The 55,901-nt window shown below is 33.0% G+C and overlaps 5 protein-coding genes across 5 annotated transcripts; 3 read left to right on the top strand and 2 right to left on the bottom strand.

Moving 5' to 3' along the window:
• Positions 1 to 27,711: 27,711 nt before the first annotated feature.
• Positions 27,712 to 29,869, bottom strand: LOC114756108 (peptidyl-prolyl cis-trans isomerase CYP95-like). Its single transcript, XM_028945025.1, has 6 exons — positions 29,749 to 29,869; positions 29,452 to 29,543; positions 29,127 to 29,151; positions 28,366 to 28,483; positions 28,083 to 28,216; positions 27,712 to 27,776 (listed from the first exon to the last, which is right to left on the bottom strand). The coding sequence occupies exons 1-6, from the start codon at positions 29,867 to 29,869 to the stop codon at positions 27,712 to 27,714; spliced, it is 555 nt and encodes a 184-aa protein (XP_028800858.1).
• Positions 29,870 to 30,832: 963 nt separating this feature from the next.
• On the top strand, positions 30,833 to 33,659 carry LOC114756132 (peptidyl-prolyl cis-trans isomerase CYP95-like). The gene is made up of 8 exons (XM_028945049.1): positions 30,833 to 31,443; positions 31,529 to 31,583; positions 31,743 to 31,834; positions 31,977 to 32,001; positions 32,570 to 32,608; positions 32,709 to 32,829; positions 32,975 to 33,087; positions 33,167 to 33,659. Exons 1-8 carry the CDS (start codon positions 31,366 to 31,368, stop codon positions 33,304 to 33,306), a joined length of 663 nt encoding a protein of 220 aa, XP_028800882.1. The 5' UTR covers positions 30,833 to 31,365; the 3' UTR covers positions 33,307 to 33,659.
• Positions 33,660 to 38,282: 4,623 nt separating this feature from the next.
• Positions 38,283 to 40,249, top strand: LOC114756099 (15-cis-phytoene desaturase, chloroplastic/chromoplastic-like). Its single transcript, XM_028945019.1, has 2 exons — positions 38,283 to 39,821; positions 40,204 to 40,249. The coding sequence occupies exon 1, from the start codon at positions 38,386 to 38,388 to the stop codon at positions 39,817 to 39,819; it is 1,434 nt and encodes a 477-aa protein (XP_028800852.1). The 5' UTR covers positions 38,283 to 38,385; the 3' UTR covers positions 39,820 to 39,821; positions 40,204 to 40,249.
• A 478-nt stretch (positions 40,250 to 40,727) lies between these two features.
• On the bottom strand, positions 40,728 to 42,498 carry LOC114756109 (peptidyl-prolyl cis-trans isomerase CYP95-like). The gene is made up of 5 exons (XM_028945026.1): positions 42,484 to 42,498; positions 41,985 to 42,023; positions 41,714 to 41,831; positions 41,439 to 41,564; positions 40,728 to 40,830 (listed from the first exon to the last, which is right to left on the bottom strand). Exons 3-5 carry the CDS (start codon positions 41,824 to 41,826, stop codon positions 40,728 to 40,730), a joined length of 342 nt encoding a protein of 113 aa, XP_028800859.1. The 5' UTR covers positions 41,827 to 41,831; positions 41,985 to 42,023; positions 42,484 to 42,498.
• A 6,351-nt stretch (positions 42,499 to 48,849) lies between these two features.
• LOC114756104 (NAC domain-containing protein 104-like) lies at positions 48,850 to 49,787 on the top strand. Its single transcript, XM_028945022.1, has 3 exons — positions 48,850 to 49,026; positions 49,134 to 49,429; positions 49,557 to 49,787. Exons 1-3 carry the CDS (start codon positions 48,864 to 48,866, stop codon positions 49,707 to 49,709), a joined length of 612 nt encoding a protein of 203 aa, XP_028800855.1. The 5' UTR covers positions 48,850 to 48,863; the 3' UTR covers positions 49,710 to 49,787.
• Positions 49,788 to 55,901: the final 6,114 nt, after the last annotated feature.

Genomic DNA, 55,901 nt, shown 5'->3' on the forward strand with positions numbered 1-55,901 from the left:
CGTAGACTTCTGGGGGCAACTTATGAGATTTGGCAAAAGTGCATTTGAAATGGAAACGAAACAATGTTTTCCTTTATACGCAGCTCTATACAAATGGAAGTTTCTTCAGGTTCATAAGTGAATGGACCCCAAATTAAAGCTACCGGTCAACATTACTCTACGAATCCATATATACTTTCTTTCTACGAGGGAATAAAACTTTCACCCTCTTCATTATATTCACCACAATCAAAGACTTGAACTGGAGGACGCGGAGGTGCATTTTTGTAATCTTATCTAATGAATCCAATTTCCAAAAATTACATGGAAACGCCACAAATTAAAGATTACACACAATAGGATTAGTAAATTATACACTTCTTCAAATGTAATGTTTGAACACCACGAAGTTTGAACACCACGAAAGAATTCATTAATAGGGGGCAAAAACCATGATATCATTAACCGTACATACCACAATGGGCTTTTCCAAGTGACCATGTGATAAAAATATTTTTGATTACAAAAGGAAAGCTCAGGACCTGAAAGATATGTGATTAAAATACAAATGAGCAAGGCCTTACTTTCGTAAACCTTACTACCAGATTCCCGCTTCATTCACGTAATTATTCAAGAAGAGCCATGCGCGGATGCTTCTGCCAAAGCACAAAACGACGCATCCTTTATTTTATTGGTGCCAATTCAGATCCTTCAAAGTAGGGCATGCATCCTTTAATTTGGAAGTGAAAAAGCACGAAACAGCAAGTTTCTATTCTTATGTTTGCATCCAGCAGGCTCACAAAAAGTTAATCCATCCTTTATATCCATTTTTATTGAATCACGAAGAGACTCTGCAAAGATGTGGACACAATTGCCAGCATGTCTTATTATCTATTTCTTATTCAAACCTCAAAATCTCAATGACTTTTCAAAACCTGTCTTTACCATTCCCAAGAATAGACAAAGGAAAACAGCATATTATACACCATTATCTAGCAATTTATGAAATAAAATAAACTTTGTTCTGCTTCTTTCCCACCCCCTTATCATAGTAAAATAGCCTGCAACTAAACGTTTAAATGTAACCAATGGAGGACCCATCCACACTGAGATATATATATATATATATATATATATAATGATGTAACAGAGTGAATTACAATATTCTACCCATGTTGATGCTGAAGTCAATACAATATTACTCAAATATATATATTTATATATGTGTGTGTGTGTGTGTCTGTGTGTGTTGAGATCAAATTACTTCATTCTTTGAGAAACTGTGCCTCTTGAAAATGAAATATCTTCTGCTACAACTTGGTCAGGTCTAATGAAATCAATATATCAATATGGATATAAGATATAAAAAAAAAATTTGTAGTACTATTATTATCTTTTTAAACTTTCAAGTAGTACTATTATTCTGGCAAGAAAGTACTATATTGTTAAGATATTATAGACAGCTTCAATAACAGTGCTCACGAGAATATGCAAGAGAGGGAGAGCATTGGAATTGTAGTTGGAGTTTTGAAGTCATCCTAAAAAGGAGAAACGTGGGTTGGTGAAGTGTTGGTGAAGATGATAAATAAGTAAGAGAATTGTTGGGAGAGATCTGGGTTGGTGATGATGATAAAGTTTTTAACCTGCAGAATGCTTTTGCTTGATTTGTTTTGATCATTATTTAAGCTTTATAGTACATATTTAATTTCTATGTTTGCTGTGACTTTTTTTTCTCCCTTTCAATGATTTACAATTACAATTATCTTCAAAGTGAGACTGATAATGAGAATCCAAACATGTTTAATTATTAAAAAAAAAAAGATGTCACAGATTCATTAATTTAGTACAAGTGTCAATTTAGATAGCTTTTCAATGTTATATTTTTCTTAAGGTAGAATAATACTTTGTACACATACATTATAATAAATTATGCATGTTATGGAGTGACAGCATCTGAAACGTCATTAAGTACGTACAAGCATAAACATGAAAATACATGAATCATGAGTTAAACCTCCGGTAATTTCCCTGCTGGTGGAAGAAGAATTTGCAATGCCAAGTTTTTAACATCACTCAGTCATAGTTATGCAACATTTATCTTAATAAAAATCATATTAAAAATTTTGAATTCCATAATTGAAAAGGGGGCATCATGATTTCAAATATTTAAATGTGCAGCAGAGAAGATAATAATGATTTGAGCAGTTTTTGTGTAACATATGAAAGAGAGCATCTGGGTGAGCATGCCAAGGCTACTAAAACTTATGCATTACTTTTGTTTCCTTGAGGCTGTTATTGCCGTATAATGACAATAGTGGCTTTCTCAGAATCTTCAACAGTGGCTTCACGCTATGTCATCTGATTTTATATAGAAAAGAGGTCCATACTGAATTTTCATGACCTTCCTTTGATAAACCTTTTCTGCAGATTTTTAATGTGGAAGTTACATACACATATATATATCACTCCATGAGATGAATACGTGTACGTACGTACGTACGTACGTACGTACGTATGTATATATGACTTCAAGAGGAAGCAATGAATACCCAATATCTCAAGTTTCAGAAAGCAAGCAGAAGAAGAAAGCTGAGAAAGTAATAGGGCAGAGCTTATATGTTGAATTTGATTATTTAACGTATTGTGTTTTAATTTGAAGCGATTATATATTACTATAATTTCCCACATAATGATGTTAGCCTTTTAATGAAGACATCCTCTTAGATTGCAATTATTGAAGGTAAATTTTGATATTTGTTCAACCATGTAAATACCGTAGCTGTCATACTTAGCGTTCACGTCTCATTGTCGAGGACAAATTGAAGACAACCAGGGAGGAAAGAAAAAGAGTAATCCTCTTGTGTTGTACTAGACGCGTCTCGCCCTTTCTTCATATCTCTTGCTGTTTCTTTCTCTCTCATGTTTCATGTCACAGATTCATCAAAAAATCATCCAGGAATCAGGAAAATTCTACGTGCTTTTGATTTTCTGAGATGCCAAGAAGAAGCGGAGGGGCCAACAGGATCATAAGAACAGTAATAATTGCATCGAAGGTCTGAAGAAGAAGATGCTAATTTCTTGCTAATACGAGATTCTGGTTCAAATTCAAACTGATAATTACTTTTGCTTGATATGGTGTTATCAGCAAACCCATCAAAATGTCATACAGAAACCATTTTCATCTTATCATAAATAAAGATAAAGATATTAGCTTCCCAAGAATCAGTTCAGAACCCAATATATAACACGTGGATTTTTGTTGAATTTTGAAGGCAGAATGGTAAAAGAAGCAAAGCAAGGTAGAGAAGAGAGTAATACAAGTACTCTTGGAAGGGTTTGCTGAAATCTGATTAGCCAAGAGGGGAACATCTCTAGAGTGAGAGCATGTGGATTAAAGCTGCAAGAATCATAAATGCAAAATCCCAGCAAATCATCCAAACGAAAGCATACAAATCCTCTGAGAAGTTATTGAAGAAGAATACATTAAGCTGGATGTTGTACTCTCTCTATCTTTTTCTACTTCTCTGTGTCATCAGCCTATACATGTAATTAAGAATATTTGAGTCTAATGATTTCAAAAATTTTGGGGGTATGAAACAAAAGAGCAGAAATATAATTAAAAGTGTGAAAAAGACACAAACAAATTAGATTAATAGATTACCAAGCTTTTACAACGAAAAATCGCCCCCAGAATGTAAAACTCTCCAACTCAATTCCACTGCTACCATGAGGATACATAGCACGCGAGGTTGAAGCCCTCAAGAAATTCATATCCAAGTCGGGAGAACGCTGTGAACGGTGATTAGAGTGAGACAGGCATGTGCACCAGGTTTGAGGTTTCTAATAGAGAAATTTGATGATAAAGTTAATAAGATGGGCAACGTCAAAAACGCAAAGGTGACTAAATGAATTATAGTGTATCAAATTAAAATATTGAAAAACGAGATATATACCACAATGCAACAATACAACACCTACCAACTGAAATGCCCAAACCCCCGTCTTTCGAAATGAAAAGTTAAGATACTACAATGCCCACATTACGGCTTTGGATATTATGGCACTTGGGAACTAATTTTAGTGCTTGTCGTAGTTTCTATAATTTAGATTTGAAGTTTTCAACTAGTAATTTTTAAATAAAAAATTTATTTTAAAAAAATTTATAGTTAAGATATTACATTTATGTTGAACTATGTACCTGTTAAAAGTATTTTGTAAAGAACAAAAATATTAAATATTAAATCTCAATCATCTATATTAAATTTGAATAGTTGAAATTTGAAGAGTATCATGATGCTTATCACTATGATAAGCGCTGAAACTAACTTGTTCCATAAAACTTGTTAGCATCATAAGATGGATAACTTAATAAGTACGGACTGAAAACTACATCTCAAGAAAAGCACTCATGACCGTCAATCGTGTATCATATAGCATAAACAAGGATAATTGACTAAAAGAAGGAATTACTATGGGGCCATGACGAAACCACATTATGATGGTTGGATCTACCATACAGAAGAATGATTTTAGAAGGAACAAGAGTAAAAGTTAGACCTTTATATAAAAGTAGTCATTAGATCCAATAGACAAAAAAAATCTTACAGTTCAAGAGCAAATTAGGCTCAATTTTCTTTCGATTCCCTTTTCACCTAAAAAAAACTAAATGAGAAATGAGAAATCAATAGGGAAAATTGCAAAAAAAGACCTTGGAATTGCAAAAACGCAGATAAGGACCCTTGACAACTTCACTTTGGGTTTTGACAACTTCAGGGCATATTATTCTTGTCAAAACCCAAAGTGAAATTGTCAAGGGTCCCTATCTGCGTTTTTCCAATTCCAAGGTCTTTTTTTGCAATTTTCCCAAATCAATATCATAAGCCATAAAAAGGGATAACTGCTAACGAGTAAAGGAGAATAGCGTTTAGAAAAAAAGAATAGTACTATGTACATATACATTAATTAGAACATTTACTCTTTATAGTAGGAAGAAGATAGGACAGGATCCTGTCTTATAATTACGTAGAATAGTACTATGTACATATACATTAATTAGAACATGTTTCTGGGTAGATGAAAAGTATGAATTGTCTTAAAATGACTCAGTTATAATTATGCAACATTTATTTTAATAAAAAATATATTATAAACTTGTGAATTATATGATTGAAAAATGACAAATAAAAGACAGAAACATATATTTTGAGAACGCAAGGTTAAGTTAATTCACTCAATTATTTATATACTTTGAATGAGAATTATGATTTTCCCTTTGTGACCTTCTGAACTGTTCCCTGAGACATCACATGGAGACTCTGTAAGCCTTCCTAGGGGCATTAGATGACAAGGGACAAGTGAATTCCATTTTCTTGACACTAGCGTAGATATGAAAGAGAATTGTCCCCCACCCCCAAAAAAACAACCCCATTAAAAAAATTATAAAAATTCTACATGCAAGTTTGCTTTTTCACAGAAAAGAATTATGAGAAGTATTTGCTTTTCCTTTTTGCCATTTTCAATCAAAAAATCAAATGAGGCAAGTAAATTTCATGTTTATCGTATTGTCAAGAAAATGGAATTCACTTGTCAAAATGAGGCACGTTTCTTATCTTCATCTCTCTCTGCCTCACTGTTATCCAAATTTACGTGTTTTAAGAAGTGAGTTGAAGTACATCAACGAAATATTTTTCAGATACATCTTAAAATATTTTGTGATATATTTAGTACTTTAAAATATTTTTTTAAATATGTCCAGCATTTTAAATTATTTTTTGATGCATCTAGCATCCTAAAATATTTTTCTTAGATGCATTTAGTACTTAAAGTTTTCATGCATCCAGCATCAAAGCAAAAAAAAATTTTAAAATGCTGGACACACCTAAAAAATATTTCAGAATAATGAATGTATCATATAATATTTTAGGATATTGGATGTATCTGAAAAAATAGTTGGGGTGCTGCATACGCTTTTATCTTTTAAGAAATAAGGGTAGCTAGTTTGCATAGGGGCTGTGATCCTACACAGCCTTTTAGAGATCTTGTTAATAAAATCTATTTTTTTTTTGTAGGGATTAACAGGTAATGGTTAACTACACTCATAGAATATTTCTATTATTGATTATCTTGCCAAGCTATCACATTGAATGGAAAGTAATTATTGCATCTTTGATCACATTCCATCTTTCTTAATATAATATCGATGTTGATGAATAGTTAATCTTGACTTTACTGTTTTGTGATTAATAGATACACCGTTTCTATTAAATATATATATATATATATATATATATATATATATATCTGTGTGCGCGCGCGCGTATGTATAACGGGATTGATACGAATGCTGGGAAATTTCCTTTTTTTCCTCTTTACTTACATCAACAAAACGATCTAGAGGAGCCTTTTTACAGGAAAAATGTTAATAGAATTCACTGTCTCATTATATATTTGTGATGTGGAATGTGCTCTAAGGGCAACTCCATTTTTTCATACATGCAATTTAGTGTCAAATACTTTATGCTATTTTTTATCGTTATCCTTTTCTTTAAATTTGATGACTTGTTTCTGTATTTTTATGTTTTGCTTAAGCTATATATTGGTCATTGGGGGCATTTTTACCTTGATATGTACAGAAGTTTCTTTAATTATTTTTTAGCATTGTAGACTACAAACCAGGTCTTGTAATTAGAGCCAGAGGTAGTATAGATTATGATCTTTATCAACTATAGTATACCACTGTTAATTTTTAATCGCATGGGGGGAAGTAAAATCTAGATAGGAAAAAAAATGCAAGCTTTACATTTTTAGATACTTTTAATTTGCTAAAAAAGAAAATTAAAGTATTTTTTTATTTCTTTTTGTTCATTGCAAAGGCCAAAATTTTAATATCCTTTACCTTATCATTTTTCTTCTCTCTCAGAGGTTTAGAGGTTTTGTTTTCGTTCTGGTCATTCTCTGGGATTTTGCTTTTATGATTCTCGCAGCCATATATTGCTCTTTGCCAACCAAATTTCAACAAACCCATAAGAGGAGTAATATTACCTCCCGTCCTTCGTATCACTCAGATATTAACCCAAGTAATAATAGTCAAATTTGGAAACCCCATTTTAAAAATCTTCACGCTATATTATTGCCATTTAATGACAATAATGACTTTCTCAAAATCTTCAACAGTGGCTTCACGCTATGTCGTCATTTGATTTTACATGAAAAAGAGAATGCTGAGTTAGGTCCATACTGAATTTTCAGGACCTTCCTCTGATAAACCTTTTCTCCAAATATTTAATGCGGACGTTTGATACACCCACACCCCCATACATGTATAAATGTGTGTGTGTGTGTATACCACTCCATGAGGAAGCAATAAATACTTGCATATATATATATATATATATATCTCACTCCATGACAATGCAATGAATATCCAATATCTCAAGTTTCAGAAAGCAAGCAGAAGAAGAAAGCTGAGAAAGGAAAAGGGCAGAGCTTATATGTTAAGTTTGATTATTTAACGTATTGTGCTTTAATTTGAAGTGATTATATATTACTATGATTTCCCACATATTGATGTTAGCCTTTTAGTCTGAAGACATCCTCATAGATTGCAACTATTGAAGGTAGGTTTTGATATTTTTTCAACCATGTAAATAGTGTAGTTGTTATACTTACTCATCGTTCACGTTTCATTGTGGGGGGAAAAAATAGAAAGAAAGAAAGAGGAACGATTTCTGAGAGAAAAATGAAGAAAACCAGGGAGGGAAAAAAAAAAAGAGTATTCCTCATGGGAGATTCTGGTTCAAATTCAAACTGAGAATTACTTTTGCTTGATATGGTTCTATCAGCAAACCCATCAAAATGTCATACAAAAACCATTTTCATCTTATCATAAATAAAGATATCAGCTTCCCAAGAATCAGTTCACAACCCAATATGTAACACTTGGATTTTTGTTGAATTTGGAAGGCAAATGGTAAAAGAAGGAAAGCAAGGTAGAGAAGAGAGTAACACTAGTACTCTTAGATGGGTTTGCCGAAGTCTGATTGGCCAAGAGGGAAACATCTCCAGAGTAAGAGCATGTGAATTAAAGCTGCAAGAATCATAAAAGCAAAATCGCAGAACTCAAAACGAAAACATACAAATCCTGTGAGAAGTTATTGAAGAAGAATGCATTAAGCTGGATGCTGCACCATCTCTATCTTTTTCTGCTTCTTTGTGTCATCAGCCTCTACATGTAATTAAGAATAATTGAGTCTAATTGTTTTGTGGGGGGTATGAAACAAAGAGAGCAGAAATATAATTAAAAGTGTGAACAAGACACAAACAAATTAGATTAATAGATTACCATACTTTGACAGTGAAACATTTTTGTAGTTACTTTTAAATTGCTAAAAAGGAAAATCAAAGCTTCTTTTTTTTTTTTCAAATGGATACCATCTAAACCATTGTTACCTTAAGCGCAGATAGAGCATTGAATTATAGAATACCAAGAAGGCAAGAATGGAAATGCGTGCAAGGGTGGAAAAGAGTTGCAGGTTTACCCTAAAACGAAATCTTTGGATTCCTTTCATGCTGTTCCTAATTTAACTTGCGGCGGGCTTCCTCAGCCATGCATGCATTAGTTAGATGGTAAAGTGTTTGAATTATTCATCACATGCCTATTTACCAAAATATTTCCTCATTTAATTTCTTCCATCCAAAATTTATTTTTGACATGTTAATACGTCTGAAAATAATTATTCATTTTTAATGAGTAAACAAAAATATCTACCCTGTATTGTTATTTTTTTAATAATAATAATAATTTGTTCAAAGGCATTGAAATGGAACTACTACAACTAACATTAGAGAGAGAGAGAGAGAGATCAAAGACATGTTCAATTTTTTTGTTCAACTTGATGGACGTCTGATGTCAGTGATATATCATTTTAGTAAAGAAATACCATCTATGTGTATGATACTATGATAGACCCATCTTATATCATTTTCTTTTTTTTTATTCGGATAAGATGTTTTAAAAGCAACTTATATTTTGGATTGCATGAAGTAGTCTTCAACCTGCAATTAGGTGCGGACCTGTCTTTATCATCTCATTAATTAGGATTCAATTTTTTGCACAAAAATATCCACTGACTTTTACTTGGAACCTAATTCAATTCTTGCTCTCATGTTTTCCTTTCGACTAACATCTTCGAATAGGATTCGTGTGTTGTTTCTTGTTGAACTAAATATCGTCATTTTAAAGTTTTTTTTAAGTAAAATACTGAATTCCTTTAACAATCAAGAAAAAAAACAAGGCAACAAACAAACAAAAACTAAAAAGCCTTTATCAGCGTCAACCTTTTTATTCAGGAGATGAAGGTTGATCAAGGATTTAAAAAGGATTCTTCATGTTATGGGAGAGCTTTGCTAAATAATCTGCACACAAAAGATCTATCCTAAATTTATAAATCTCCCCCAGATTATTCAGGAAAAAAGGTTCCATTTTTAAGACTACTTTTTCATTTTTCTACTATCAATCTCTTAATTTTCTCTTTCCATGATCTCAGGAAATCTTCCCTCTTTGATGCAAATATTAGTGCTCTTATGATCCTGCCGTCTCTCTCTCCTTATGGGCATATCTTCACGAGAGAACAGTACATGGAAAAAAAAAATCAATTTCGTTGATTCCTGAACCATTTTCATATGAATGTCTGACATGCAACATGAGAGAGAAAGAAACCGCACGAGATAAAGAAAGGGTGAGCCATGTCTAGCACAACACAAGAAAACAAAATTGAGAATCTTCTCGGTGCTACTGTTCTCATTATTGTAGCGACTCGCTTCTGTGCTCTCTCAATTCCTTTCCAGTTTACATGAACTTCCTTCGTCTCTCCCTCCCCCTCCTCTATTAGCCAGCTTCATCCAGAAATTCTGTAATTCTGTAAACTAGCTACCCTTTCATCATCTCATCTTGTTCCTCTTGATTGGAAGTGACGTTACATTATACAGTACACCACTTCCAAAAAGTTTCGTTATTTTTAATGAAGGAGCTGAGATTTTCTTTATTGATTTTGGTTTTTTAGACACTGACGTCTAGTTGGCGAAGATCAAAACAGTCCAGGAGGATAAAGCTTACCCAACTTGAACACGACCTTCAAAGATCAGGCAAGGCCATCTTTTTCCGTTGATTATTTATTTTTGCTCCTACATTTTGGGAAGAGAAATGTATGTGTGATTTTCTGTTTCTATTTAGCATCCTGCTCATTGTCTTCTCCAACGAGGAGTTAGTTTCTTTCTTCACCGAGAATAACGTACATGAGGTAAGCTCACCTTTATTTCTGTGGTGATTGTATATTTTGCTGCTGCATTGTCTATCCATACCTCACCTTAAAAACAAATAAAGACGATAAGCCTCATAAATGCGACAAAGTCGTTGGGAGGAGTATAACATATTGGGGGAAAAAAAAAAGCTTTTTCTAGTTGCCGAAGACATGAAGATGGTCAAATTTGCTAGAGATTATTAGATGCTAGGAATTGCATAGCCAGTAAGAAAAGATATTGTTTTCATATCTCTTAATTTAGAAAAAAATATTATTAATAGCTTAAACGTTGTGGTAAATAAATAATGCGTTGCAGTGCATAGCCAAAAAAAATGTAAAAAGAATGGTCAAATTTGCTGGAGATTATGAAATCCGCTTGTAGGTGGTAGTTGGCTTGCTGAATGGCTTGCTGAAGGAACGACATTTTATTTTCAATATCCCAAAATAAGAATGGGCTATGGCCTCTCTTATCGGTCTAAAAATTATAAAAATATAATTTTTATTCAATAAAAGCTTAGATATAAATGAAATATTCATTTAATAAATCTATAATCTATAAATTAAAAATATAATCACATAAAAAAATTGTTTACCTATTATTTTTCTGTGTTATAAAAAGTATAAAATCTTTGAGCTCTGAAAGTTCAGGTAACTCATTCATATGATACATGTCACCATTTACAATGTTGTTTAAATGTTTCTATTTGATTCCTCTCCATATGGAGTTTACCCATTAAACAAAAGGTCACAACACATCCTAAATTAAAGACGTCCATAAGTGAGTCATTTCTACTGCTGTGATCTCTTTATTTTCAGGATGGCCCATAATAATCTCTTGTACTATGTTCAAATTCCATTAATAATGTTAATAAAAAAATTTCAAATTGTTAGTATAAATAAATGTTAAAAGATAATAAAATATTATTTAAATATTTACAAACATGCTTATTATAAGTCAGAAACATCTTGCCTTAAGCCGTTTTGATCTTTGTAAATCACATATATTTGCTATATATTCATTATTATGATTAGCTTCATAATGGGATGTTATCACGACAATATATCATGGAGTTAAATTTCCATGAACTATTCCTAGTCTATAAAGATTAAATAACCTATGCATCATCCCTTTAATCAAATAAAGCTGCTTTTTTCTAATGAAAAAACACAATAAATATGGAGTATGTAAACATGTAAATATTTTTTTAATAATTTTTATAATTTGAAATTTGTATAAATATGATCATGATTTTCTTAGGACTTTGGTGAAAATGTCACATATGTTCTTGATAAAATTTGATTAATTAAATTTAGTTATTTTCATTACAAATATTCAAATTGCTAATGATATTTGAGAGGATACTTTACTAAGCAAAAAGATTTGTGTTAAAAATACAGAAAGTATAAATATTCCACTTGATTCAGAAAAAATCCAAAATATGATGTTATGTCAAAAAAATTTTAACATAATTCGTTGTCATTTTAATATGAATGATAACATATACAAATATATAGTACTTATATTTTGAAAAAATCCAAAAGATTTGTGCACTTTGAATCATTTTGTTATGGACCAACAACCAAGTCTTCTATATATTCGTGGTTGTGATGTAGAAGACTTGCTTGTTGATCCATAACGAAATAACCCATTGTGCACTTATATTTTTCAATAACTATATATTCGTATATGTAATCATTCATTTTAAAATGATAATGAATTATATTGGAAGAATTTTGACATAACATCAAATTTTGTATTTTTTCTGAATCAAGTCTAATATTTATATTTTTGTTACTTTTAACACAAACCTTTTTGTTTTGTAAAGTGTCCTCCTGAATATTATCAGCAATTTGAATATTTGTGGTGTAAATAACTAAATTTAATTGATCAAATCTTATCTAGAACATATGCGTCATCTTCACCAAAACCCTAAAAAAATTCTGGTCATGTTTAGACAAATTTCAAATTATAAAAATTATTAAAAGATATTTACATATTTACATGCTTCATATTTATTGTATTTTTCCATTAAAAGAAATCAGCTTCATCTGATTAAAAGTATGAGGTATGGGTTATTTAATCTTCATAAACTAGGAATAGTTCATGGGAATTTAACTCCATGGCATATTGTCATGGTAGCATCCTATCATGAAGTTAATCGTTAATAATAAATATATAGCAAAAATATGCGATTTACAAAGATCTAAACGGTTTGGGGCAAAAATGTTTCTAGCTTGTAATAAGCATATCTGTAAGTATTTCAATAATATTTTATTGTCTTTTAACATTTATTTACACTAACAATTTGAAATTCTTTATTAACTCTATTAATAGAATTTGATCATAGTACAGGGGATTATTATTGGCCATCCTAGGAACAAAGAGATTACAACAGTAAACAAGACTCACTTATAGACATCTTTAATTTGGGATGCATTATGGCTTTTTGTTTAATGGGTAAACTCCATATAGAGAGGAACCAAATAGAGATCATTTAAACAATATTGTAAACAGTGACATGTATCATATGGATAAGTTACATAAACTTCCAGAACTCAAAGATTTTATACTTTTTTATGACACATAAGAATAATATGTAAGCAATTTTCTTTCTATGTGATTATATTTTTAACTTACAGGTTTATTAAATGAATATGTTATTTATATCTAAATTTTATTGAATAAAAAACTATATTTTTATAATTTTTAAACCGATAAGAGAAGCGATAACCCATCCCTTATTTTGAGATATTAAAAATAAAACATCATTCCTTCAGCAAGCCAGCTACCACCTACAAGCAGATCGAAACCGTCTATAATCTTTAAATAATGAAGGTGCGAGAATTGTTGAAGGGGTTGGAAGTTGGCACGGAAAAGCAGATTGGCACCTCTTGGTTTCTATCAGAGGAGGCAAAACAAATCATGGTCATACCGTTTGCAAACTAATTCAATTGATTAGAAACCTATCTTCCCATTATGGGTGCTGGACACCTTATATCAGGTATAAATTATAAATTCTTTAAAATTAATTAATGTTATGTTAATATGTTTAAATATACATTCATATCTTTTTTTTTTAATTTCTTGACTTTTCAGCAAAGATTTTCATCCGCCAATGCATTAGTGGAACATTTTCTTGCAATTTTTCCAATGCTGCTGATAAAAATCTATGATGTCATAGGCTTGGACCTGAATTGTGGGAACACGAGTTTTTCAATTTTTTTTTTACTGATTTTTATTGAAGGTAAAGATCTCTGATGAAACTCTAGTTTGTTATAAATTGAATGAAACATATGACAATTTTGAATGGGCTTTAAGAATAATTTGTGCATCGATCATTTAAAACTATTGCCTGTGATACGATGCGTTTCATAAAGGAATCCTAGCTCTTCATTAGTCTTAAAAGTGGTTATTAACCGTTAGTCATTCGGATGAATCATTTCAAGGATTAGCTATCATGGCATTGCAAACTTTTGGTAAACTGTGAGTATAATACATTTTATTGATTGGAAACCAGAGAACCATGAGCTCCCTGTGATTCGGTCTAGTCCCTGCACTTCATACCTTGATCCTAGTATTTTTGAGACCCTCTAAGGACAAGGTTGATCAATATTCCATCTGACAGGGGTAAATGTTATTTTTAGAACAACTTATGAAACATGCAGGGTTGTTATGCTTTTTTCCCTATTTATCATTTATCATTTGAACGCTAGAAAGTATTGGTTTTTTCTTCTTCTTCTTCTTTTTTTTTTTTTGCGCAAAGCTTATACATATGTTGGACTTATCTTAAACCTCATGTTAAAATATTTTGGAAAACCTAAACAACCCATCATAGCAGTACAGTAGTAAGAACAGTGGAAGGAAAGATACAGCGTGTTTCCACAATCCATGCAATCTGACGTTGATTCAACCCTCCAACTTATAATTTAAATAAATAAAAAGATTCTAAAACACAGAATCACTTTCTGCCAATACAATGTATAGTAGAGCAATAGGCTGACCCGTTTGAGTCCAAATATTATAACAACCGGGCTTAAAATTTTTCTTTTCAAATAAAAAATGGGTTTAAAAGGAGTTTTTTTATTTATTCATTTTAAATTTTTTATATAATTTTAATATTACTAATTTTTTTATATTGTTAATGATATTTCAAATATTTATTTATTATTACCATGTTGAAATTAAATTTCATAAACGGGCTTCAAAGGGCACCTGTCCTACTTATGTGGTCTGCATGATCTACTAATATGAAAGAGCTAAAATGACTTGGCACTTCCCAAAGCCCCATTTTGATATTTTTCTAGTCAAGTTTTATTGCTTGCTAGAAAGCATAAAGTAACATGTCAAACATTTCACCATCAGCTAGCTATCCAAAGAAAAATTGTTTTATAGACACATGATGCTTTGACCTTGGATGTATTTTCAGTTTATACTGCTACAAATTTTTTTAATATTTCAAGGTTAATTATATTTATATGTAACAACTTTATTAACTTGCTTTAAATAAATAATTGATTTTTTTCGGTGAAACAAATTTTTAGAGGAGTGACTTCTGGGCTCATTACAAGGACATTACATGCCTCCAAGAGTTTGCCACCAACAAAGTCATTAAATTGACAACGGGATTTAATTCTTTACTAACTAAACTCATTCTTATTGGTATAATTGATCATTTTTAGTTGTTCAATAGAAGTATTCGGCTATTCACAAAACAATCAAATAAGAGCACCCTGATGATAGTTTTAAAAGGACAATTAAATAAAGTGATTTTTTTATTGTTTGTCTTTATCATTTTTTATTTACTTTTAATATTTACTATAATATGCATTATAATCATTGAATAAAAACAAGAGAATAGAATTAAATAAAAATTTTACATCAATGGAATTCAAAATCTGATACATTCCGGCCTCCAGATAAACATCATGTAATGTAATTTAAAAGAAATTAATCACTACTTAAGCTCCCTGGTATCAAAAAAAAATTGTCCTAGAGATTCTTTGAATTCTAAAAAATCTGTTAACGAAAATACTTAAATATTAGTTTTGAACAAACACCATAACTAAGCTTCACTATTTGCATATGCATCCGTAGCTACCCCAAAGAAATCTGGCTTTCCGTTGCCTCAGTGCGACAAAATTGCTACAAATCGGCAACAAACGTGTGTGTGGTAAATATAAGTGACAAACTTTGACTCAAACAAACCATACTGATTTTTTTAAAAACAGTAACTGATTTCCCATAAATCAGTAAATAATTTGCGTACTGCGTGCTCACTAATAATTATAGACATTTATTTGTGGTCACCAAATTCACCCAAAAAAAAAAGAAAAAGAAAAAAGAAGAAGCTCCTGCTTAATGGGAACCCAGAAAACTATCACCATTCACCAACTATATTTTACCACTCTGATCCAAAATATAAGTCACTTGCAGGAAAAATTTTGACCCAAAATATAAGTCACTTAACTAATATTTGTTTTTCAATTTTATTCTTATTTAATTCTCTTTTTTTTTACCAGCCCTTATTTAATTCTCATTAAAAAGAGTGAAAGAACTGAAAGATATGAGAATGATTGATAAATGTAAAGAAAGAAAAAACTTTAATGAGAACAAAATTAAAAAAAAAAAATTAATTTAATGCATTTCTTATTATGTGATACTGTGTTATATATAGGTTACATATATTTAAAAATCAAAGTGATACTATCAGATTCAGCCTTTATGATTCTCAGTGGTTTTGTTTCTGTATGGGATTTTGCTTTTATTGCGTTGTGAACTGATTCTTGGGAAGCTGATATCTTTATTTTTATGTATGATAAGATGAATATGTATTCTGTATGACATTTTGATGGGTTTGCAGATAACACCAGAATCTCCCATAAGTAGTAAATTAGCATCTTCTTCTTCACACCCTCTTTGACGCAAATATTATTGCAGATACCAAGTCTAGTCTCATCTAGATTTTATTAACCATAGTTTAAAACTTAAACCAGTACCCTCTCATCCACACAAGTCTCTGTAATCTTATCCAATGCTTCCAATCATCGATTCAAAAACCACAGAAATAAACTTATACAAAGATTCCACATAATAGGATTGATAAATCATGCACTTCTGCAAATGCAATATTTGAAAATCAGTCAATCAGTCAATCATGCTTAAGTGCATGCATCTCTTTTTTTTTTTTAGTTGAAGTCCTTGATTTGATCAAAATGTTTTGGCTAGATTTTTTTTAAAATTGTAAGAATCATCGTATAATTGGTTGCTATTTTTGCAATACATTTTTTTTCTAACCAAGAATCATCAAATCAATAGAATGATAAAGAAATTTGGTACAAATTTACCTCATAAATTTAAAAAATTAACATTGAACATAGGAAGTATCGGGACAAATTTGCATCCTTAAACCTTTAATTTCTTGACGCAATTTTGGGCACATTTCAGATCCTTCAAGTAGGGGCATGGTCCTCTATCCCTTTTAAGTGCAGTTTCGGGTATGCTTGCTTATCAACTTTTCTGAAAAAGCATATTAACAGTAAGTTTCTATTCTTTTGTTTGCATTGGGAAGGCTCACAAAAAGCTAATCCATCGTCTATATCCAATTTCGTTGAGTCATTAAGAGAAAGACCCTGTCTTGCATGTTCAAGCAAGCTTAAAAAACTCTTCAAACAGCAATAATATTTAAGATTGCTGTCAGAAGAACAGGAGGCTCATTTATTTTTGCCCACTCTGACACGTTAGATGTGATAAATTTGGCATTATGCAGAAACAATTAAGCAAGCAAGACAGTAATAAGCTTCTGTGCAAAATATCCCTCAACCATCCATGAAATTCATCCAATAATGAGAAGTTCACTGCGTACTGATGTTATTAAGGACTTAACTGTTTGAGTTACTCTTAGCCTTAAATATGCGACTTACATCTCGTATTCATCAAATTTTCTTAAATTATCTCCTATTGATACTCCTTTAAATATAATTAAGTAGGAGATAATTATGATGTTTTAAAAAAAATATGTCATATTTCTTATAATTAACTCTTGTTAATTAACTAACTTATATAATTAAAGTGTGAAAGACACAAACATATAATAAAATATTATTAATAGGAAAATTGCATCAAAAGATAATGTCCTCTCCGTGACAGTAACATCTTAACATGCATTCACACTATTCCACTGCCACCCTAAGGATATATAGCATGAAAAGGGAAATAGCTAACAGGCAACCATGCGAGATCATTTCTAATAGAGAAATTTGATCATAAGTTGAAAATTAGATAATATATATAATAATAATCAGCAAATTCAACACAACTCAATTGCAAAAAATTTGGATAAAAAAGGAGGTGCTCATGAGTTCGAATGTTAAGGCATATTTAGGTGGAACAATGGTATAAAGGTATCACCAAATCACATTGAACTTAACACTAAGTGTATGAGAGGTGTTAATATCATTCCATGATTTCTTAACTAAGTCATTGATGGTGTAAAAATATCACTTTTTAATTTTCTTAAAAAATCTGTTATTAATTACTGTACGAAATTTGTTAACGGCATTATAGAACTTATTAACTGTGTTGCTAAAATTGTAAAAATATCACTTTTTGAATTTTCTAAAAAATCTATTATTAACTGTTATACCACAATTATTAATAGTATTAAAGAATTTGTTAATTGTATTATTAGACTTGAAAAAATGTCCAACAAAATAGTTGCCAACCCTGGCTAGCTATCGAAGCTCCTTGATTGACCGACAAGTGAGGGTGCTTAGTGTTTTTTTTTAAAAAAAAAACAATATGATTATTTCAGTAAACTTGCATATTTTACTTATTTATATGACTATATGGAGATTTCAAAATTTATGAAACATTTTTCTGTTATGTTTGTATTTATTTATCTATTTATTATTTAAACGTCACAATCTGATCTCTTCACCATCCACAAGCCATAATAGACAAAAGAAAGCAAAACGGCAATCTAAAAAGCTAGCTGGTAAAAAAAAATCTAAAAAGCTAAGATTTGTTTGAAAAAAAACTAAATTATAATTTTAAAAATTATTTTATAAAAATATATGAAAGCCTACGTTTTTAAAAAGTGTTTGCAGTGGTAGTAAATACCCTTTAAATGAACTTTGTTTTTTTTCTCTCTCTCTCTCTCACTAAAAAACAGAGAAGTGGTTGGCTTTCACTGATAGTGCGTAAGCCTGACAAGCAAATTCCTCCTTGACCTAGGTACTGATACGCCTCCCATACGATTGACATATAAATGAATCAGGGAAAGAAGACACAAAAAGAAACAAAGGCCGAGCCACTGAGCAAGCTAATTAAATGGCACTTTCCTGTTTTCACGATATACTTGGTCAAATAGCAGCGGATAGATATTCCAGAACGTAGGAATAGCAATCCCATCACGCAAGCTGGCTCCTTCACTTTGATTCTCATCGAGGCATGTTTCTTTCCTATCGTCATCTCTCTGCCTCACTGGTGTCCAAATTTACATGTTTTAAGAAATAAGGGTAGCTAATTATTTTTTTAGCATTGTAAATTTGCAATATATAGATTATGATCCTTATCAACAGTAGTATATGACTATCATTTTTAATCTCATGGGAAAGTAAAAGGAAGAATTAAAAAAATACATTTAAATTTTAAAATTTTAAATTAGTATTGTTCATTATATTTTAATAATAATTGACAACATTTAAAAAATAAATAACAATATATTTTTGTAGTCATCTCTAATTTGATGTTTTGAAATCTTTGAGGTATTTTTTGGGTTTTTCTAGGAGTAAAATCTAGATAGGAAAAAACATGTAAACTTTACATTTTTGGATACTTTTAATTTGCTAAAAAAGAAAATTAAAACATGTTTGATTTCTTTTTATTCATTGCAAGGCCAAATTTTTAACATCCTTTCCCTTATTATTTTTCTTCTTTCTCAGATGTTTTGTTTTCGTTTTGGTTATTCTCTGGTATTTTGCTTTTATGATTCTTAAAGATATATATTGCTCTTTGCCAATCAAATTTCAACAAACCCAGAAGAGTAGTATTACCTAACGTATCTCTCAATATTAAAACAAGTAATAATAGTCAAATTTGGAAAACGCGAGTTTAAAAATTTTAATTGCTGTCTTTGATTTGATCAAACTGTTTTGATCGGTTTACTATTTTTACAATACATATTTTTTTTCCCTAACCAAGAATCATCAAATAAATAGAATGATTAAAGAAATGTGGTTCACCATGGAAAACTTGGAAGAATAATATCTCCACTAACTTTTCTTTCCACTTCATCTCTACTTAATTTCTTTATCACTGAATTAACTTTTAATAGTTGAGATTTAAAATTAAGTAAAAATATTATTATAATATTAAATATAATAAAAATTTATCATATTAAACTACTTAGATCAAATTTTAACACTTAACCATATAAATTTATTTATATAGTTTTTATTATTTAATATTTAATATTTTTATAATATCTTTATAAAATAAATCTTAACCATTAAAATTTGATCTAATGATAAAAATATTAAGCGAAGAAAAAGTGAAGAAAGGGGGTGTTTGGATGAAGGCAAACCACGGTTTGGAGAATAGCTTTTGGAGAATAGATTCTGAAGAGAATAGATTTTGAGAGAATAGATTTTTTAAAAAAGTGACTCTGATAAAGTGAGAGTGTTTGGATAGTTGTTGTCAGAAATGCTTTTTTATATGTAAAAATTACTAAAAAGGACATAAATTTAAATGATAATTACATATAAGATATATTTCATAATATATGTTTATTTGAAGTAATAAATTTGTTAATAATATATATTTGGACAACATAATAAATAAGGCATAAATAATATAAATAAAAAAATTAATATGTATAAATATTAATAAAATAATTAAATATGTTTTTTGTAAAATAATTTATTTTGCCATTGTGTACTCAAGAGACTGGTTCTGGCAAAACTTTGATAGCAATCATGCTTCTTCGAAGTTATGCATATCTTTTTCGCAAGTCTCCTTCTTTTGTCGCCGTATTTTTATATGTAGAAAATAGAATTGTTGCTTATGCACTGTTGGAGCCTCTGACAACAACCACTTTTCTACCTCAAAAGCTAACCCCCGCATGCTTGTTCTCAAACCAAGGTTTTCTTGGCCAAAACCAAGGTTTTGCCAGAAACCTTGGTTTTAAAAAAAAAAAGAGGGTGTTTGACAAATTTTTTCTCAAACTATGGTTTCGGAAAAAAGCCAGACACCCCTATAGTAATTAATAACGATACAACATATGCACGGTGAAGTAGGAACTGCAGCATTCGTGCTTTTTGTTTCCTTTCTCTTTTTCCCTCTTATTCTTTACTTTACTCATCCTCGTTTTTTTTTTTCTTTTCTCCTGCAAAATTAAAGAGAATGAGTAGATTTCATAGAATCACTTGTTATCGAAAGAAAAAATTTAAAGCAAAAAATAATTAAAATAAATTAAGTAGCTGTAAAATATTTATAGATTACATATTCGATATAATATAATCAAAATCTGTACTCATTTAAATATAAAATATGCACTTACATAAAATCTATACCTGATGTTTCTCAGTCAAAACTTTTGAATCATCTGTAATTTAACCTAAGGTTTTTTTTTTTTAACCTGTGGAATGCTTTTGCTTGATTAGTTTTGATTATTATATAATTTCTATAATGCACACATGCATAATTTCTATATTTGCCTTGGAATTTAAATTGGAAGTCAAGGGATTATCATCAATAATTTGCTCCATAATATTATTAAAATTCCAATGGTCGAGATGTAACCTCTTAAAAAAATAATGTTATCAAAAAAATAATAAATTTAAATTGTTAAAAACTGATCGGAACAGTTCACAATTGTATTAAAAAATTGAAAAAAAATTGCTAATATAACAGCTTGTAATTATGAACTATTCATATTAAATTTTAACAGTTTAAATTTATTTATCTATTTTTATAATAATATTTATTTTTATAAAATGTTATAAAATATTAAATTTGGACCATTGAAATTTTGATCCAATAGTTGTGAAGGGAAAAAAAAAAGGATGGGAAGAGAATGAGAAGGGTAGTGGAGAGAATCCAAATCCAATTTACACGTCTAAAGCTTAAATATTAACTCTCTTTTTTTTAACTAAAACAAAAAACAAATAATAATAGTCAAATTTGGGAAACCCCATTTTAAAAAATCTTAGGTGCAAGTCCTTGATTTGACCAAAATGTTTAGACTAAATTTACTTAAAATTATAAGAATCATCATGTGAATAGAATGATTGAAAAAATACGGTTCATCATGCAAAGCTTATCAACATGCGCACTGTGAAGCAAGAGCTGAGATATTTGACATGGAATATGCAAAATGTTTGTCATTTATTTCTCCCTTTTTTGGTACCTTTTGTTCCTTTTCTCTTTTTCCCTTCTCTTTTTTTCTCGTTTTCTTTTTTTCCCTGCAAAGAAAGAGAATGAACAGATTTCATAGAATCACATTTTATCCTAAGAATTAAATTTAAAAAGAAAAGTAATTAAAATGAATTAAGTAGGTGTAAAATATTTTTTTTTTTGACCGGAGAAGATATTCATTAAAAGCGGAAAGTCCAGAACCAGTACAAAGACAGGAAAGCAAAAGCAAAACGAAGACTAGAAACAAAAAGAAAGAAAGGACAAAACAAAAGGTCAGCCAACTCCTTCACGGTCTTGGTCAGCACCATCAAACAAATTGGAAAAGCACCCAGATCTTGCAGCATCACGGGAAAGAGCCGAAGCCAAAGAAAGTGGTGGTGTAAGCACCCACCCAAACGGGCACACCTTCCGACGAACAGAGACTACTAGGGAATCAGCAGCACAATTCCCTTCTCTACGAGAGAAAGAGAAAGAGAGCCTAGGCCGTGATGCAGCCAAATCTAGAGTTTCCTTAAGCAAGTGCCAGCCAGACCATTCACACCTGGAGGACGATTTTGTTGTTAAACAAGCATGAAGATCAGCATTATCAGTCTCGATTATGATTGCTTCAAGGTCAAGGTCCACACATAATAAGATCGCTTTTCTAACAGCTAGTAATTCAGAGAGGAAGGCTGATTCAGTGTTCACATTTTCGCCATAGCCCCATAAGAAAGTACCAGAGCTATCTCGGCAAATAATGCCAATTGCGGCAGAGTTATCAGTAGCCAGAAAAGAGCCATCACAATTGAGCTTAATCCAACCAGATGGGGGAGCCGACCATCCTTCAGCTCGGGTGGTGGCAAGATTGTCTTCAGGTGGTGGATTATCAGCCCAGTTAGTCTAGTATTCATTAACTCCTGAACGAGCTTTAGAAAGAACATTAAAAGGGTCAGGGACTTTAGAGTTAAATACAACATCATTCCTCTCCTTCCAAATATACCAGATCAACCAAACCAACAAAGACACATCACTGTCATGCAGGTCCGAATGATTACAAATAACATCAAAAAACCAAGATTCAAAAGATAAGATCTTGGCTTTGTCAATGAGGAGGGATAATTGACAGCCAAACCAGATACATCTAACCCAAGAACAAAAGAATAGAAGATGTTCCAAGCTTTCAGGTTCTTCAAAGCAAATAGGACAAAGGGGGTTGACAGAACAATGACGATAGAATAATCTCTCCCTTGTTGGTACTGCTTTAGAACAACACCTCCAAATAAAAAGAAGGATTCTAGGCAGAGTTTGGATTTTCCAGAATTTCATCCAAAAAGCATTTGAAAGAACAAAAGACACTCCTGGACGGGTGTTCACAATTCTATGAGACAAGAGCTCTCCCTTGTAACCCAATTTCACAGTAAAAACTCCATTTTTGGCCTTAGTCCAAACAAGCTTATCACGGAGGGACATATGTTCTAATTTGATATCATGAATGGAATTTAAAATATCATCAGGTATCCACCCAAAGAGGTTAGACAGATTCCAAGACCCATGATCAATGAGAGTATTGACAGTAGCATTAGATTGTGTCTCAACATTTGTAACTTGAGTGAGAGATTTACCTTGTAGTTTGGGGATCCATGAATCTTTCCAAATGTCAATAGATCTCCCATCTCCTATCAACCAGCGGCTATCTTTAATGAGGATTGCCTTCCCAGTGAGAATGCTCGACCAAATCCATGAAGCTTTGTGCCCTTTCTTAGCAGCCATAAAAGTGCAATTGGGAAAATACACTCCTTTCAAGACTTTATACCATATAGAATCTTCTTCTTGAGCTAATCTCCATGCAGTCTTTGCGAGAAGAGAGTCATTCATGACTTCAAAGTCTCGAAATCCCATACCCCCATCTGTTTTTGGTAGTTTCATTTGATCCCAAGCTTTCCAGTGGATGCTGCCACCTAACCCGCTGCCACTCCACCAAAAGTTAGAGATCAGTCTGTCCAGGTCTTTGCAGGTCTTTTTGGGGAATTTGAAGCAATTCATTGGGTATATTGGTATAGCATTGACTACCGCCTTAATCATCACTTCTCTACCTGCAAAGGATAAGAGGTTTTTACGCCATCCTTGTACCTTTCTTCCCACTCTTTCCTTTACATAATTAAGGGCTTGTTGTTTAGATTTTCCCCACATATTCGGAATACCTAGATACTTTCCAGGGTCATCAATAGTAGGAATTCCTAGGGTATTATTCACCATTTCTCTAACATCTTCTGGAGTATTTCTTGAGAAAACAAGCCCTGATTTGTTCAAATTTGCCTGTTGCCCGGAAGCCACACAGTACATATTCAGCAAATGAGCTAGCTTGTGGCAATTCTCGGCACCAGCATTCATAAAGAGGAGTGCATCATCTGCAAAAAAAGTATGGGATAACATTGGGCAGCTGTTAGAGAGTTTAATCCCCTTCAAGCTTTTACAATCAACATTTTTATTCAACATACATGAGAAAACCTCTGCCACCAAAATAAACAAATATGGGGACAAGGGGTCCCCCTGTCTCAGTCCTCTGCTTGGTGAGATAGCGCTCACCTTTCTTCCAGAGAGGCAGATGTTCATATGTACTGAGGAAACACAGGCCATGACAAGGTTCACCCATCTTTCACAGAAGCCAAGTTTAAGCATAACAGCTCGTAGGAAATCCCATTCAATCCTGTCGTAGGCTTTACTCATATCCATCTTCAAGGCAAATTCATACTTACAACCCCTGGTCTTCCTTCTTAGGTAATGAAAGACCTCATGGGCAATAACCACGTTGTCATGGATAAGTCTACCGGGTACAAAGGCGCCTTGGTTTTTGGAGATGCACTTTTCTAGTAGTAGTTTCAAGCGGTTAACAAGCAGCTTGGAGATGATCTTATAAGAGAAATTGCATAGTCCAATGGGACGGAAATGATTCACTGTCTCAGCCTTATCAACTTTAGGAATAAGGACTATGTTAGTATCATTGAGTTTGCCCACATCACCCCTGCCTTCAAAGAATTCCTTAACCATATCAACAACATTGTTCCTTACCGTCTCCCAACTGCCTTGGTAGAATTTTCCACAGAAACCATCAGGCCCAGGTGCTTTGGATCCCCCAAGCTGGAAAGCTGCCTCTTTAACTTCCATTTCAGTAATAGGAGCCAACAGAGTAGTGTTGCTTGCATCATCAATCTTGCTCTCAACATAGCTGAGAATCGCAGTAAAGTCTCGATGATTTGAAGCAGTAAACAGGTTGCCAAAGTAGCTTGAGATGGAATCTGCTATCTCAGTTTCATCCTCAACCCAAATACCATCCTCCCTTTTGAGCTTGAGAATTGAATTCCTTTGCCTACGTCGGATTGTGGCCATATGGAAGAATCTAGAATTACGGTCCCCAGCCTTCAACCAAGCTATTCTTGAGCGTTGCCACCAAAATGACTCCTCTCTTTTCCAAGCTAGTTCTAATTCTGCATTGATCTTTTCTGTCTGTTTTAGTTTGCTCTCATCAAAGTCACCTTCCAGGCATTCTGATAGTTGCAGTTTAAGTCTATTAATCAACTTACTTGAGTTCGGAAAGACCTTATTACTCCAGTACATTAGAGCCCTCTTGCAATTTGTCAATCTATGGATAAGTTGATCAATTTTACTTTCATCAAGTCCTAAATGAATATTCCAGCTTTCTGACACTATCCTTTTGAAATCTTGATGTTCCATCCAATTGATTTCAAATTTGAAAGTATAAGGAGTTTTAATCCCATTGTAGCATAAATCTATCAGTAGAAGAAAATGATCAGATCCAATAGGTTCCATGTGAAATACCTGGGCTTTTGGAAAGGATTCTTTGAGGGTAGTATTTGCCAGGGCCCGGTCAATTCTTTCTTTGATGTGGGCTTCATTGGTTCTCCTATTGCACCAGGTATATTGAGGTCCGTTATAGCCCATGTCCAGTAATTCGCAATCTGAGATTTGTTTCTGAAAATTCAGAATCTTCCTGACAGCCCTTGGTTTACCTCCCCATTTCTCACTTTGCTCAGTAAGGTCATTAAAATCACCCAAGCACATCCATTCTCCTCTGATGCCATGAGATATTTCTTTAAGTTTTGCCCAGACTCTTTTCTTCTCTATTTCATTCGAGGGACTATAGACACACGTAATGTAATGTGGTACAGGGATAGTGTCAGAGTAGATAGCAGCGTGAATAATGTTTCTAGAAGAATAAAGGATATCAACAATTACATCCTCATTCCACCAGAGAGCCAATCCTCCACTCAAGCCCACCGGGTTCACGATCCAGTCTTCCTCAAAACCACATCTCCTTCTTAACTTCTTGACTACTTTTTCTTTTTGTTTGGTTTCCATAAGGAAAACCAAGTGGGGTTTCTTTCTTCCACAAACCTCCTTCAGGTTCTTTACTGTCAAGGCCACCCCGATGCCTTGACAGTTCCATGAAATCATCCTCATGGGGCCTCGAGGGCTGTTTGAGGCCAGCCACTCGAGCCTTCAGCAAGCATCGAAGCATCAGTAGCATTGATTCCAACTTGGGATGCAAAGATTCCCTCTCTGCCCTTGATACAATCATCAGTGAGGATGGGAGTAGGCACATAAGAAGGGGGAAAGGACAACTTACGACGTAGTTGCTGCTTGGTTCTTCTAACATTTTTCTTCTTGGTAGAGGCCTTCTTCTATGGTTCCTTTTCTTGCTGAATCATAACGGGTGACTCATTCTGCTTTTTCCTCTTCGCACCTTGTGGAGATTCAATTTCAGGTGGGGTGCGTTTTAACTTCACTCCTCCCAACTTGCCTATGACGTCCGAGATTGGTGAGTTGGGCGCATAAGGCACAATAGCTTTAGACATATCAGTGTCGTCTTCAACCAATTCGATCACCGAACCCACTCTTCCCCCAGCTTCCTTTATGATGGGCTCGTGTGACTTTGGGCTGTTGAGTTGCATGCACCTTTTCCGTCTATGTGGGCTTATATTATAAAAGAGTTTCATGGGAGAACCAATAGATAGAGCCATGTGGGTCCCAGATGCGGAGCCCATTTCAACTCCTTCAGCATCTCCCCTCCTAGCGCTTGGTGATTTTCCTGCACAAGGAGTAGACTTCTGATGTGATCTGTTGGTCGTTCTGCCATCGCCGACCTTGCCATTACCCTGTCCAATCTTCCCCGTTCCTTGCTCCACTATGTCAGAGTTACGCGCCTTGTCTTTCAAAGGGACACACGCCTTCTTCTTCGGAGAGTATAGTCTCTCACACCACTGAGGGTCTATCAGCACCATTTGCTCCTCAATGATCTTGGGAGGAGACCCTTTGAGCCAACTTCCAAATTCGGATTCATCACCAATAACTTCCGTATTAGAGCGGCACGATCGCTGTTCGTGACCAATGATTCCGTACTTGTAACAAAAACTTGGGAGGCGCTCATATTTAATCTCTGACCAAACATCCTCTTTATTTTTCCTTGGCACCCAGCAACTGGTTGTCAAGGGGTTACTAATGTTGATAAGTACCCTGGCTCGTAGAAAGTTGCGCAACAATTTTCCTTCTTTCATGGGGTCTTCAACCATTACGACCTCACCCAGAGATGAGCCCATGCGAATGGCGTTCTCTTTGTTCATGTACATAAATGGCAAACCATGGAATTGTACCCAGAAGGGACAGCGATCAAAGGACACTTCTTTATAAATCATCTCCTCATCCCATAGCTGAATGTTCAGTAAATGTGATTGAATGGCCCATGGGCGGCCCCGTAGGACCTTGAGATAATCATCTCTGTTGTCAAATTGGAACACAAAGACATTCTTCTCAATATCTAAAATCTCGACCTCCTCGCTCAAGTTCCACCCCTTCTGCACCATTGAAAATACAGTACCCTTGTGCAGCTCCTTCGCCACCTCCAGCCTTCCGATTAGCGAGCCTCCCAAACTCTTTCTCTTGTTGCATTCCAAAGCAATGGCCTTTCGCGGAACAGAGGCTTGACGACTGCCTTGGCCTTCTTCCATTACCTATTACTAGAACTCACCTCTCACTTTCTTTCACACTCTCACGGGAAGTTACAGTATAAGAAATTGCTTTGTTCTCACCTGCGGACGCAATCGCAAAACACGATCACACCACCACTCACAGTTTCAACCTATCACAGTGGGTGATAGTGAGGATTACTCAATGGGTATAGACGGAAAGACATGATCGAAAAGGACCACCCCAAGGATGGTGAAGGAGCTCTCCCGTACGGAGAGAAAAACGCCTCACCCAAGTAGTGAGAGAAAAATAATGCACTTGACTTAAGTAGGTGTAAAATATTTATAGATCATAGATTACGGGTTTAATATAACATTCAAAATCTACATCTATTTAAATATAAAGTATGCCCCTTGTTACCCACATACCAGGTCTAATCTCGCGTAGATTATATTCACCACAGCCTGAAACTTGAACCCGTGCCCCCTCATCCACATCCGCCTCTGTAATCTTATCCAATGTTTTGAATCCCCAAATAATCTTTCCAAAAACCACATGAAACCTACACAAAGATTCCAAGTAATAGGATTAGTAAATTATACACTTCTACGGATACAATATTTGAAGACCTAACAATATGTATTCACACTCTAGCCACCCATTAGAAGGAGTATAATGGGGTAGAACATAATGCTAAACATATAAACAAACCTGTCCAGACTCGAATCTGGTTTCAAGGTGATTACAAAATGTGATCCGATTCCATAACGATCACAAAGGTTCATGGTTAGAAGGCCCCGTTCATCGTGTTTAAGTCGAGGCATCTCAACTGAAATAAATAACAAAAACAATGTAAATACCTTGTTTGCCAAAATATATACCCAGACAAGTAAGAATTTAAATGGATATTATTGGCATTCTCACTTGGAAAATTTGCATGATAGATACTTTCTCCACAAGTACCTGCAAAAATATTTTTTAAAAAAAATAAGATGCATCAAGTGTAAGAATAGAAAATACATCAAGGGAGGAAAAAAATGAAATTTATAGAAAACTGTGATTAGACTATATGAAACTTATACTTGAAATTAACGCAGATGATGAAAAACTCACTCCAAAATTTATATTCAACTACCATACATAATCCACAGAGTGTTACTCAGATGGATTAAGCTTCAAGCAGTAAAGAAGAGGAAAGAAAATAAGGGAAACACCAACTGAATACAAGAAAGACCTATTAAATGACTCACATTATAACTCATACAATGCATGACCCCAGAAAAAAAAAATGCACATGTTTTCATTTATTTAGTAATTAGTAATAGTAATTGCTACACAAAATGATATGACCAAAAACATGAAATGGACAACTTCAAAAACGTGAAAGTGACTCAATATATTGTGCAAATTACAATGTTGATAAACTAGATAAGTGTGTCATCCCAATTTAAATGCAACAATAGAAAACATACCCCATGGACTGAATAGATCCCCGCCCTGCAAAATGAAAACCAGCTATCATTATAAAGTTGAGATACAACAATGCATACAAAAAGGCTTTGGACATTATGAAACTTATTAGCATCATAAGATGGATAACATGGTAAGCACAACTTAAAACTACATTCCAAGAAAAGCCCTCATGACCATCAACCATATATCCTACAACATAAACAAGGATAATTGACCAAAGAAGGAGTCACTGCTGAGCCATGATCAACTTTAACCACAACATGATGGATAGATCGACAATACAAGAGAATGATCTTTAGAGGTAACAAGAGTTAAAAAATATACCTTCACATAGGAGATGTCGCTCAGAATCTGATAGAAGAAAGAGCTCTTGTAACGTAAGGGCAAACCTGTTTTTGGCCCAATTTCCTTTTCACCTGAACAAAGAGGAAAACTAAATGAGAGGTGGGGAACATATATCATAAGCCATAAAATCTAAATACATTAGCATGTCCAAGGTCTTGTTCAATTAGTCAGAAATTTTCTGCAGCTGCAGGTGCAACATCTTTGAACAGCTGCACAGACGAAAGAATTTATTAAGTTGCAAAATCCACAAAAACAAAAAGTTTCATCATGTCTCACAATAATCATTGTAATCCAAAAGTATTGGAAAGAAAACCGGTACCTCAAAAATCATCCGTCCAACATACACATTGTCTACAGAGACATCCATATAAACTAGGGGATTCTTCTTCTCTGCCATTGTCTTTCTATTTTTGAATCAGAACTCAAGCCAACAACCACTAAAGTCACAGAATTCAACAAAGGGTCACCAATTAATTATTAAGTAGTATTACATATGAAGAAGACGCTGATACTAGCTATAACCTGATTTTTTTATTTAAATTTCCATTCAACAATTGGAGCACAAGCCTCACTGTAAAATTCTAACTAAGAAGGTGATAGGAACCAAGTAGAAGATAGGGAATAAACAAAAATCTGAAGGATAATTAATAGATAAAAATCTATTAAGAAAGATGTAAGCAAGAATCTCACTTAGATGATCTCAATAGCCAATAGAGGAGAATCTACAATTTGAAATGTTTATTTCTCAATATCCCACCATAATCCAAAGCTAGGATATTTATAGGAATTAAATACAACGGAAATAAAATCAGAATCCCTAAAACTAAGGAAACTATCAAAACAGAATTGGATTCACGTTGAGGACCTGATAAGATAATGGTCCGGTTATTTCTCAACAACTCCTAAGCAATTAAAATAAAAATATTCCAGCAATTAATAATGAATATATTTTTTACTAGGTCAGCATAACCAAATGGGATTTATCTATTTCCTTCTCTGATGCTGACTAGGATTAGGATTCATATCATTACTCCCTCCCTGGAAAGACGACTTGTCCTCAAGTCGGGAATGTGCAGCCTCCTGTTCAGATTGCTTCCCTTTTGAGTTTTTAGGAGGTCGGTAAGTCAAAAGCTCTAACAGTAGCAGACTTTGGAATTGAGCCGGTGGATTAGCCTCTGAAATAACTCCCTGAAGCTTGTACTCTTTGCCATTTACCCAGAAAACCATGAACATCTCGTTCCAATTGGTTTGGATGGTGTTCAGTGAGGCCAACCATTTAATGCCCAGGACGAGATCAGTGCCTCTTAATGTGAATGGGAAATAATCCTGTTTAATAACTAAATCAGAAATTTTTACCTCTAAGTCTGGGCAGACTCGATTACATTTCACCACCCTTCCATCCCCTGTTTGAACACCAAATGAGCTTGTTACACGAGAAGGTAGTTGCAAGTCCGAAACTAATGATTCTGAGATGAAGTTGTGTTTGCCATTGCTGTGGTAGTATGATCACGAGCAAAATTGCTCGCTGGACCATAAGTAAGGGACCGACTTGGCGCTATGGATGGACTGGGCTTGGGCCCATGGGCAAGCAACAATTTTTTTAAATTCTATGGCTAAACTGGCAGCCCTATACACTGTGCGAGGCTTCTGAATTCGTACATCAGATTTTAATTCTTCCTTCAATCCGTTGATGAAAACAGCAAGAAGACAATGTTCTGGCCAGCGCTCAACTCGGGCAACTCGTTTTGCAAATTCTTAGCGATACTCTTGTACGCTACCTGTTTGCTTGATGCTACAAAAGTGCTCATCGGGGTTTTGATACTCCGGTGTGTTGCCCCTGCCTCGTCCGTCGTGTAGAGTGGTGTCCTGTCCCTGCGTCATGAAAGAAAGACAATGACAGAGGACAAGAAATTCCCTGTTTTTATGGATGTCCGTATATATGAGCGCCCCCATCAAAGGATGGTTTTTGAGGTATTTGAAGTTTTTATCTTTTGAATTTTGCAATTTTGACTATGAGAGTAAAAATGGAACCTAATGAATTCTTTTGTCCTCCCAGCTATTCTATGACATTGCCCCCTTCACTGCAGAAAACTTCCGTGCTCTATGTACAGGTAATAATCTGATTTCGTTAATATCCCCCTAGCAGAACCTTCCTGTATTGCAATTACAGTCTCACTAATTGAACGAGCCCTTGGATGTGCTAATTCATTTTGATTTTATGGTTTATGATATGACTTCCCCATTCCTCATTTAATCTTCTTTCTTTTTAGGAGAAAAGGGAGTCAGTCCAAAAACTAGGAAGCGTCTGCGTTACCCAAATACTTTCTTTCAGAAGGTTAGGAAAGGTGGCTCCTATGTGAAAGTATGTACTGGTAGAATTTTGAGCGTGTACTTTCTGAATTGTCCATCTCATGATACTAACTAGGCTTTTTTAATTTCCAAAACCGTTTTCTTTGCCACTTGCCATCGAGACTATGGACTTATAGCTACTTTTCCTTTTGCAGGGGGGTGTTTTCGGTTGGGAAACTAGTAAGTTTTCTATTGATGCATTGACCTTAGCATGGCACACTTCACTGCTTTCTTAAGTTTATAATTTGATACGATACATTTACTCACTCACATTTAGTCAATTTCTATCGATGCAATTTCTAACTCTTTCTAATTACTGTCATATATTTTATATTACATTTTGATATACTGATTTTGAGTAGGTTCTGTATCTGCTATTTAAACAGTAAGATTGAATTAAGACTAGCAATTGAGGATTTTAACGTGATCATTTTTCCCCAATTGAAAACGTTGTTACCTAAGATGTATTTCTAAATTAGTGGTTAAATAGTGTATCTGTTTGGAAATCTGAGTTTAACCACTCACTACAATGTAGATGTAAACCGTCAATTTATATAAATTACTGTTTTACTTTTATACAAGTTTTTCATTGAATGATCTTAATTGCAATGTTAATTGCAATTATAAGTTTCATTTGCTCCGATGCCTTGGTTGCTATAATTTTCCAAACTTGCTAATCATTTCTTCTCCTTCCTAGATATAATGTCTACTCTCCCACCTCTACATCTCATTTTTAATCACTTTGCAGGGGAATGTGTAGAAAGTATCTATGGTCCTCATTTCCCAGGTGAGAATGCTAGACCCTGAACTCATACTTTTTAAAAGTTCCCATGATGTTGTTGTCTATTTATTTCGATGAAGAGTTTTAACATTGTGATTTATTTCAGTGCTCGAGTCAAATAACCTCAAGCACGACAAAGAAGGGCTTCTATCCATGCCAATAGGAGATCTAGAAGCATGTCGTTCTCACTTTTTGATCACATTGAAAGCTGATCAAAGCCTTGACAGGTTCATTTATATAACTAACTCTTGTTTTGCTTTTTTCCCCTTTCTCATGACCAGTTGGGTTGTCACTATAAAATTCTCGGTGTGCAAACATTACATTTGTTGAAATTTTTAATATACTAATCCTCTTATTTGGAACTTGTTGCAGTACTCATGTGGTGTTCGGAAAGCTTGTGCAAGGGCTGGCTACATTAAGGGATATTGGAAAGTATTGTTCCAGCATGCCAATTGAAATTATGAATTGTGGCATGTCGTATAATGGTAAACTTCATTCTGACAATTTTAGTTCTGTTAAAGATGATAATAATGTTGCGTGACATCGTCTGAAATATATTTGCAGCTGATTATGTTCCTCCTGGTGTGATTGTGAGGCCTTGTCAGCCTCGAAGAGCAAGTAAAAACCATGCTAAGGGAATGGGAGAAGAGAGGGCAAGAAGGGACATCTCTTCCAAAACCAAAAGGTTCAAAATCTCTTCATAAAACTAGAGTTTCACAAAGATGAAACATGTACCTAAAACACGCCACAAAGATATCATGGGATTCCTCAAGTCCAGCCGAAACATTAGACGAAATTAAGATGGGTGGATATCCTTGCTGCAAATTCTCTTTTAGAAACTATATACATATAGTTAGGATACAAGCGCTGCATTGCCTCTGAATTTTCTTGCTTGTATCGTGGTTAATACAGTACCATTATTTAGGCAACAATGTTACTGCTTCCCAGTCTTTAATAGTTTGCCTGAGGAAATCGTCGAGAGATTTATAGATTCTTGATGCTTGTTTGGTTTAGCATATTAAGGGTTAAGCTCCAGAAAATTCTTTTAACACTCAAATGATGGGATGTCAAATTTATTGATCCAGCAGGATCTGCCTTTCTTCGACAGGTCCGCATATGTTATATATTTCTTAGTAAGTTACTCGTCGATTTTTTTGGTTTTTTAAGTCAATATTATTCTTAATGCTAAGTTGCTAGCCGCTACTGCAGAATGACCTTTTTATCATGAAACTAAAACACTAGCAGACTCACAATAGATTTTTAATCGATGGAAGTTTTCTTAATCCATTTTAAACATTTAGGGAAAAAAATCATGTAAAATAAATCATAGAAGCTGTCCAATAACTAGGTGGAAGGAGAATAATGAAACGTGGAAAATTGATATCGTTTTCCATCAGACAGCTCTTCCAAGCAGCCTCTTAGGGAGTGTTTGGATGAAAACCAAAACATAGTTTTAAAAGTGCTTTTACAGTATACGAGGCAAATATGTGGAGGAATTTGTCTCGTTTAGTGTTTGAAAAACCAAAAGCAAAAAATCTCAGCTCTGTCATTAAAAAGAACAAAACTGTCTCGATTTTTTGGAGATACAGGCTCATATATATAATGAAAGAGGAATGATTTCTGAGGGAAAAATGAAGAAAACTAAGAAATAAGTATTTTTCATGCTGTTTGATCCGGGAGAAATAGCATGGTTTCAATGTAGAGGAACAAGATGAGATGATGAAAGGGTGGCTAGTTTACAGAATTCCTGGCGGAGAAAAGCAATCTCCAATATGATATGGCTAACAAAAAGCATCACTTACTGCCATTTTTTAACTCTGAGAATTGACTTGGAGTTGAGGATTTGGGTTATCTAACTTGTAAAGGGATTGAGAGAACAGAGGAGTGCGTCACTGTGATGATGAGATATACCTAAAAGATTCTCGATCTGTTTCCTTGTGTTGGACTAGACAAGTTTCGCCCTTTCTTTATCTCTTGCTGTTTCTCTCTCTCTCTCTCTCTCATGTTTCATGTCAGAAAATCGTTCAGGAATCATAAAGGAAATAAAAAACTTGTAATGCGGTTCAGTCTGAGAAATTTTTTATAATGCAGAAATGTCAGTATCCTTCCACTTGCTAATACTGAAGCTGCTTCATTTGTTACATGATAACTGTTGTTCTAATCTTTCTGCTGAAGGTTCAAATATTGTCTTGGAATTCGTCCCTTTTCTAGTAATAGCAACGCTAGCATTTCAGGCGATGCATGTGACAACTGACAAGGTCTCGCGGGAGCATTTCGATCTTTGTACTTAATTTTTCAATTATGTGATTCAAAAATCTATAATATTATTTTTATTAAAAATAAATGTTGCATAATTATGACTGAGTGGATGTAAAAAAATTTGGCTTAAGATAACTGTTATACTGATTAGTTGGCCAAGTCTGCCTAGAGTAACGAAAGTAGTCAATACCAAAATTAAAGTAGTTACTGGAATTTTGAAAATAAAAATAATCAATAGCTGATTATATAGAATGAGTTTTGAGAACATCAGAAATAACAAAAAAGAAAAAAACTTGTTTGTTAATTTGTTTCTAATTAGGTGTTTTTAAAAACTAAAAAACTAAAATAATTTTTTAGATGTTTGCTTGTTTTTACTTTTTCCAATTTCTTCTTTTTTAAAAACAATTGAAAAATCATTTCTTCTCTGGTCGATTACTTTCTTCCTATTTGAGTACTAAAGTTATCATCGAAACTTCACTCTCCTATCTCAATGTGTTCATTTTCTGATGTATTTTTTCAGAATAATCATCCAAAACTTTTTTTTTTCAAAACTCATTCTAAAAAATAATTTATAAAATTGTTTTGAGAGCAAAAAATAAAAAAACAAAAACAAACAAGCCCGATATTTTTTTATCTTCCAGAAGAGGGGGTTCATGGTGGAGACTTGATTTTACATCTTGGGATGGATTTCAAGAATGCAGCCAGTGAATCTGGTTGGTTCAAAGCTTGTAAATTCATTTTATGAATTCGGGACATGTTCATCATCGAGTTATGAATAGGTTTTTCTCACAACCAGGACCAATGGAATAATCCTCTGAAGCGGTACTAGCGGTCTCTTTTATTCCCTTTTTCTTCCTTGATCTTCTACTATAGATCTTAATAAATTCAGCAGCTTTATGAGATTAAAACATTTTATTATATTCAGATTATAAGATCTCATTTATATACAAACAAGGACCGCAGGCAGTATTTCTTTACAATGCATAAAAATTATTGTTGATTCGTGAATGAACAACTTGCCACTCTTCTGCCTTCTGAGATCATCAGGTTAAGACAAAACTTAAAATCATGAAAAAGTTGAATATAAAGTACTTTTTCAGTCTTAAATATAAAGTCTATTTTATAGTATAATTTATACTATAAAATGAGTCTTATATTTAAGACCTGAAAAATACATAGCCTGCATCTGCAGCCATGCTAAGTGGAGACCCTGATAATAGACTTTATACTAACGACATGACGCAAATACGATCTAAGGTGAAGAAATGATTGAGAACAAAAAAACAAAAAATAGTTAAAATATATTTTTAGTTTTTTTAATTTTAACTCAATTTTGGTTTAAATTTAAAAAAGCATATTTTTAATTCTTTAAAGTTAACATCATTAACTTTAGGGTTAAGGTGCGCCCAGCACCCCGAACTATCTTCCCAGGTGCACCCAGTGTCCTAAAGTAATTTTCGGTGCATCTAGTGTCCCAAACTAATTAAAACGGTGCATCCATATCCCGGACTAACAGAAAAGTTGAGTTTGACCGTTATTTGCTGACTCAGCAAAAGGTTGACTGACGTGGCGGACACGTAGGCATCTGATGTGTATTATTTTAACGGGCCAAGGTGCGCCCAGCATCCCGAACTATTTTTTTAGGTGCGCCCAGCATCCCGAACTATTTTTTTAGGTGCGCCCAGCACCCCGAACTATTTTTCCAGGTGCGTCCAGTGTCCTAAAGTAATTTTTTTATGTATCCAGTCTCCTAAACTAATTAAAATAGTACGTCCACATCCCAGGCTAACAGAAAAGTCTCGTTTGACCATTACCTTACTGACTTAGCTGAAGATTGACAAGAAAATCCTACATGGCGGACACACAAATGTCTGATGTGTATTATTTTGACTAAAGCTCCCAAGACGAGCCTGGTAGCAACGGGTGTTTTTTCGGATGGCGACGACGATGTCAACGAAGTGACCAGGGAAAAGTTCACTGTGTTCTAGGAGGAGGAAAACAAACGCGAGTCGAATGAGGAGTTGATAGAGACGGAGATGGAAGTGTGTGGTGGAAGAAAGGGGATAAAATCTTAAAGACAAGGATGGGATTGAATGGGTGGTACATCTACCAAGACTTAAGAGGGTGGATCGGTGGTCTTTCTTTTTTTTAAGTTTTAAAACTGGCAGAAGATAAATGTTAGAAGAGGAGGAAATAAATTGAATTTTCAGTCAAAATAATACACATTAGACGCCTGTGTATTCGCCATGTAGGATTTTTCAGTCAATCTTCAGCTGAGTCAGTAAGGTAACGGTCAAACGAGACTTTTCTGTTAGCCTGGAATGTGGACACACCGTTTTAATTAGTTTGGGACACTGGATACATAAAAAATTACTTTAGGGCACTGGGTGCACCTGGAAAAATAGTTTGGGGTGCTGGGCGCACCTAAAAAAATAGTTCGGGGTGCTGGACGCACCTTGGCCCGTCAAAATTATACACATCAGATGCCTACGTGTCCGCCACGTCAGTCAACCTTCTGCTGAGTCAACAAATAACGGTCAAACTTAACTTTTCTGTTAGTCCGGGATATGGATGCACCGTTTTAATTAGTTTGGGACACTGGATACACCGTTTTAATTAGTTTGGGACACTGGATGCATCGAAAATTACTTTAGGACACTGGGTGCACCTGGGAAAATAGTTCGGGGTGCTGAGCGCACCTTAACCCTATATTTTTAGTTTTTTTAACTTTAACTCAAATTTGGTTTAAATTTAAAAAAGCATATTTTTAATTCTTTAAAGTTAACATCATTAACGTTATTAATGGAAAATACTCACTCAGGGATTTCAAATAATAACTCAGTATTTGAATGCCAACATATTAATTTTTAATTTGAAATATGTAAATTAAAAAATATTTAAAATAAAATTTAATTAAAGGTGCCGTCAAATATAGTTATTTCATATGGGTAAATTTTCTAACATGTTCTATACGATTTACCCTTGAATTTTCATGAAATTAAGAATAATATTGGATCTAGTATAAAAGTTAATAATAATACTGATAATTATGATTTTTGAAATTTTTTTAATATAAATTTTAAAGATTAATTAGATAATTTTTCAATGATAAAAAGTAAGGAAAGAAAATTATTTATTTCATAATTATTAAATTTAAAAAAAAAATTTGATAAAAGTAAGTTTTTATTTTGAATATTTTTAATTTAAATATTTTAAATGAAAAATTAATAAGTCAACATTTAAATACTTACACATAATTTTAAAATCATTGAGTCAGTTGTTGAATCAGTGTTTTCTATTAATGAGGTTAACAATATTAAGTTTAAAAAATTAAATAAAACTTAATATAAATTTAAAGGAGTACACGTCTATTTTATTAAAAAGGTTTTAAGAGGATGCGAATCCTAATCCGAATTTTCAATTTTTTTATGTGAAAAAAAAAATGCCACCGCCGGGCGTTACCACCAGTCACCGCTCCAAAGGCCCAAAAGCCACGTCCCAATTCTTTCCCAAAACCTTATCCAATGGCTATCACCGTCTCCTTCCCCTGCTCTCATCCTTCCTGCATCTGTTCTTCCTCCACCCAGAGACGTTTCAGATTCAATCTCCAATCCTCCTCACAGCTTTCCCCCACCACAACCCTTCCTCTTCAAAGCCCTTCCCTTCCCAAAACTGGTGTCATCGTCATCGGAGCCGGTCTCGCCGGCTTAGCTGCCGCCACCCACCTCAACTCTCACAGCATTCCCTTCCTCCTCCTCGATGCTTCTGACGCCGTCGGCGGTCGCGTCCGTACTGATTCCGTTGATGGCTTTCTTCTCGACCGCGGATTCCAAATCTTCATCACTGCTTATCCTGAAGCCCGAAAGATTCTCAATTATGAAAGCCTCGACCTCCAGAGGTTCTATTCAGGAGCTCGGATTTTCTACAATGGCGAATTCCACACCGTTGCGGACCCTCTTCGCCATTTCTGGGACTCCGCCAGATCCCTAGCGAATCCTATCGGTTCAGTCGTCGACAAATTACTCATCGGCGCCACGAGAGTCCAGGTATTGACCAAATCCGATGAAGAGATTTTGAGTGCTGATGAATCAACCACGATTGATTTGTTAAAGCAGATAGGGTTCTCTGATTCCGTCATCGGGAGATTTTTCCGGCCATTTTTCGGCGGAATCTTTTTCGACAGAGAGCTCGAAACGACTTCCAGGTTGTTTAATTTCATCTTCAAGTGTCTTGCTCTCGGCGACAATACTATTCCGGCCAAGGGCATATCGGCCATTCCAGAACAACTTGCTTCCAGGTTGCCTTCCGGTTCAATCTTGTTCAACTCGAAAGTAACTTCAATCAATCTTGATGAATCCGAATCGCCGTCTGTAACATTACAGAACGGAGAAGTTGTGAGGAGTGAGCTAGGAGTGATTCTGGCGGTTGAAGAACCGGAAGCTGTCAAGTTGTTGGCGGGAAGGGGCGGTCCGGCTCCGAAGACCCCGGTTCGGAGCACTGCTTGTTTGTATTTCAAAGCAGACCGAGATCAAATCCCGGTTAAAGATCCGGTTCTGTTCCTGAATGGGTCGGGTAAAGGAATAGTGAATAACATGTTTTTCGCAACCAATGTGGCTCCATCATACGGCCCGCCCGACAAGGCTTTGATATCCGTAACACTAATCGGGTCGTATGAGGACGTGTCTGATGAAGACTTAGCGGCTCAAGTTGTGGAAGAACTTTCGAGTTGGTTTGGGGAGAAAACGGTTCGGGCATGGGAGCACTTGAGAACTTACAGGGTCGGGTTTGCTCAGCCCAATCAAAGGCCTCCCACGAATTTAAAGAAGGATCAGAGAATCAGGTCGGGTTTATATATCTGTGGGGATTATGTGATCTCAGCCACGTTCGATGGTGCTTTGGTCTCAGGAAGAAGAGCTGCAGAAGCTTTATTGAAGGATAAAGCATTAGCTCCACCATAAAAGTAATGTATTTCAATTGATAAAATATTTTTCTGGAAAAAAAAATTATATAATTCGTTTTTTCATGAAGAGAAATTTAAAACATTCTAAAATACTTTTTCACTTGATTTGATCTCTCGTGATAATTACTATTCATGAATCATAAAAATTCATATCATCCGGCATCCGGTTCAAGCACAAAAAAAGGGAAGATCTACCTGAACTAATCTCAAATGGCGTGGGAAAAGGAATTCTGCCGCAGGTAGGGTCTAGGATGATAAAGCTTACCCAGGTCCCGGGTTTTCAGATCATGCTTCTAATTAAAGCGTGAAATTAAACAGAATAATGCAGCTGATAATAATTAAATATTTCACTTATAACTATGTGATTTTGTTTAATATGTTGGGACTGTTCTTAGGCTGTTCTGGTGCTGGCGGCAACACAAGTTCTGGTGCGCTCATCTGTTCATTTCACTTATTATTTTCATATCCCAGTTTTATTATTTTGGCGTTACTAAAATTAAAAAATAATATGAAATGAAATAGGATTTCTCGCTTAATTAATGAGTCCAGGGTATAAATTACTAAAACCTCAAGTTCATAACAAACAACAAAACTACAACAACCAAGGCCCATTTGGTATGATGGAATTGATTTTAATGGAAATAGAAATGAATATGGATATGAAAATGAGATTTTAAAACACGTAATACTCATAATTTTTAATTAAAATATATTCTTAAATGTCTAAATACTAAAATACCCCATAACTTTTAAAAAAGAAACAAAAAAGATAGAATTCTATGGAATTTTTAGAAATTCCATGCGTCGGCCTATGGAATTCAATTCAGCCATTACTGATTGAAATCAACTCCAATGCGTAATTTAGATATGACATACCAAACAATCATGTAACATGAATTTCAATTCCTATTCCATTTCTAGTCCAGATTTCCATTCCAATTTCAATTCTAACCCACCAATTCCAGCATACCAAACGAAGCATAAAGAAACTATGAGAAACGCAAAACAACTGACAGAAACAAAATCGAAAAACAGCAGAATCACTCAGCCTCTACCACCACGTCTTTCAGATATCTCTGTCATCAAGGCTCAGTTGAAGTGATGAATCCTAGATTTGACCAAAATGTTTTGGCCAATTTTTTTTTTTTTAAATTATAAGAATCATCATATAATAGGTTGCTATTTTTGCAATCCATATTTTTTTCCCTAACCAAGAATCATCAAATAAGTAGAATGATAAAACAAATGTGGTTCACCATGCAAAACTTATCATAGCAATAACTATACAACATATGCACTGTGAAGCAGGAGCTGCAATATTTGACATGGAATATGCCAAAAGCTTATCATTTATTTCTCACTTCTTTTGTTCCTTTTCTTCTTTTCCCTTCTCTTTTTTTCTTCCTTTTCTTTTTTTTTTCTTTTTTCTCCTGCAAAATAAAAGAGAGGGAGTAGTTTCATAGAATCACTTCCTATAATAAGAATTAAATTTAAAGAGAAAAGTAATTAAAATAATATAAATAAGTGTAAAATATTTACAAATTACAGATTATAGTTTTAATATAATAAATTCAAAATCTAAACCTATATAAATAAAAAATTGCACTTATCACCCACATACCAATTCTAGCATATTCACCACAATCTGAGACTTGAACTGTTGCCCCCTCACCCACAGGCGCCTCTGTAATCTTATCCAATGTTTTGAATCCCCGAATAATCTTTCCAAAAACCACATGAAACCTATACAAAGATTTCACATAATAGGATTGGTAAATTATATACTTCTACATATGAAATATTTGAAGACCAGGCAATCTGTATTCACACCCCAGCCACCCATTAGAAAGGGAAAAACAAGATAGAACATAATGCTAAACATATAAACAAACCTGTCAAGACCCGAATCTGGTTTCAGTGTGATTACAAAATGTGACCCAATTCCATAACGATCAGCAATGTTCATGGTAAGAAGTCCTCGTTCATCATGTTTAAGTATAGGCATCTCATCTGAAATAATTAAATAAATCACAAGAACAATGTAAATATCCTGTTTACCAAAATATATACCCAGACATTTTGAGCTGTCTTTGAGAAGAAAATATTTTAAATTATTGCATTCTATGTAGTAAGAACTTAAATGGATATTATTGGCATTCTCACTCGGGAAATTTACACCATAGATGCTTTCCCCACAAGTACCTGCAAAAATATTTTTAAAAAAATGAGATGCATGAGGTGTACAAATAGAAAATACATAAAGGGAGAAAAAATTGAAATTTATAGAAAATTGAGCATTGGACCACAAACTTATACTTGAAATTAGTGCAAACGATGAAAAACTCACTCTAAATATTCAACTCCAAACATAGTCCACAAAGTATTACCTAACTGGATTAAGCTTCAAATAGTGAAGAAAAGGAAAGAAAAGAAGGGAAAAGGATCAACTGAATACAACAAAGACCTATTAAATGACTTATATATACACAGATTCACATCATAACTCATGGAAGGCATGATAAAAAGAATGAATATGTTTTTATTTAATTAATAATAGTAACAACTACACAAGATGGTATGACCAAAAACATGATATGGACAACTTCAAAAACGTGAAAGTGACTAAATGTATTGTATCAAACTACAATCTTGAAAAACATACCATTCCGACCGCCCAAATCCCCACCCTGCGAAATGAAAACCAGCTATAATTATAAAGTTAAAGATACCACAATGCATAAAAACAGCTTTGGACATTATGGAACTTATTAGCATTATAAGATGGATAACTTAGCAAGTACAAGCTTAAAACTACTTCTCAAGAAAAGCACTCATGATCATCAACCATGTATCCTACACCATAAACAAGGATAATAGACTAAAGAAGGAGTCACTACAGAGCCATGATCAACTTCAACCACAACATGATGGGTAGCTCTACAATACAAGAGAATGATCTTAGAGGTAAAAAGAGTAAAAGATATAACTTCACATAGGAGATATCCCTCCGAAACCGATAGAAGAAAGAACCCTTGTAATGTAGGGGCAAACCTGTTTTTGGCCCAATTCCCTTCTCACCTAAACAGAGGAAAACTAGGTGAGAAATGGGGAACATGTACCATAAGTCATAAAATCTAAATGCATTAGCATGTCCAAGAGCTCCTTCAATTAGTCAGTTACTCAGTTATACTAAGGGTAAAAACCATCAAATTATTACCAGTACATAAAACACGAAAATTTTCTGCAGTTGCAGGGGCAACATCTTCGAACAGCTGAACGAACGAAAGAATTCATTAGGTTGCAAAATCCACAAAAACAAAAAACTTCATCATGTATCACAATAATTATTGTAATTCAAAAGTATTGGAAAGAAAACCAGTACCTCAAAAATCATCCTTCCAACGTACACCTTATCTACAGAGACATTCATATAAACCCGGGGATTCTTCTTCTTTGCCATTCTCTCTGGTTTTTTTGTTTGGAGTCAGAAATCAGGCCAACAACCACTGAAGTCACAGAAGTCAGCAAAGGGACATCAATTAATTATTGATATCAAGTAGTATTGCATAAGACGCTAATACGAGCACACATTATAACATGACTTTTTTATTCAGATTTCCATTCAACAATTGGAGCACAATGCTCACCGTGAAATTCTAACTGAAAGGAAAAAAACATATCGTATGCAACATTGCTATTGTCCCCACACACATTTTCTTGGACACTATTGGGTATAACGATCTCAAAATACTCTTCTTTTCCGCTTAATCTCAAATACATTCAATAAACATAAACTACAAAGACACAAAAAATACACAGAAAAGGTAAAAAAAGTAATTAGATGAAATAAAGGAAGAAAGAAAAGTGACAAAATTGGACTTGTAATATTAAAAGCAGAATGAGAGCTAATAATCAGAAGCAGGGGGCTGTATTCTGCAAAAACACTGTCAACATTAGGTTTACCAGTAAGCTAATAAAGCTTCGCGATCAGAGGGAATCAGGTAATCATGAGGTGTATATTAAATAAAAGTAAAAGGGGCGTAGAAAAACTCATTACATCAGAATGAAAGCAGAAGAACCGAGATTCAAGTGTCAAAGTTGTGTGGCATCGGAAACAGGGGGAAGGGGCGACGAGCTGAGGACCGTCGTCCGTCAAGCGTTGCGTCCGAGTGAAGGAGAGGAGAGCCCCCGAACTCGAGCCTCGCTGTGAGTAACTGAGTAAGGTGAGAGTCCAGAGAGTGGCGGAGAGGACGGTGCGAGCGCGACCTCGTAGGCGTCGAACAGAGAGGAGGCCGGAGGCACAGAGGCCGAGAGAGAGGCCAGGAGGACGGGCCGAGAGGGTCAGCGGGAGGAAGGGCGCGGGTTTTTGCCGTACAACTCTCGCTCACTCACCTTATTTGGGACTATTTAAAATTAAAAACAAATAAATTGTAATTTTACCATGATTTTTAATTTAACCCCTGATTTTTAGGTTAAAATTGCACTAGAAAAAACCTAAAAAATAAAATCATAAATAAAATTACAGGTTGCGGAAGATATGAAAATAGTCAAATTTGCTAGATATTATTAGATGCTGTAGAATACCATGACGACTGAGAAAAGATATTGATATCTCTTGATTTTGAAAAAAAATTATTAATTACATAAATGTCATGGTAAATAAATAATGTGGCGTGATTTTTTTGTCTCAATCCTCGTTCTCCTTTGAAACTCATCACTGGCGTATCAGAAACTTTTAAATCAAAGTCATGATCTAATTAACTCAAATTAAACATCATAGAAACTCATCTTACTCATTGCTTTTTGCAGAAAAAATCTTACTCAGTTCTGTCATATGCCTTGTTTACGTCTCACTTCATTGTAACTTCCCAATTTGTACCCTTCCTTTTATTTTTCAAATGATGAAAAGCTTCATGTGTAACTATTATATTATCTTGAATTAATCCTTCAGTAATAAAAGCCATTTGATGAGGAGAATTATTCATCAAACCTCTCTCAGCCTTAGTCATGATTATCTTTGAGCAATGATTTTGTACACTACATTGCATAATTAATTCAATGGATTTAGAAGGACTCACGCTCTTAGGTTTATCTACTTTTGGTTTAAAAGGGCCATGCTGGTCTTACTAATATCAGTAATATCAGCACAATCATGAAAACAAGCAAATCACCATTTGACAAAAACCTCATCTTTTAACTTCCTCCCAAGATGCTTATAGTCAAAAAGAGCAAAGAAATCATTAGGGCTAGGTGCTTTATCGGCCCTTATCTTAAAGATAGCCGAACACCCTTAACATAAATTACTGTCTGTTCTTAATATAATAGCTAATTGACTAATTTGAGTAGAATAAAAAAATAAGTTAAGTTAGTTTTTTGTAATAAATAGATTAATGTTGTCTTTTCTAAAATACCTTTAGTAATCACATGCATTTGTAAGAACTACCATTTGATAAAACATTTAACATATGCAACTACTATAAGAATTACTTAGTTAGTGAAAAATAGGTAAATATGAGAAACAAAATAGATTAGATTGTTATATTTAGAATAAAACTGAATATCAAATTAGCTCTTATATTAAAAATCAGAAAGAATATATGATAAGGCTTCATCAAAGTTCCTCTAAACAATTTAGAGGAAAATTATTTATATCTCCCGCATCATGTTATTTTAAAAAAGGTCTCTTTTATTTTGTGTTTCATAGCAACTCATAGGTTACTTAGTGAATATCCACATGACATTGCACAGTAACCCTGACTAACAGATTATGAGTATAGAGACAAATGCTCATAATTGACAAAATTATAAAGATCGATCGAATGAAAAGGAGAAAATTACAAGAATCTTACTAGAAATAAGATAAATAAGGACCAATGAATTAATTTTTCCACTTTTTAAAAAGACAAAATAAAAGAAAAGGACACAAGACTACATAACATTACGAACCTTGATTAGTGATAGGGATGAAAGTTAATAGCAAGGATTTCACAGTCGCTAGATGGGACACACATGACATAGCCCCAACAACAAATTAACGAAAAACATGGCTTTTATGAGGATAATATGTGGTCACTTCATCAAAAAATAGGTGGATAACATGCTTCCAATCTCTATTATTGATCTCGTGAACATTTAAAGATCGGTATGCTTCAGCTTTGGTAGGCATGTACTAAAAGATTTAAAGAATGTATTTTTTGTCTCTTGAGTAATCCTTAAGTATGTTTCACCAACTATTATCATTCATAAAAGTCTTCGCTTGTCAAATCCTTTGAATATTCGACATCTCTTTTCTTTTTTTAATCAATTACAAATGATTTATTTTGAGTTGGTTTTTATTAGTGAATTAATTTATATGGTGTAAATTTACCCAAGAGAATCTATTGCACTAATTAACTGCAATTATGCTTCTTCAATTGTCTGAATCCGACGTCAGAAGTCAATTTAGTATTTCACAAAATATAATTTTTATCATTATATTGGTGTTAATATAATTGTTGATTTAGGTCCTAATTAACAAGACTGTCCTTTCACCTTTTTCAGTCACTCCCAAATTTCATGCCATACACGTCAAGCATGCCGTTGCCGGGAAACAGGGTTTCCAACTTTAAGCTCTGTACTACATGGCCTGATGGAAGAAAGCTTGATGATGATGATCATAATAATAATAATAATAATAATAATAATAATAATAAAAGTTTGACCGATGTTATTGATGATCGATACTACTACTAATTTTTTGATTGTGCGCGCGGCAATTGTATAAAGAGGATAAAAATGTGAACAATTAATAAAAAACAATATATATAGTTTTGAACGTTTAATGTTAATTAATTAGCTTAAAGTTTTCTACAATATACTCCTCCGGTCCTTAATATAGGATCCAATTATTGAGTTGGTTTAGGTCCTAAATATAAGACTCATTTCTCATATTTATCAATTTTCTCTAAATTATCCCTATGGATACTCCCTCAACCATAATCAAGTAGAAGAGGAAAAGGGGTATTAAAACAGATGATTATGATATTTTAGGAAAAACGTGTCACATTTCTTATAATTAACTAACTTACCTAACTTCCTTAATCTAATCAAATTAGTTAAATGGGTCTTATATTAAGGACCAGAGGAGTACTACCTTTAATCCTAAATATAAGATCTAGTTAACTAAATTTAAGTAGATTACAAAAATTAGTTAATTATTTATAATAAATAAGTGTTATCTTCCTTAAAATACTTCTGCTAGTAGTGTATATTAACTAGAACTATCATTTGATGAAATATTTAATATGTACAAATATTATAAGGACCATCTTAAAAATAAATAAATAAATATGAGAGATAAAATTGATTGCGATCTTATACTTAGGATCATATTGAGTGTCAAACTAGCTCTTATATTAAAAATCGAAAGTAGTATATATTTTTGCAATTCATTTTTTAATAGAATTTTTTAAAATTGTCATAAATTAAAGTTAATTTTTGGTTCTAAATATATGTTTCCTAAATCACATTGATTTAACTCTTCCTTGTAATATAAACCTTTCCAATATACATAATAAGTAAATTTTAATTCCCATGCGCGCATACAGGCAACATGTAATTCAATAAATATACCAGTAAATTCATTCCAGTTAGAATTTGATTTGTGTATTGCTATTATTAAGTTTAAGGTAAACTGTGTTTATGAATTATATATTGTGAAATATAGGATGATTCTCTAAATTTTTTATATTTTAAATTGGTGATATTCATAACTCTAAAAGAATATATTTGAAGTACTGAAAAAAAAAATCATATTATCTTTTGAAAAAAAATAAAATTCGTTAATGAATGGGGTCAAACATTAGTTTAATATATGATGGAAGCTTTACGTCCACCAACATATACAAGAAAACAAGAACAATCCTAATATTTCGCTCAATTCCACGGCCACTTTTTCAATCCGAAGAGGCCAAGTTTGCATAGTGCTCCTATTAGTTTCAATTCTTAATATATCGTATATTTTGTAGTGCAATTTTACACTATAAAATAAGTTTTATATTAAAAATTAGAGAAAATAAATTGATCCAAATTCACATATAATCTCATGAAATTGTGATTGAGTAGTGGCAAAAATTGTTGATATAATAACACCATGACAAACATCTCAAAACGAGTCTTTCTTAGTTTTAACCCTAATTGTAACCCCTCCTTAATGCCTCCTCCCAAACATGGCCCAAAATCGTAAAAGTAAAAGAGCGTAGAGTAACTGAATAAAACAAAAGGTCATCATATATTTGTCTAATTCTTTTTAAAAAATGAACAAACTACGATAATTGCTCATTATTACGAAGGATACACAGATGGGTACACTCCTAAAGGCGGGTCCCCCGGGCTCAATTGGTCCCTGACCAAACCAACCCCCTTCTAGGTGCCACGTGTACGACAGCAAGCGGGTGATGTCAGCATGAAGTGTGATGTGATGATCTCTCACTCTATCAATTTTCTTTTGGTAGAACATTCCGAGCTCCGAAAAATAAATATAATTACAAAAAATTTGTTCTTATATGAGTATATATAAGTATATGTTGCTCAATTGTTGTAATATTTTTTAGTATTATATTCTTTCTTTAAAACCTTCTATTACCTCAGGTCTTAATTATAAAATCCTTTTTCTAGACTATAAATAGAGTCTTATACTTAGGACAGGAAGTAGTAGTAATTATTTTCCCTTTTTGTTTATTCTTTTTTTCAAAATTAAATTAATCCTTCCTTATTTTCATGAAAACAAATTATGAACTCAATGCGTAACCTCTTCGCACATGTCTTTGCTGTATCACCATCTTCCTATCCAATCAAAGACATTTTTAATATTTTCTTTTCAGAATAATTTTGTACCAACATGTGATCAACACCTATATATATAATATATTTCCTCTCCTTCTTACCCTCTCCCTTTCTATAAATACCATTGCTTACAAACCAAAAACTTGACACTACTATCTCCATCCTCTTCATCGATCATCGTCGATTTTTGCAGCTTAATTCTGTGATCTCTCTTCATCAATGGCAGATAACACAGTGAATCTTCCTCCTGGATTTAGATTCTATCCAACTGATGAAGAACTGATCGTTCATTTCCTTCACAGGAAAGCTTCGCTCCTACCTTGCCATCCTGATGTCATCCCTGACCTTGAGCTCTATCCCTACGATCCATGGGACCTCCAAGGTATAGAAGTATAACTGCTTTTTCCTTCAGTTCTTCGTCCTTTTCGATCTTTTTCTTTAATTCAAAGGAAGAATCTCGTCAGAACAAAGTTTGTGTACTGTTTGTAGGGAAGGCTCTAGGGGAGGGAAACCAATGGTATTACTATAGCAGGAGGACTCAGAATAGGGTTACAGTGAATGGGTATTGGAAAGCAATGGGAATGGAAGAGGCAGTAATTGCAGCAAGCAGTAATAAGAGAGTTGGAATGAAGAAATATTTTGTGTTTTTTGAAGGAGAACATCCCAATTCCGGCATTAAAACCAACTGGGTAATGCAAGAGTATCGTCTTTCAGATTCTTCTTCTTCCTCCTCTAGCAGATCGCCATCGTCATCGTCCTCAAGAAGAAAATCTCAACCAAAACCAGTGAGTGTGTAGATATATATATATGTATACTTATAGTTATATAACAGTACGCGGGGGTTTTACTGATTGAACTCGATCTATATAGTACTTTTCCCTGATGCTTTATCTTTTGTTTGATTGTGAGCAGGATTACAGAAAGTGGGTGATTTGTCGAGTTTATGAACGGGATAATGATGATGACGATGAAGATGGTGGTGATAATGGAATAGAACTGTCTTGTTTGGATGAAGTGTTCTTGTCAATGGATGATCTTGAAGAAATAAGCTTACCAGTTAGTTAGCATGCAAGAACTGAATCTATGTGTACTGATTACTTCTTTGCAAAATTTCATTACAAATTTCAGGACAAGAGAGACAAAGGGGGAGATTAAATCTCATTCCATATCAGCTTTTCTCCTAACCTTGATCCTCTGTTAGCTTTAATTGTAATTATAACATAACTCACATGTATCTTTCGAGATATGAATTTTCTTCATAGTTTCTCTCAATACATATCTTCATATAAATATAATCACATGCTTACATTTAACTAATTATTCATTGTCAATTACCTTGTAACTTAGTGGCGTGAGAGTTTCCTGTAAGTAAGAACTTATTAGTTTGATCCGGTTTATAATCTTAAACACCTTAACAAAATTTTTATGCTCATATATATTATCTAGCCATGTAAATTATATTAACCAAATGGTACTGCTCTAGTGTTTTTGTTTTATTAGAACCAAGAAAAATCTTAAATCCTATTAATTCTGTATTAAATTTTAATAATTTTTCAACTTTATCCTTTTTTAACATTTGTACTTTATAAGAAAATAATAGTTTACAGAATAATAAAGTAAGCATAAAATTATACATCTACATAATAAATTTAATGAGGTGACTTTTATATATATTAACAACACAGATATTCTCTTTGTGCTTTATAAATAAGATGAAATGTGTAATTTGTTGTGATTAATTATTAAAAGATCACAATATGTAGGCAGCTAGGTGCCATTGGTAGATGGGATAGGTTGTGGTAGCTAAATGATCTCAAGAAAGAACCCATGAAGTGGGGCACTACGTGGGATTCAGAGCCAAACAATGTGCTCTTTTTTATGTCCTTATGCTTTTGACACAGATCCATTTCACTACCCACACACACAATCACTTCAAAAATTTTATTCTCCTAGTTTTTTTGCGCGGTGGTTCATGTGGGTATTATCACATTACATGTTATTAGAAATTTGCAATATAAACTTTTGATATACCTTTTCCCCTTGACATTTAATGAGTCTTGGCAACTTTGAATCTCTGCAGCATTGTTTAGTTAAGTAGTATGGCATGGAAGTTTGGTACGCTTCCGAACCTCGATTCACTAAAAAACAACATAATAATAACATGATGTATAAAATATAAACTTATAATTAAAAATATACTATTTATAAATTATAAATAATGTGATTTTTGTCAAACTCATATAAAGCATAAGACCCATTCATATATATACATATATATTGAAATTTATAACTATTTACATTATTTCATCAAACTCTCTACAAAGTATAAGTGTATGCAAACTTGATGATAAATTTTAGGAAAAAAATTAATGATTTAGTATCCATAATTTTTTTAATTTGATCAAAGATTTTTTTTAATGCTTAAAGTGTAAAGGTTTCTGTCTCTTTAACAAGTACGTTTTCTGAAATTTGAACTTATTTTTTTTCCCTTACAAGTAGAAAACCGCTTACCACCTCGACCAATAGCTTGTTGATTAGTATCCATAGTTTTTGATTCAGTTTGAAATTTAATTTAGTCTTGAGACTAGATACATAATTTTTTCTGAAAGTGCAGAGACAAACAAATTTTTTTTTCTTGGTCAAAAACAGAGACAAACAAATTAAATGGCTAAAACTCGAAGAATTAGTTGCTAGATAAATTAAATTTCAGAGTCAAGTTAAAACTATAAAAACTAAATAATTAATTTTTGCCTAAATTTTACTTAGTTAAAATTTTTGGCTATATGCTTAAAATTTATTAAAAAGATTTATATCATTCATTTTGATTCATTGAATAATGTCTTTTTATCTTGTTTTTAGATCCAAACATTTAAATGGCATCATTTAATTATTTAATGAAGCGGATTGACATTGACATGCATGATAATAGACTATAAATTAAAATAAATACTAAAAGTTCTTTTGACAAATTTAAATTAAAAATTTCAGATTGCATTGAATCTGCAAAAGTTTAATTGTTTTTAATGTAATCTTTCAAGAGAGAAGGGGTTTAGTGGAGTCGATATAGATGGAGCACGGCAAGGAAGCTTTGGAACTGAGAATTATATAATAGCAATAAATTTTATATTTCTAGAGTTATTATGAAGCTTTTTGTAGCTTTTTGTCTACTTCGATGTTATTTGGTCCTTGTCTTGTGTCACACTGCTAACGAAACATTTATCTTTTTCCCTTTTCCTTTTCATAACGTGAGTGAATGCTTAGGGAAGCATCAAGTCATGTGTGATGCAAGCACCTATTTGTATGTTTGATTGAAACACACTGTCACATATGCACCATATATTTATATTCGAATCATCAGTTAAAAAAAAAACATTACCCCTTCCATCTTAAATTAGTTATTTTGTAAAAAAAAAAAAGCCTCAGTTTCCTTAAATTACATTGGTTAATCATTTGTATTGTAATAATAAAAACTTCCTTAATATGTGCAATTAACATAGATAATTTAAAACGCAAGAGTGCTTGATCTAATGATGGATCAGCCATATCACAAAATAGTAGAAGTCGAAAAAATGGGCTAAGCCGGTTAGGCCGACCCGTTTAAGCCCGTTTAAGTCAAGGACTGAGCTTATATTTTGGAGCATTGAAAGGAAAATCAGGCTTAAAAAGGCTAGTCCTGTGGGGTTGAAAAATAAACGGGCTGGCCCGTTCAAGCCCGCCAATTTTTTTTTAATTTCTATATTTTTTTCTTAACTTAAAAAAAGAAACCCTAACACTTTAAACATAACATACTCTTAGTTTTACTTATCCTAGCCACTCACACAGATAGCATTCACCAAAAAAAAAAAAAGAATCACTATAGTTGTGGGAAAAATAACCAAAAAAAAAGTAAAAATTATAAAATTTAAAACTAGGTATATTCACAAAAATATATCATTATTTATAAGTTGTCAAAACCTGTTAAAAAACTGTATGTATAATTTTTACGGTCTTTATTTGTCATTCTTCCATATTTTTTATACTTGAAATAAAATTAATCAAAAAATCTTTTGAATTAAAATAAAGATCTATATCATTTTTATAGTTAGAAACAAATCTAGAACTAAGAGAACTAGGTATATTCATAAAAATGGACTCTTTTCTTTTCTTTCGGTAAGACAAATGATTATTCTTTATGTATACTATGTTTGTTAGTTAAACTTTTTTGTTAATTATTTATAATTAAACCAGATCATTCACATTGTAATTATTTATTGAACTTAGTGCTTATTTAGTTATTTATGTCTGTCCTCTATTTAGTTTGTTTATTCGATAGACTCTATTACACTGTTATATATGTTTAGACATAATGATGTTTATATTTGTGGCTCAATTTTATTTATATTTATATATTTTATCAGTAATTTTATTGTTTCATTTTTATTATTTTGATAAAATATGCAAAACAAATTTTAAAAATTTCATTTTAGTTAAAAGGACTAAAAGCTTGTGGGCTGACCCAAGTTCGTCATACTTAGAAAAATAGTTTATTTTTGGGACTCGGACTTAAACGGGCCGGCCTTATAGGGTTGGGCCAGCCCATTTTCCCAGTACTAAAAAGTAGGCTAACAGAGGACATAGATTAGCAGGTTGTCTAGCCCAACATGTGATAAAAAATACAGTTTGGAAAAAATTATAAATTTAAGAGACTGTGTGAATTCAAGTATTATATTCATAACCAAAGAAAATCCCTTAACTAGCTTATAAATACACACATATATATAGAACCGAAGGCAATACAGTATTTATTGATTATTTCTAAATATTATGAATTATATATGCATGAATGTGGGGTTCATAAAAGAGCTTATACTGTAAATAAAGGTTAGTCAAATTGGTAAGAATGTGGTTCATATGTTATAAGGGTACTCTTTTGTGATTATCTTTAATTCTGATACCTTATTTTATAACAATGTAATAAAAATGACACTGATTAAGAATAAATATTAACAAATTTTATCGACAGCAATTGGTTCAACGCTTGTTCTTAGCAAGTAAGATCTCGATTTTATTGAAATTTATCACTAGGGAGAGCTTTATACGCTTGTGATAAGATTCCGCTTTATCTAGATCAAAATAAGGGCCTAATGCAGCTGTTAAGAGTAGTTGTGCTTCGTCAAAAAATGATACTACATCTGGTTTTTAATATAAGAGCTTATTTGATTTTTATTGTAATCTTAAATAAAAGATCTTAATTCACTTTGTTTTTTATATTTATTTATTTATTTCTAAGATAGTCTTTGTAATAATAGTAGTTCTAACCAATACAATTGATTGGCAAAGATATTTTAAAAAAAAACAACACATATTTAATACAAATAACTAATTTAACTAATTTTTTTAATCTGCTCAAATTAGTCAACTAGCTCTTATATTAAGGGTTGGAGGTAGTATATAATAATTCATTTTTCAAATTAAGTTGACTTTGATAAATCATAAGTTTTGATGAGTTGGAAAAATTATAATCCATCAATTTTTTTCATAATTAGATTGAATTACCCGACCAACTGTAAATCCAACCTTGTTTTGTTGAATTTTTTTAAGAACAAAATTATTGAAACTTGGAATTAATTAAACATCAAATAAAATAAGTTGTTGATAATTATTAGCTTAGTACTATAAAATATTTAAGATGATTTGACATCATTACTCATGCTTGGATCATTGTTGGGAATACGCATAATGAAATCAGTGGATTATAACTTTAATTCGAATACGCAGGTTCATCATTTTACGTTAAATAAAAATCATTATTATTAAAATATATTTTCAATCTACTAATTAAAAATGAAGGGGAAATAATTAGTGACATCGATCGAGTTAGTAATCTATACAAATTTTACAGTTCTCTCGAATCTCGATCCATTCTTTTTCTGCGTAAGCAAGAAAAGAGAGGTGAAAATACTACGTCAATATATAATAATTAATTTTGAATCACTTCATGTGGAACAATTCATTATTATTGTTGTTATATGTATTGTAGCGTGCTTATTTAAGATAACTAGGTTGATTTAAGTTGATTGTAATATATATACGTAAAGTCTTAACTCTTAAAAAATATTTATTTCTAAGTATTTAAAATTTGTATTTATTATCGTTCTTCTGTCATCTCAACTTTGGTAATATCTAGATTTTCTAAGGACAAACTAGCTCTTTAATTACTACCTTAACATTTTCTTGAGCGAATAAGTTACTCCTCCGGTTCTTAATATATAACCTAATTGTTAAGTTAATTTTGGTCTTAAATATAAGACTTATTTCTCATATTTATCAGTTTTTCTTAAATTATCCCTATAGATACTCCTTCAACCATAATCAAATAAGTGAGGAAGGGAGAATATTAAAAAAAGATTATTATGGTGTTTTAGGAAAAACATGTCATATTTCTTATAATCAACTAACTTACCTAACTTTCTTAATCTAATTAAATTAGTTAAATAGATCTTATATTAAGAATCGGAGGAATGCCGTAGTACCATAAAGTAAAACAAGATAAAAAAGAAAAAAAATTGAATGAGTGCAAATAAATAAAATAGACATCATATTTTCATTTATTTACTTCAATCTGTCTCTCTGAATATTACAATATTATTTCATAGAATCCAAAACTTAACTCTACAGTACTGTTCTCGTTATAATATAATATTAAAACTCGTGGTGTGTTTGGATTCATGTTAAGGATTACTAAAATTGTGATTTTGGTGAAAGCATGTAATTATTATATGTTTTCATCAAAACCATAATTTTATCAATTTTTAAATATGGAACTAAACATGTCGAATCATTTTGTTTCTGTGGGGTTATTTTAAAACACACATGCTTCTTAGATAATAAAGAGCCATGACAATTTCAAACTTGAAAGTGAGCAGAGATTATTAGAGAGAACATGATTATAATACTTTGCGGCTCTCCCCCACGATTAGGGAAAAAAAGAATTAAATAAAATTAAAAAATCAATGTTCCTTCTCAAAAGTTGAAAATGCCAAATCAAAATGGAAGCTTTAATCATTATAAAAGCTATACAAAACACTGCCCAAACCAAATGGACCTCATTTTCCAACTTGTTCCTAACCGCTTTTTATTGTTTCAAAATTACTGAAAAATTGCTCATTTCAAAATTAATTGACTAAAAGTACCCAGAAATTCAAGTTCTTATACATCTTCCATGGGTGCAATGAGATCTAAATCGTTCATACTAATTAAGTTGGCCAAAAAAAAAAG

This window comes from Neltuma alba, unplaced genomic scaffold, assembly GCF_004799145.2.
Source record: "Neltuma alba isolate B1F8T4 unplaced genomic scaffold, ASM479914v2 tig00010372_pilon, whole genome shotgun sequence".
In the NCBI taxonomy this organism is placed as follows: domain Eukaryota; kingdom Viridiplantae; phylum Streptophyta; class Magnoliopsida; order Fabales; family Fabaceae; genus Neltuma; species Neltuma alba.

Coding starts and splice junctions, on each gene's coding strand:
- LOC114756108 (XM_028945025.1), bottom strand. CDS start 29,869: ATGGCAGAGAAGAAGAATCCCCTAGTTTATATGGATGTCTCTGTAGAC. Junction 28,484..29,126: donor GGATCTATTCAGTCCATGGG/GTATGTTTTCTA, acceptor TATTTATTTCAG/TTGAGATGCCTCGACTTAAA. Junction 27,777..28,082: donor TCTACGCGAGATTAGACCTG/GTATGTGGGTAA, acceptor TTGCGTCCGCAG/GTGAGAACAAAGCAATTTCT.
- LOC114756132 (XM_028945049.1), top strand. CDS start 31,366: ATGACAGAGGACAAGAAATTCCCTGTTTTTATGGATGTCCGTATATAT. Junction 31,584..31,742: donor CTTCCGTGCTCTATGTACAG/GTAATAATCTGA, acceptor CTTTCTTTTTAG/GAGAAAAGGGAGTCAGTCCA. Junction 33,088..33,166: donor TTGTGGCATGTCGTATAATG/GTAAACTTCATT, acceptor ATATATTTGCAG/CTGATTATGTTCCTCCTGGT.
- LOC114756099 (XM_028945019.1), top strand. CDS start 38,386: ATGGCTATCACCGTCTCCTTCCCCTGCTCTCATCCTTCCTGCATCTGT.
- LOC114756109 (XM_028945026.1), bottom strand. CDS start 41,826: ATGCCTATACTTAAACATGATGAACGAGGACTTCTTACCATGAACATT. Junction 41,565..41,713: donor CCAGATTCGGGTCTTGACAG/GTTTGTTTATAT, acceptor ATCTTTGTATAG/GTTTCATGTGGTTTTTGGAA. Junction 40,831..41,438: donor GAATATGCTAGAATTGGTAT/GTGGGTGATAAG, acceptor TGTTTCTGTCAG/TTGTTTTGCGTTTCTCATAG.
- LOC114756104 (XM_028945022.1), top strand. CDS start 48,864: ATGGCAGATAACACAGTGAATCTTCCTCCTGGATTTAGATTCTATCCA. Junction 49,027..49,133: donor CGATCCATGGGACCTCCAAG/GTATAGAAGTAT, acceptor TACTGTTTGTAG/GGAAGGCTCTAGGGGAGGGA. Junction 49,430..49,556: donor GAAAATCTCAACCAAAACCA/GTGAGTGTGTAG, acceptor GATTGTGAGCAG/GATTACAGAAAGTGGGTGAT.